The 58,883-nt window shown below is 32.9% G+C and overlaps 4 protein-coding genes and 1 long non-coding RNA gene across 8 annotated transcripts; all 5 read left to right on the top strand.

Moving 5' to 3' along the window:
• The first annotated feature begins 5,196 nt into the window (after positions 1-5,196).
• Positions 5,197-17,981, top strand: LOC114396222 (glycerophosphodiester phosphodiesterase GDPDL4-like). Of its 3 annotated transcripts, XR_003663255.1 has the most exons (12): positions 5,197-5,385; positions 6,233-6,529; positions 8,987-9,102; positions 9,176-9,680; positions 10,512-10,550; positions 10,705-10,986; positions 11,437-11,579; positions 12,029-12,512; positions 13,011-13,368; positions 13,477-13,564; positions 17,488-17,526; positions 17,682-17,981. XR_003663255.1 is itself a non-coding variant. In XM_028358127.1 (9 exons), exons 1-9 carry the CDS (start codon positions 5,265-5,267, stop codon positions 13,307-13,309), a joined length of 2,286 nt encoding a protein of 761 aa, XP_028213928.1. In that variant the 5' UTR covers positions 5,197-5,264; the 3' UTR covers positions 13,310-13,622. The 3 variants fall into 3 exon arrangements, 1 of the variants encoding a protein (XP_028213928.1); XR_003663254.1 differs by lacking the exons at positions 17,488-17,526; positions 17,682-17,981 and having other exon boundaries at positions 13,477-13,666; XM_028358127.1 differs by lacking the exons at positions 17,488-17,526; positions 17,682-17,981 and having other exon boundaries at positions 13,011-13,622.
• Positions 17,982-21,644: 3,663 nt separating this feature from the next.
• On the top strand, positions 21,645-27,652 carry LOC114394864 (pirin-like protein At1g50590). Its single transcript, XM_028356534.1, has 3 exons — positions 21,645-21,874; positions 22,324-23,409; positions 27,140-27,652. The coding sequence occupies exons 2-3, from the start codon at positions 23,222-23,224 to the stop codon at positions 27,633-27,635; spliced, it is 684 nt and encodes a 227-aa protein (XP_028212335.1). The 5' UTR covers positions 21,645-21,874; positions 22,324-23,221; the 3' UTR covers positions 27,636-27,652.
• A 3,741-nt stretch (positions 27,653-31,393) lies between these two features.
• On the top strand, positions 31,394-38,068 carry LOC114396417 (beta-1,2-xylosyltransferase-like). Its single transcript, XM_028358387.1, has 3 exons — positions 31,394-32,164; positions 35,757-35,906; positions 36,788-38,068. Exons 1-3 carry the CDS (start codon positions 31,526-31,528, stop codon positions 37,508-37,510), a joined length of 1,512 nt encoding a protein of 503 aa, XP_028214188.1. The 5' UTR covers positions 31,394-31,525; the 3' UTR covers positions 37,511-38,068.
• A 648-nt stretch (positions 38,069-38,716) lies between these two features.
• On the top strand, positions 38,717-43,498 carry LOC114396542 (beta-1,2-xylosyltransferase-like). 2 transcript variants are annotated; one of them, XM_028358572.1, is made up of 4 exons: positions 38,717-39,527; positions 40,149-40,202; positions 41,044-41,193; positions 42,113-43,498. In XM_028358572.1, the coding sequence occupies exons 1-4, from the start codon at positions 38,889-38,891 to the stop codon at positions 42,833-42,835; spliced, it is 1,566 nt and encodes a 521-aa protein (XP_028214373.1). In that variant the 5' UTR covers positions 38,717-38,888; the 3' UTR covers positions 42,836-43,498. The 2 variants fall into 2 exon arrangements, with proteins under 2 accessions (XP_028214373.1, XP_028214374.1); XM_028358573.1 differs by lacking the exon at positions 40,149-40,202 and having other exon boundaries at positions 38,719-39,527.
• A 10,045-nt stretch (positions 43,499-53,543) lies between these two features.
• On the top strand, positions 53,544-54,854 carry LOC114395863. Its single transcript, XR_003663130.1, has 2 exons — positions 53,544-53,749; positions 54,293-54,854. It is a non-coding gene; the product is annotated as an uncharacterized LOC114395863 (long non-coding RNA).
• Positions 54,855-58,883: the final 4,029 nt, after the last annotated feature.

The raw sequence follows: 58,883 nt of genomic DNA, 5'->3' as shown, positions 1-58,883 counted from the left end.
CCTTGGAATAAATAATAAAAAGGACATTTTTTTTGTATCCTTCTCGACATATTTTCCTTAGTTAGTATCCATGGATTTCTTTGTCAATAATTTTGAATGGGTCAAAGAATTTTCAAAACATAATTTAAAAAATTTACAAAAGATTTGTCCAAAATTAAAAGTTGCTATTATATTTTTTCATTGAAAACTACGTAATGTTGATCTTCTTATGCATTAGATTATTAAACAGCCTTTTTTTTCCCCTTAGGTACAGGATATAGGCTACGGTAAGGTATTTTACTAATTTTTAGTTTTTTTATTAGTTGAGAAAAAATTATTTTGATTTTTTAATATTTTTTTGAACGTGTTGAAGTAGCAATTTTTAGTAACTTTTTAAAAATATTGACATCTAACTTTTTATATTTTTTTCATTTTTCTATTCAATATATTCATTTTAAATGAATCGTATTTTTTTTTATCATTTATGCTTTTTAACTATTTGGACAGTTAATTTTATTTAACATTTATAATTTAATAAATTGATTTATTTTTGAGTTTTCAGTTACTGATTAACTTTTTAACTTTCAATTATTTTTTAGCATAACCAGTGTTTCTGAATAACTTGTGATGACTTTAATTTGCATGTTGATATATATTTGTTTTTTCCTGGTTTAAGGCGACTGCAATTCCGCAATTTTGGAAAACTTGGTCAACTAGTTTTCATAATGAAAATCATTCTTGTAGAAGCCTTTATCTTTAATTTCTTTCAACTTTTGCTGAGAAAGTGTTTTAGTTTATGTTGATTAATTATTTATGTACTCTTTAGTTAAAAGGGAAAGACGGTAGAAATTTCCGACGAAAAAAAGAAGGAAGAAATACCTTATTTGATTAAAAAATCAATTTTACTATTATATCTTAAAAAGATATAAATAAAATTATTAAGTTAAAATATTAATTCAATTAAATTAAACATTTTTACCTCCTTTAAGTCTCTCCAATTTTCAGGAAAGTTAAAGTTTATATAATTTATTTTCGTTGCTCCCCTTCCTTCGTAATCAAATATCTAAAAAAAAATAACTAATAACTTATTAAATTATAAATTTGATAAAATCAAAGGATTGAATAGTTGAAAATGTAAAATAGCATAAAAATAATACATCATAATTTTTTTAAAAAAAAATTGAATAAATGTATTGAAGATAAAGAAATAGAAGAAAATATAAAAAAATTAAAAATTAGAAGTTAGTATTTTAAAAAATACTAAAGTTTTAAAAAATGTTAAAAATTACTAACAAACTATTAAAAAAAATTATTTACTAAACAACTAAATAAATTTTTCAGACAATAAAAAAAATTAAAATATCCTACGGAACATAACCATTTTATACCGTATTATAGTTGATTATATATGGTATTATCGTGCTGATTGAAAATTATAATGTCCAATTTTAGGTGGATGGTTAAATGGGGATTTCCAATTTTAAAGCAACTCCCATTTTTCTCAAACTAAAACTATGAATAAATTGTAGAAACTTCAAGTAATGCTAATCCAATTTACTTCAACAAATATAACTTTTGGCCACTAATAAAGGTTCAGGTAAATCGTTTTAGCTCTTTAAGTTGATCACTGCCAATAAAAGTAATTTGAGACCATCTAGGAACGAATATATGTGGCAATTCAGCAAGTGGTGGTGCCTAATTGGTCAACTATTCAGAAAATGCCTATATATATAATATTCATATCGACTTTAAACATCCATGACAATTAATTGGTCTCTTATTATATTTCATTTAAAAAGTATAGAGAGAGAGGGGAAGGGTTGGGAACTTGGAATATTGGCAGTTTAACTTATTTATTTCTTCTTCTTTTTACTTTATTGCTTATAGTTATGTAAACATCGTATCTAAGGATTAATTATGACTCAAACTGAAAGTCATTAAAATAAAATTTAAAAAATATTAAAAACTGCTAAATTGATTCAAAACAAACTGTCAGATATCAGTTTAGTTTATTATATCCAAATTGAATTAAATTAAACCATATATGATTTTTATATTTAATTTAAATAATTTTTATTCAAAAATCAAGTCAAATCGCATAAAAATAAAATCATTTCCCTGTCTTTCTGGGATAAACTTAAAAAGATATATAATTGAACTTTGAAATAGTCATAGGCTAAATGCATTCTCTCTCTCTCTCTCTCTCTCTCTCTCTCTCTCTCTCTCTCTCTCTCTATATATATATATATATATATATATATATATAAAGACATGAAGTTGATTCCTTCAGAAAAATACCAAATAGTAGAAAACAAAATGTTTTTGGAAGTTGATCATTAACTCAAATCAATGTCACATCGACATGTTTCTGTTTTTAAAGTAGACTCACTAAAAGTCTACGAGACTAAAATATCAATGTAATATGCTAATCAAATACATTATCAGGGACCACTGGGGAACTGTAGTTTTTTCCTTTGCATCTAATATTGGTTCTCCTCAGTCCTTCATGAAGAATTATGGGCAATATATATTGGCATTGAGATATAGCTGATAGGTTGGTAAATTATTAACTATCTTTGTACAGTCATTTAAGAGTTTTTTTTTATTATTATTAAGTTTTGCCTTGTATTCCTTATGTCGTGATGGCTGATGTATCTTTTACCGTGTGTTTTTTGCGTTTTTTAATGCATCCAGAGTGTGTTTTGCCCTAGTGTCTTTCACAAAAAAATCAACTATATTATTTCATTCATTGAATAGCCATAAAAAGCCCGACAGATGAATATAATTATTTTACATTTTATTTTTTATGTAAAATACAAAATTTTCATTTGCACACATGTTTAAGCCGCACTATTTATTTAGAGTCAGTCTAACGATTAAATTTAGGCTAAAATACATATTTAGTTTTTTATGTTTTAATTTTTTTTCAATTTGATTCTTTATCTTTTAGAAATTTGTTTTAGTCTCTAATATTTTTTAATAGTTTCAAATTAATCATTGTTGTGAATTGCTAAACGTGACATAACAAATATATATACACATATTTTTTAAAATGGTCATTTTCGTCTTTAATGTTTTTAAGAAAGGTTTAATTTAGTCCATTGTGAACAAAATCAAAAACATGAAACATGAAATTGAATCCTTCTAAAAAAATTAAGGTAAAAAATGATCTTTTTAAAGAAATATGTGCATCTATTTCCGTTAAGTCACATTTAACAATTGATAATATTGAATAATTTGAAGTTATTCTCTATAAACTAAAATGAAAGTTCTAAAACGTAACACATTATTAAACTAAACAAAAACTAAAACATGAAAAATCAAATATGTATTTTAACCTTAAATTTATTTTGTCAACACGTCTCTGATAGAAAAAAGAGTTAATAATAAACATAATAATCATTATAATTAATATAGTGTAATAATTGTTATTATCTAAATCAAATATTAAGTCTCATGTTTAATTCTCACTACAGTGCAACCCTATGTAATATAATTAAAATATCAAGAAAGCTTTGCTTAAAAAAATCAAGAAATCTGAATTTTGATGATTGATTTCAAATAATTATTAAAAAAATATTTTATGATTATTATCATTTAGGTGTGTGCCTACATGCACAAGAATATCTCCTTGTTATATCCTTTATCAAAAGAATTTGACTTTTCCAAACTGTTGTTAAAATTATTTATTAGTTGCTATCAAAAAAGAAAAGGGCAGAATGGGAGGGGTGGAAGACAAGAACGTGATTATGAATGTGACTAGCTATAATAATAAAAGAAACAAAAAGAAAATTGTACGTTTACTCATTGACTAGTACTCCAATTTTGCATTCGAGGTCTTCTCTTGTTGTCTTTTGGGGCTACTATTCTAGTAGCAATTGATAATGTTTGGTGAATAATAAAGTGAGATAATAAAAAAATTTATTTTAATTTTGAGGGATATTTTAGAACATGTGTATACAATTTTTTTAAAAAAAGGTAAGAATAACTCTATATAATATTACATATAATGTTGAGAAAAATTGGTTATGCACTAATAATAATGTAAATTTTTTACAATATTAAATTTTTATCTAATTATTATGAATGATACATTTGTTTGGAAAAAAAAGTATGGTACATTTGTTAAATTTTTTTATGATTATTCATATTAATGATATTTTTTAAAGAAAAAAAATTATATACTAACATTATACAAAGTCATTCAATCGCAATTAAAAAGTTTATTAAATTTTAAAATAATTATTTTAATATAATTCAAACGCTGATATGAAATTAAATAATAATATCAATATATAAACATGAATTTTTATTATTATTATGTATAACTATTAAATCCTAAACGCACCGTTTCGAATCGTCATTATTGGCCCCGCAACTGATGTATTCATGCAGGTGCTGCCATTTAGTGGACCGTACTCTTCATGGCTCAAGCTAGTTATGGTTAGCCGTTATCCTTCAAAAGGGAACAAAATTTTGTAGCACATTAAAAAAAATTAACATTTTTTTATCAAGCTAAATTTATATTCATCTTATCAAGTATATAAGTCATATTTTCTATTTAATAGGTTTTATTTTTAAATTAGTGAGACTTTTATAAATTTAACTATCATAAAAGATTTTTTTGTACATATACAATTTATATGAAAAAGAGAGTTGAATAGTTTTTTTTACAATATTTTGGACAAAATTGTAATGCAGATTCTTTGTTTGGGGTAAAATGAAGCCAAATGAATTAGTAAAGTAGGAAGGCGTGATTGAAATATTAAATTTTCTTCATTTAGATGAAGGAAAAATAAGAAGAAAACTTAATTTTATTAGGACCTTTTCTTTTACTGAACTTTTATTGGACCTAAAAAAAATACTTCTCTTTCAAATTGATATGAAATAGAGAAAAATAATCTCTTTTTATTTTAATTTCTTAAAAAATTAAATATTTTTTATAACATATTTTTAAAAAATAATAAACAATTATATGTTAAAAAATAATAGAGTAAAAATATTAAAAAATTAATTAGTTTGAAAATATTTTTATCTAATTCCTTTTCATTAAGAGAGAAGTGACTATTTTTCTTATTATTATTCATCTAAACAATATAATTTTCTGATTTATTTCTCTTTATTTCATTAATTCTATTTTTTTCCAATTTCTTTTCTCTTTATTTCACCTTTTATAGTATATATATCACACAAGTACACAACCAACCTAGTCAGTTACCACTCATAGTAAGCTGACTAAAACTCTCGGCTTTTTCTCCGCCAGGCTTTGCCGGAACTTCGCCGGAATGTGGAAGCCACGTGCCGTTCCCCGTGCTCTCTCTCTGCTTCTTCTTCTTCTTCTTCACTCGGTGCTGGCTCTGGTCTCTGCAAAAGTCACTAACAGTACCACTTGGAACACTCTCACTGGTTCGTGTCTCGTTTCATTCTTCTTTCTCTTCCTTCTATTTTTCGCTTCATCATATGTTGCTGAGAAAATGCACCAAAAAAATAAACAATAAGAGGAACATTTGTTCGAAGCTTGACTTAGCTTGTTTAGTGTTCTTTGTTCTTCTTCGTCGAGTTGGTGCTTAGAAAATATATGTATTTATATTTGATGTTCTTAGAATTTGAGTGGGTACGTAGGAAAGTGAGAATTTCGGTGTTGGAGCAGGGAATCAACTCGTTGAAGTTGGTGTGGTCATTGTGGTGTAGTTGAGTTGTTCTCAGAATTTCGAAAATCTGTTTTTGTATGTTATAAATGGAAACTAAACCTAGGAGTCTAGCGCAGTTGATTGAACAACATGTATCAATTATTGTAAATCTCCTGTTATCTATCTTCAGTTCCTACGAATAAAAAAAATGAAAACTAAAAAAGCATGTAGCAAGTGGAAATACAAGATATTCAACGCTTTTAGTATAGTCAAGCTATTTCGGTACGATACCATTGGTATCTTCCACAGGAGAGTTAAGTAGGACGACTATGAATGACGAAGCTCTCCTTCAAGGATTTAATGTTACTGTATACAAAGCTCCAACTCAAGGTCACTAGTTAAGTTGGAACAACATTGAGTCAATTGATCCGTGCCTTCCATGGTTTTGTATAGCAAAGTTATGAATTATTAATTATTAAATAGAAATAAATTAAAAGGGGGAAATTTTTGTTAGTTCAGAGTATGTAACGTACATGAATGATTTATGCACTCTTTTTTTTAGGGAAACATTCTGCTGTGTACTTTGTGTCTTGAAACTCACTTGGACAAGTTCTTTGGTGCAGGAGCTCCACCGTTGGTCATAGCACGTGGAGGTTTTTCAGGGATATTTCCTGATTCCAGTGATTTGGCCTATATTTTTGCAGTAAGAACTGGTTTAAAAAATCTCATTGCATGGTGTGATGTGCAATTAACGAAAGATAGGCAGGGGATCTGCTTCCCAGACATCAAGCTTGAAAATGCTACCGACATTAATTATGCTTTTCCAAATCGAAGTCAGACTTACCCAGTTAATGGTGTACCAACCACGGCTTATTTTGCTGTGGATTATACCCTAGAGGATCTGCGGTCCTATGTCGTCTGTAAGTTCAACTTATATTACACAATTTCAGTAATTGATGGACTAACTGATTCTTTTCTACCTTTTCAATAGATCCAACACTAATACATTTGTATTATAATGATATTAGAAGTTAAAAGTAACAAACACTTCAATTTAGGTTTGTAATTTTCGCTGTAAAGATTCATGGTAGGATCTATGAACGGACAAAGAGAATTCTTGTCTGTGAACTGAATTTAAAAATTGAGTGTATCATGTATTCACTGCAAGTAGTACCAGATATTTTATAGAGTCCTGTTATAGGTGACAAAAACTCCATGACTGTCTAACTAACAAAAAACGGTGGTCAGATGTCACTAAGAGTGTGTGGTACACTCATATGCTGACTAATACATATAAAGAAACAGTTTTTAAGAGGGTTGGAGGATGGAAGTGGAGAAGAAAAAAAAAACACCACATAAGCTAAATTGGAAGGTCTAAATCGTGTCTTTCGTAATCTTGGAGGAAAGAAGGTGTTCAAAAACTCACATTGCACAATAAAAGAATTTATTTTGTATTTAAATTATATTATAAATAGGTGACATATTAAAAGGTGTATCTGTTGATAGCTCTTAAAGCATAAAAATTCTTCAATCGTGTGAAGACTCTACGTGTATCCATATCAAGACTGATTTCTATTCGTCAACAACTTTGACAGGTAAAAAAATACGAATAGAGAAGTGATTTTTGGAAATCCATTCAGCCTATTTATAGCATGCTAAGAATACCAAATTTCTAATCAAATCAAAATCATTATTTATAGTATCCCTTTTTAAGTTATATTATTGTTAACCATTTAGCAATTAAAATCGAAATAATAATTGACCAAGTCAAACTTGTATTCAGTCGTCTTTTCAACTCAAGTTCCAAATACAAAAATCATACCGAATCTTTCATATTATTTATATTTTCAGTGCTAGCAAAAATATAATAATATTCTTCCTTTTGAAATCAATTAATCATTTGATCATATTTTCTCAAATTTAATTAATCATCAAATATTAAAATAATTTCTTTAACAAATATTAGAACACTCGTTTGTGTGTGACCCCGTAGGTTCAATAATAAGTCGATAATATATTAATCAAATTAATATACTAATCAAGAATCATTAGAAGAGTAGTGAAATAATTTCTTTCATCTTTACATCTCTAGGTTAACTCTAGAGTATAGTATCACTGTCAAACCCTTTTGAGTTAACTTATAATGACTTAACAAACTCACTTTTTCTTTCATTTAATTTTTCTGGCTAGGATATAATTTTATTCATAGAGCTCAAATTTATTACCAAGAGTTGATGGATTCCTTCTTGATTAATCATTAATTTTATAGGTGTTTAATCATATCTAATATCCATTCAACAAATGCTCCAAAGCATTAGGTGTCCGAAATCAAAATACAACAAATAACCTGTTAATTACTATGACAATCTCAGGTCAAAGAAAACTATTATACATTTTCTTGAGAATTTTCTATTGAAAGTTTATGATAAATTTTAACCATTAAAAAATTTCAATTGAGTCAGTTCAATGATCACATCAACATATGATTCATCTATATGCAAATTAATAAATGAGATCTATTAATATTTATTAAATAAATACTATCACATATATATTAATCTATTCGGATTATTGTATCCTATTTACAATAATCCTATGATCAAGAATGATTTAGATTAAGATTAGAACATATTTGTTTTTCATTATCATAATCTCTATTATAATAAGAAGTCTTTAATTTTAATCAATGACATCATCAAATGGACCATTTAATCAAATGATAAAATATGACAATAAAAATAAAATAATACTTTATTATTAAAATTAGAATTGATTAAATGATGACTTATATCGTGAGTATACAAATTTATTGCCAACAAATCTTAGCTATCAAATTACTGACATACTGTACTACCAAATATAAAAGTGGAAGTAAATGGAACAAGATATGCCTCTCAAGTTTTAAAACAGATAATTCCTGCTAATTTAAGGAATATATAATACATAATCAACCTGACATTGAAATTATACCTCATTTCGTTAGTTCTGCTATGTTTTGTCAGATTGTTTGATGAATGCATCAAAGGTTAAACCCGAGCAAATAGGAAATTTATGAAGGAGAAGTTATATTCCTGCTAGATTAAGTCAGTCCTTATTTCTTTTATTTGATATCAAGCTAACCTTAATTTATTTCGGGTAATCCCTTAAATTTAGTTCTCTCATGCATATGATCATTGTCTCACGCATATGATCACCGGCTTCAATTAATATTACATTGATAGTTGCTATTGTGATAATTTAGTCTCTTTGCAACTTACACATTTAAGACTGATAAGTTTCACATAATAATAGTTTGTTTTGGGAGTGATGTATACTATTTGTCAACAGAAATTGTCATTTTTGGAGATATATTGCTGACTTTTTTAGTAATTGTGCAGTGACTCAGGGAGATTATTCTCGAACTAACTTGTTTGATTACAATTTATTTGAAATTCTTACTGTGAGTGACTTGGTTAAAAGAGCAGCCCCGCCAGGATTGTGGTTGAATATTCAGGTATAATGTATTTTCATCATCCAGTATTCTAATTTTTCCACAACTAAGACCATTTTTTTCTGATACTTTGCAGCATGATTTATTCTACACAAAACACAATTTGAGTATGAAAAACTACATACTCTCTGTTTCTAGAACAGTAAATGTTAGTTATATCTCATCACCTGAAGCTGGTTTCCTGAGAAGTATAAGGACACAGATCAACCAAAGAAAAACAAAACTGGTCTTCAGGTTTCTGAAAAAAAATGATGTAGATCCATCAACCAGTCTCATGTATGGTTCACTATTAAAAAATCTAACATCTATCAAGGCATTTGCTTCAGGAATTCTTGTTCCCAAAGAATACATATGGCCTGTACATCCAACAAATCTTTATCTACTTAGCCATACATCTTTGGTCTCCGATGCACACAAAGTGGGGCTGGAAGTCTTTGCTTCTGATTTTCAGAATGACATTCCTATCAGCTTTAATTACAGTTATGACCCTGTTGCCGAATACCTGAATTTCATAGACAATGAAAACTTCTCTGTTGATGGTGTGCTGTCTGATTTCCCCCTAACATCATCTGAAGCTATAGGTATGCATTTGAACTGATCAAATCTTGTTTACTATTATCATTTTTTTCTACTCATAATTGTATTTGTTCATTGGAATGGAATTGATGCATCTATGATCCTGTTACTAGTTTTACTTTGTTAATTTTTTAAGTGCCCGTGCATGTTTAAAGCAAGGATTTATCATCTATGGTGTGAATCAACTTGTTTGATTTTGTCTAATGATTGAATTCTGAGATCAGTGTAATCAGATATTGATTTGTCTGCGAGCTAGTTTTATCATTATTTTGAAATGTAGGTAAGGGTATATAGCATGTCCATGAGGATGGCACTCAGATAGTTATATCATATGAAATTATTCTTGATCAAAGAAATTGCACTGTTTTAATTTATATTGACCATTACATATAGGATTTCATGTCTTAATGCTTTTGCTAGTGTATGCACATAATCTTACTAAAAATCTCTTGGGCCGACCACTACCAACCCCCTTTTTATGCTTCCACCTTTTAAGCAAAGTCTAGTTTAGACTAGGCTCTTTCACTAGGCAGATTCCAGCTATATACTTTAGGGGACCATTATAATAAATGACATGATGTTCATTTTCCTTATTGGATTAACACAAATATAGATATTTGCACGCTATTATCTTTCCAAAGCGAAAATTTCAGTATCAGTTTACTATGGTTCTGCACCTTCTAAAAATGTCTATGCACTTCAGTATTTGATTTTAGTTGCATGTGGATTCTACATAACTTAGCATTCCTAACCTAACTAACTTCAGAATACGCGTATGCATGAGTAAACAATTTTCCCCCTTCAAATAAATATTGAATGTTTTTCTTATTATGCAGACTGCTTTGCTCATGTAGGCCTCAATGCAACAAAGAAAGGTACATTATAATTAATGCTTTGTTATGCTTTTATGAATATGTACTGTTATCTTGTTCTTTAGTCTATGCCTGTTTGATTCATTGAACGACACTTCTATGCTGGTGTAGGTTGCATCATTGTTAACCAGATTCATTCATTCTGTTCATGTTTCAGTTAAAACTTTGGTCATCTCAAAATATGGAGCAAGTGGAGATTATCCTCCTTGTACCAACTTGGCATATGAAAATTCTATTTCAGATGGGGCGGATATTCTTGATTGTCCTGTTCAAATGTCACAGGATGGAATACCATTTTGCTTAAGGTCTATTGATCTTATAGAGAGCACAAATGTTGCTCAAACAATTTTCAGCAACCGTAGCAAAACTATCCCGATCAAATCTGGCAGTGGAATATTTGCATTTGACTTGGCTTGGGAAGATATAAAAAACTTGACCCGTAAGTCAAATAGTCCAATACTCTTTATTCGGGTTATTTATATAGAAGACCTATAAAACAGTAAATGATATATACCTCAAATAAGTGAAAATTCACGTAGAATGAGATACATATGCACAACAGGAACAAAAAAAAAAGGATTTATCGCTTCTCTTCACAGGATAATCAATTTTGCATATCATAATTGTTTCGGTGCTTTTATTTGTGTAAAATATATGCTTTAAGGCTGGATTTGGACCTGAAGGAGGTGCACTGAACCCTGCTCTGACAAACCCTAAGTTATTTAGAGCTGCTTGAAAGACTAATCTCACGAAAATTCTTTTTTTTTTTTTCCCTCACTTGTAGTTTCTTTTAACTGCCCACTGTTAATATATTTTACCTATAAATATCTGAAAAATTATAAGCAAATATTTGAAGTCTGTATTTTTCTGTTCTTCCTTTTCCCTGCAGCCTCAATGTTCAACCCGTATTCCAACTACCATTTGTTTAGGAACCAAGAATACAACAAGCAGGGGAAATTTTTAAGATTGACAGATTTCTTGAACTTGATAAAAGGTCAGACTTCCCTATTAGGTGCTGTGATCATCATTGAGGTGCGTTTTTCTTATGCCTGTTATTTAAGTAATCCAGTCTTCAATCATTCCATTAGCTGTAGATTATGTGAACATGTAATATTCCTGCCGCCTTCACAATTATCCTGATCAAACTATAATAAAAGAAATGTGCTTCTAATTGTAGCTCTAGAAACACATTGTGGGCTTTACATTTAATATTTCTTCTCTCTGCTGCTATATTATTTTGAACAAAGATTTGTGGGATACATGGCTTTGTGACCCAGTAGCACTTGCCCTGGTCACAAGGAGTCTGTGGGGGGAATTCAATCCCTGCACTCCCCAGTTTCCTATCTAGATCCCATCGGGAATTTCAAATCACTAATAGTTCTTAACATGTTGTAGAATAAAATAATAAATATTTTTAAAGTTATCTTCTCTCATTGCTTTTTATTGAAATTATGTTGTTTTCTACTATTGTCATTTGTCAGAATGCAGACTATCTTGCAAGGGAAAAAAACTTAAGTGTGACTGATGCCGTTATTGATACTTTGAGAAAAGCAGGCTATGATAAACAAGGGGCTCCAAATGTTATGATTCAATCCACTAATAGTTCAGTACTACTGAAATTCAAGGAGAAAACCAATTATGAACTTGTCTACAGGATTGATGAGATAGTTGGTGATGCAGTTGATTCAGCTATTCGGGATATCAAAAGATTTGCTCATTCTGTGATTCTCCATAAGTCCTCTGTATATCCCCTTAACGACTTCTTCCTGACTGGCTCTACAAAGATTGTGCCAAAGTTCAAATCTTCTAATATCTCTGTTTACGTTGAAACATTCAGCAATGAGTTTGTATCTTCTGCATGGGATTTCTTGTCAGATTCAACCGTGGAGATCAACACATTTGTTCAAGATGCTGAAATTGATGGTGTCATCACAGACTTCCCAAAAACAGCTAATAGATACAGAAGTAAGTGCATACAAAACCTTTATTTCTTGTTCTTGGAATTAATGCTGGAAATTTGGCACTATTTGATTTTGATACTTTATGTTTAATCACTCTAGGGTATGACACCTTTTACTTGCAGTTCTCTTCCAAGCTTTATTTCAATGTAGTAAAGTATCACTCACAGTCCATTGCTTTCTTTCTCCTGTTGATTTCTTTCCATAATATTTTGCTACTTTGTTTCACTCCTTTCATTTTCCTTTCCTTTATGTTTGGTAGAGGAGAAAGAGAAATTTGAAATTAGAATTGAAGGGAAGTGGAAGGAAAGAAAAAAAAAAATTCTAGAAATCAACTATTCTTGTTTTTCTTCAACTTTCTCTCCAAACAAATGAAGAAAAAGACATCCTTATGCGTATTTTCTTTCCTCTCAGTTTTCATTCGTTCCACATTCATATCAAATTCAGATATACAATGAAGTCTCACATCTGATTACTGATATGATAGTTCCTCATCAAACTGCAGGGAACAAATGCTTAAATTTGGGTGAGAACACACCTCCATACATGAAACCAGTTCAAGTAGGTGGCCTTTTCAAACAAATAGCCAAATATTCCTTGCCACCGGCTGTGGCTCCTGCCCCTGCCCTGACTGAAGATGAAGTGACAGAACCCCCTTTGCCTTCTGTTTCTAAAATAGCCCCATCTAGCCCTATTGCTGGGACTGGGCCAGTAGCACAACCACCACGAAATGCACAGACTAAGGTCGCTGTCTGCTTCTTTATGTCCACTCTGTCTCTGCTTGTAGCTTCTCTTCTACTTTGAGTGGTGCAGGTCTCCCATTTCCCACTAAATAGAAAGAAGAAAAATTGATAAGAAAAAGGGTTGGTTATGCTGGCTTTAGCTCTCTAGTTCCCCATTTCTTTCTGGGTTAAGTAGAACAAAGCTTCTGGCTTCAGACTGCTTGAATAATCCTTATTTCTTACTTGCAGAAGTAAATTGTTTCCATTCACTGTTGTAGCTTGCTACGTATATTCCCCCTTCTCCAATCTCTTTCTGTTGCTGCTGTAACTATTACGGGTACATATCTTATATCTGAAATGTTTTATAGATGAGTTTTTTATATCTTCTGTTGTAATATATATAGTGAGTGGCTCTAGTGTGAATTACTTAGATAGGTGATATACAGATGAATCATCAATTATTACTATCATATATATTTATAAAATATATAAGTTCCGAAATTAAAGAAGGATAATCACTTAATTCACCGGTAACTTATTTGAAAATTCTGTTTTTTTTTCTTCAACTCATTCTCTCTCCCCTCGTCCTTCTATTGCTGATTTCATCACTATGAAACTGAAAAATTAGAGTATGCTCAAACAAAGTGTGGGTTTGAAGACCAAATTTCATTTTTGCACCACCACACCATCCAATCCATTCTCCTTGAAAACATCCCAAGTCTCTTTCTCAGCCAAAGTCTTGGACAATGAATACATACCGCAACTATTCGAAACACACAAACATAAACACTTATTGCACTCCCAGAAAACACAAAAAATATTCTTTTTTTTATTGGCAAATTGTTAGTTCGTTAGGTTTTTTGGCGGATCAAACCCACAACCTTTTTTTTTCCTTCCCCTCCTTCTTAACCATTCAACCAACCTTATATCTCTTCAAAAAAACGAAAATGAAAAAAATTGAAAACCCCCACTTTACCGCCACGAGCACATTCATGGTTACTTTTCTTAATTGTGGAGTCTAGAAGCTCCTTATGGTGACAAAACTGAAGTGGGGTTCGGCAAAAAGTGAAAAAGATTCAAGATTTAAGAGAAGTTTGTGTGTGTGAAGAAGAGCTAAGTAAGGGTCGTGGGCTTGGTCGACAATGCAGGGAGAGGCAAGGTGGAAAACACCGGCGTAACTGAGAATGACGGCGAGAACAAAGAGAGGGAAGTGGAAGAGAGTTCGTCGGAGATCGAAGAAGAGACAACAGAGATTGCAACGAAGGCTTCGTGGTCGCCATCGGTGACTTAGTTTGAAACCTGTTGTGCTAGTGTTGAATTGATTCGGGATGAAGGCAAAGTAGAATTTGCAAACATATACTTCCTTTTATGTTCTAGTATTTTTCTGAAGTAAATAATTAATTTAGTCTCTGAATACTCCTCTTACATATTAGTTTTTAACTTAATAAAAAATTTAAAATTATTTCTATTCATAAGTTTTACAAAATAATTCTTTCATTAAATTTTATATATTATTAGTAATTTTAGTGCACGTATCAACATGACACTGATGATGGGCACCAAAATATCAAACCTCTCTCTCTTGTGATTCACTCCCCTCCCCCCTCCTTTCTTTCTTGGAGCTGCTCGAGGGTTGCGATATCTTCATGAAGAGTGCAGAGTGGGTTGCATTATCCATCGTGACATGCGGCATAACAACATTCTTATCACTCATGATTTTGAACCACTGGTAGGGTTGTGTTTTGCGATTCCACTGGAGGAGGATAGAGGGGGTTTGGGTTTTTTGGGGGTTAGGGTTTTGGAGGGGAAGAGGGGAGAATGAGGGCAATGGTGGCGCCAAGAAGAAGGTGGAGAGATGACTTTGGGAAGGGAAGAGAGGGAGAGGGAGAAGAAGATGAAGGATGATGAAGAAGAAGCACAGTGGTTGAGTGAATGAAAGGGAAGAAGGACCATCTTGCAACACTGTCAACAATAGTGTCACGTTGGATAGTTTACGTGGCACTATAATTGTCAACAATATATCTCACTAACGATGTTACCTTCCAATGTCACGACAATGACTATTTTGCAAAACTTATGCAAAGATAGGGACTATTTTGGATTTTTCATTAAGTTAGGGACTAATATGCAACAGGGGTACAAAACCAGAGACTAAATTGTCTATTTACTCGTTGTTTTTGGCATATTAAGTTTTGGGTAAATACTGACTTGTGTTTTTTAATGGATAGAATATTGATAAATTCATTTACGAAAGATAAAAATTTAAATTTTAGTATCCAAAAGTGAAAAAGAGAACGATAAACTCATCCATCTACTTAACGAAACAGCCTACGAGTTACGGAGGGACGAAAATCTCACCAAAATAATTGCTAACATGGTTGCTAAATAGATTGAACCAAAATGTTAGTAAGCTATCATAAAACTAAAATGTCACTAAGTTACAATTGGACCAACTTGTTAGTAATTTTTTCATTAGACCAAAATGTCAATATTTTTTTTAGATCAAAATGTCATTTCTATCGAACTAAAATGTTAGTAAATTACCATTATACTAAAATGTCAATAATTTTTCATTAAACCAAAATGTCAATAATTTTTTTGAACTAAAATGTGAATAAGTTTTCATTGGACTAATTTGTCATACCCCAAATTTCGTTTCATTTAAGGATAAAATATAATTTATTATTCATCTTACACCCTTTTTTTATCGTTACAAGGATACCATTACACTAAATACCTAAAAAATAGAGAAACAAACATAAGTTAAAACAAACATAATAATAAACATAATATTCATTAATAAGCATAATTAATCTAACAAAAATTGTAACTCAATGCAACCACAACAAGAGTAACATTTTTTAAAATTTAATTAATTATTTTTATTGTTACTTACAAGTTATTTATGTTAGATGTTACTTATTTGTAGGATGAAATTAATTACTCTCAACCTATTCCAGAAGTTGAACAACCTCTAGCTAATTTTGAAAGAACTCTAACTCCTAATGCTGAAAGTGCTTCAGTTCCAACTCCAACTATCACTCAAAGTGCTCCAACTCTTAGTGTTGTGAGTGATTTTTACATATAATTGATTACTTATTGTTAAATTATGTTATGCATAACTAGTCACTATTTATAATTGTTGTAGAAAACAAGTTTCATACCTCTATGACTATCATTTGTGTTTAGACCACCTCCGGTTAGGCCTTCTGCACCAATTCAAATTATATTCCCAAATGTACTATCTCATACAATGAACAAACCAAATTACATAAGCTTCATACCTAATAATATAATTACAATTATGATCCTGTTGCTGAGTACCTCAATTTTATTGACATTCGAAACTTCTCTGTTGATGGTGTGTTGTCTGACTTCCCCCTAACACCATCTGAGGCTATAGGTAAGTTGTCTTTCTCCTTTTTGTTAGAATGGCCTTCCACAAATATGATGCATTTGAACTGATCAAATCTTGTTTACTATTATCATTTTTGTTTCTACCGAGAGATTGTATTTGTTCATTTAATGAAGTTCATGAAGCTATAGATCCTGCTTACTGCTGGCCTTGTTCATTTCGAGTACAAACCATTCATCGTTATCCTTGTCAAGGAGTTAACAATATTGTATAATGCTAGAAGTGTGAGATCACTGTACTCAGATATTTATTTATATGTAGGCTAGTTTATCTTTATTTTGAAATCAAGGTAAGGGTATACAGCATTTCCACGAGGGTTCCACTCAGAGAGTTATACAATCTGGAATTCTTGATCAAAGAAATGACACTGGCTGAATTTATAATTACCATATAGGATTTCATGTCTTAATGCTGGTGCTAGTGCACGCGCATAATCTTACTAAAAATCTCTTAAGACGACCACTACCAACTTTTTTATGTTTCCAACTTTTAAGCAAAGTCCAGTTTAGACTAGACTGACTTCTTTAGGAAGATTCCAACTATATACACCATTGTAAAGAACATGATGCTCATTTTCCTTACTGCATTAACACAGATATTGATATTTTTTTCTCAAAGTATTGCAAGTGATTATCTTTCCAAATAGAAATTTTCTGTATCGGTTTACTATGGTTCTGCATCTTCTAAAAATGTGTATGTACTTAAGTAGTTAGTACTTGATTTTAGTCGCATGTGGATTCTACATAACTCAACAATCCTAACCTGATTAACTTCAGAATAAGTGTATGCATGAGTAAACAATTTTCCCCTTTGAATACATATTGAATGCTCTTCTTATTATGCAGACTGCTTTGCTCACATAGGCCTCAATGCAACAAAGAAAGGTACATCAGAATCAATGCTTTTGTTAGGCTTTTATGAATATGTTCTCTCATATTGTTCTTTAGTCTATCCCTGGTTGATTCATTGTATTACACATCTATATTGGTGTAGATTGCATCATTGTTAACCAGATACATTCATTCTATTCGTGTTTCAGTTGGCACTCTGGTCATCCCAAAATAGGGAGCAAGTGGAGATTATCCTCCTTGTACTGACTTGGCATATGAAAAGGCTATTTCAGATGGTGTGGATGTTCTTCACTGTCCTGTTCAAATGTCAAAGGATCGAATACCATTTTGCTTAAGCTCTATTGATCTTATTGAGAGCACAAATGTTGCTCAATCAAGTTTCAGCAAACTTGGCAAAAAAAATCCCAGAGATCAAATTTGGCAATGGAATATTTACATTCGACTTGGTTTGGCATGATATAAAATCTTGGCCCGTAATTCAAATGGTCCAATACTCGTCATTCAGGTCATTTATATAAAAGAAAAGACCTATCAAACATTAAATGATATATACCCCAAATAAGTGGAAATTCATGTAGAATGAGAAACATACACACAACACAAACAAATCATATGCCAGGAATAATAGGGATGAAAATGGCCTTATTGCTTCTCTTTACAGGATAATCAATTTCGCTAACAGGTATATTATCATAATTATTTTGGAGTTTTTATTTGTGTAAAAGATATGCTTTAAGGCTGGATATGGACCTGAAAGAGGTGCCCAGAACCCTGTTATGATAAATCCCAAGTTATTTATAGCTGCATGGAAGATTAATCTACGAAAACTTCTATCCGTTTTGCCCTCACTTGTATTTTCTTTTTTGTGCTTCACTGCCTGCTGTGAATATATTTTAAATTTTATGAAAATATGAAAAAAAATTGTAAGCAAATATTTGATGTTCTTGAAATTAAAGGTGCAATTTTGGGAGTTATTTGGTTTTGATATTTTCTGTATAATCACTTTGGGGTTTAGGTATTTTTTACTTCTAGTTCTCTTCCATACTTTATATTAATGTAGTAAATTTTCCCTCACAATTCCTGTAGATATAACCATACAATAAACAGTAGATTACTTAATCCTTTTGATTTCTTTCCATCATATTTTTTATTGTGTCTCACTCATTTTGTTTTCATAGTAAAATTGATTTTCCCTTCATGTCAAATTCAGAACTACAATGGAGTCTCACTCTCACATTTGATTACTAATATGATTGTTCCTTGCCACCGGCTTTGGCTCCTGCCCCTCCCCTGACAGAAGCTGAAGTGACAGAACCACCATTGCCTCCTCTTTCTAAAATAGCCCCATCTAGCCCTATTGCTGGGACTGAATCAGGAGCACAACCCCTGCAAAATGCACAGGCTAAGGTCACTGTCAGCTTCCTTTTGTCCACTCTGACTGTGCTTGCAGCTTCTCTTCTACTTTGAGTGGTGCAGGCTTCCCAATTCCCATTAAAAGGGGAAAACAAAAAATAAAACTTGAAATTTAGTCCTCTAGTTCCCCTACTTCTTTCTGGGTTAAGCAGAATGAAGCTTTAGACTTCAGATTGCTTGAATAATTCTTATTGCTTACTTGCAGTAGTAAATTATTTCCATTAGCTGTTGTAGCTAGGTACATTCCCCCTTTCTCCAATCTCTTCCTGTTGTAGCAGTAGCATATGGAGTAGGAAACAGTTTTTGGGAAGTAAGAAACCCAACTATGGTGGATCTTTGGTTGGTATTGTAAACAATGGCTTCAATGTTTTCAAGTTTCTACCATAGTTATTGATTCTGAAGTGCCATATATGTTATATTAATCTTTGAAAATTGAGGTGCGTAAGAGTATATAAATTGTACTGACCTTTACTCTCCCCACCCTTCCTATCTGTATTAATTGAGAAAGAGTCTAAACCTTTGAAGCACATCCCTCTTCTCTTTGAATATTGTCTTTCTGCGTATGATTGGTTTAAATTTAGTAAAAATGATAAATTTTGTAGATTTTCCACTATATTTAATGTTTTTCTCTTCTGCTTTTAACTTTAAAATAACGTAATTCAAGTATTAGTGTATTTTCTAAGTTATAAGGAAACAGCTTTTTAAGAAAATATATTAAAGAAATGCCTTTTTTTAAGATTGGACTTAATATAATACTATCTTTAAGTCTAAACAAAATATGTAGAGAAGCTTTTTGTTCAATTAAAATAAATCATATCAATCTTTTTTTAATTTTTTATACACAAAAGATGATTTTAGGTATTTATAATATATAGGCTAAATTACATGTTTCTTCTTTTATGTTTTAGGTTTTGTTCAATTTTGTCCTTTATGTTTTTGAAGCTCTAATTTAGTCTTTTTATTTTTAAAATGAGCCAAAATAATTTTTTTGAAATAATGATCATTTTCAATTCTGAAATTTGATTTTGAAGTATTTTTTTTATCATTTTGAAACAAAAATCATTTAATTAAATTCACTTACATAAAAATTATAAAATTTAATTGATGTTTGAATAGAAAAAGGCAATAAACATAATAAAAATCAAATGAAAAATAAATCCAAGGAGCAATAAAATAAAAAGATTTTAAAAATCTAATATTAAATTCTTTTCGAGTTGTTCATGAGACTCATTTTTTATCTGATTTTCATCATGTTTGAGTTTTTTTTATTTCTTATATTAGTTGTTTCCACAAATTTTATGTAAGTAAGTTTAATCGAATAATTTTAATGTCTCAAATTATTTAAAAAATAATTCAAAATCACGTTTTATAATAAAATAATTATTATTTTAAAATATCATTTTGACTCACTTTATAAATATAATATAAAGGACCAAATGAAACAAAAACTAAGACACAAAATATCAAACATGTAATTTAGCATTTGTGCATTTATGCTAAAATTGGACGTGTTATATAGTTTTCATTTTTTTTTTTAAAAAAAACTACAGTAATTCATGAGGAATTTCTTATAGATTTCAACATGTGAAATTTTCTGCAAATTTATAATTGGCAGAAATCTTACCTGCTAAGTTGGAATTCACAATAAATTTACGTGAGTTTTTTTTTTTTTTTTGCAAGCGATATCCCATTTTTTTATAATTGAAATGACGGATATAGTTTGTTACTTACTTTCAATTAAAATGACAGATTTTTATAATGAAATACAAGATAATATTACTTCCCTAGCATCTATCATTTGTATCCCATGTTTAATTACTTACTTTTAATTAAAATGAAAGATTTTTTGTTATAATGAAATACAAGAGATAAAATAAATATTATCGCTTCACTAGATTTTTTATATGATTAGAATGAAAATAAGTCATGTCAACTTTGTGTACATAAATCTGGTTTGTTATAAAATATGAAAGTCTGGCTTGTTAACTTATCAAAGACCTTTTTTTAGGTATGATTTGACCTCTTCAAAAGTCAGATATGATCTAATAACTTATTTGAATGTCTTTTTATTTTAAATATTTATTTTATTTATAATATAAAATTATTAACTTATTAGGATATTAAATATAAAAATATAATGCACATATATTAATTTTTATTATATATAAATGAATTAACAAAATAACCTATCAGTTTAATAAATTTTTTTATAAGTTTAAATCTATATAATCCATTTAAATAAATAAACTTTTAAAAAACTTTAAATCTATCCTTTTTATTAATCAAGCCAAATCAAGCTTTAAACAAACCATAGGTCTCTATGAGGGGGCCTATTATTATTCTTATATATGTGATGTTAATTGACACAAATGAAATTGAGTTTCTTTCCCCCTTCGTTATGCGTTTATTCCAGTGATGTCATTAATTGAATTGCAATGCTAGTCCATCTTCTCTCCACGAAGATGCTTTTTTGGCTTAGCATCATGATAATTGAGTTAAATTTATTTTTTTAAGGATTAATGGTATTTGTCACCCGTTAATTATAAATCAATTTTGAAATTATTGAAATAAATGTATTTCTTTGATTAACGCAGTTTTTAGAGTTTTAAGTAAAGTTTATGTGTGTAAAAAAAAATAGTAAAGTCTATGTAACTCAAATTTTGAAGAAAAAAAAATACAACAAAAGAATGCTTGGTAAATAACAGCTCGCTAGCAGTTATTGACTTCCATGACAAACTCCTTGACCACGCAAATTTTGGATAGAAATTCTTTCAACTTTGATGGCACATTTATTGAATGCAAAATCCTTTCAACATTTGTGTAGGTACTTGCGGTTTTCACCCTTTCACAAAATGCCACAGAAAAAAGGTTGCAGTTTTCTGAATGAGCCTCGTCTTGTTGCCAGGAAATTCTTGGCACGACCTCAGATTGAGGGTGTCGGGGCTGTTGTTAGAAGAAGCATAGGACGGTAAGTAATAACAGAGAATGGAAAAAAGTAAAAAATAAAATAAAATTTCGAGACCCTTTTTTCAATTTGCATTAGAAGTTTGCACTCATTGCAAAGTTGAGATCTTTGAGTTGATTTGTTAAGTGGGATTGATCAGGTTTGAGCTCAAGTACTTTGATCCCTTCATTGTGTTGGATGAATTCTCAGGTGCCAAGCCCTGTTTTTTGCTCTGTTTTATTGCAGGGGAAAGTGAATGTGTTTGTTTGTTTGTATGTTCTCTAAGAATGTCAAATTTTGTAACATTGCACTTACTGCTCCTGCTGGTTTTCCTGATCACCCCCATAGGTTTTAAAAATTGGCCTTTTCTAGTCATTTTATTTTGTTTTTGAGAAATTTTCTCTGATGAGATATATTGACTAATCTTTCCTTCTTTGTGATGCTTTTTTGTTTGTTTGTTTTTTTTAAAACAGGCTTTGAGACGGTCACATACATGTTGCAGATAGAGGAAATTGAATGTTTCAATTCACAGGCTTCTTCTCATACTCAATTTTCCCAATGGCAAACATCTCATGAGGCCTATATAACTTTTTGCCATCATTGGGCAAATCTTTTTATTGGTTATTTGACTTCTGTTGAAATCCTTTATAAAGTTGGAAACATATTATTTTGATGGACTAATTATAAAGGTGAGGCCCAAAATAATACATAAATGGAAACTGAGGCCATGTAAAATGTTTAATGCCCTTCTCATTTTCATGTTTTCAAAATTGTTTTGTAAAACAATTGCACAGTATTTATCAAATCCATTTCTATTAAATTTTGAAAATTGTTTTTAAAATAAGTGTTTTAAAAATCAAAAGACAGAAACAGATGAGAGACACATTTTTTCATTCTCTTATATTTTCTTCAAGTGTTCTATTTAAGTGCTTCTAGAACAAACATTTAGATAAACACTTTCAAACATACTCAGACTCTCGGAGGGAGAATTTGTTTTTTAAAAAACGCAACTTTTTAGAGACAATAAAAAAAGCAAGCCTAAATATATGGTTTTCTGATTTGAATAACCAGATATATTATGCCATGCATACACATGTAAAAGTTAATTCACGGTTGCCAAATCAGCCATATTAATAAGTGACATCTAAACAACCACGAAAGAATTGCCCCTAAAGCTGGTTACATAAGCAAAAAGACAAGAATGACCCCACATGTTAATGTCTTTTATCTGCTTCTAGAATACCAACTAAGCTACTACCAACTTGTACCTAAAGTTGTGATTTGTGAAGGTGCTATGTAAGTCCCTTCCCTTGTGCCTGTGCATTTATTTATTAATAGTGTACAATCTTTTGTCTTATTAAGGGAGTTATAATGCATGAAGATTTTGAAGGACATAAGGGAACAATAGAAGCTGGTGACTTGCAATGGATGACTGCAGGGAGAGGGATAGTTCACTCAGAAATGCCTGGGGCTCAAGGAATTCACTCAAAAATGCCAGGGGCTCAAGGAACCCAAAGGGGTCTACAGTTGTGGATCAACTTGGCTTCCAAATATAAAATGTAAGTGAATTAAATTTCTTTTTATTTGCTCATTGGATTTTTATCATAGGGCATTTTTTGAAACATTAGTTTTTAATTGAGTCGAATAATGTTGTATTATTCGTACATGTAATCTCATTTAATGGGATAAAATTTTGTTGTTATTGTTGTATTTTGATCGGGGTATTTTTTATGTTTCATTATGTTGAATAATCAATACTCTCACAAATAAAATTATTCATATCCATAAGAATAGTGAGAATACAACAAAGATTTCACTATAGAAAAAATAATAACAAATACAAGAATTTAACACTTCTTGTCTACGCCTATAGAACTGTCTCAAAATAGTTTAATATCACAAAAATGGTTACAAGATTGTAACTCACCTCAAATAGTGTATCACTCTACAAACCTAAGTATCTTATTCAATGGTTAATTACTAGAAATGATAATGCTTTCATACAAACACAATTTTCTCTCAACAAAGTGATTTTATTTCACAATCTCTCTTCTCACACACTCTCTCTTCATGTGTTTTGTTTCTCTACTAATTCTCTTCTCTATTTATAGTGAAAATTGTCACCAACTATAATAAATAAGTTATCTTTGAAGTTGAAACAAAAACAACTTCCAATGCATTCATTCAACTAAGGTTCATCTAGTAAAATGCAATCTTTCACTTTGCATTTAAATCACCTAAACCTTAGTGATAAAAAAATTCAATTCCCAATGTGCATGCACTTTATCTTTTGGCATGAAACTCTACAATTCTCTCCCTTAAGCCAAAAGAGAAATATTTTTCAATCAATTTGAGAGTGAACAAACTTCTCCTCCAACGGAAGTATCTCCAAACACTTTTATAACGTTAGAAAACTTTAATTTCTTCTTCACTTTGCTTTCATGGTTTCTCTTCAAGGCTTGTCCATCCAAATAACAAAGGTTGCTGTTATTTTTCTGTCCTCACAACACCAAGTGTCTCCCCTTATACACTTTGCATCCTCACTTTGAACCAACATATTTGTACCCTTGTGATGTCTTCTCCCCTATCTCGAACCTTTGTGTGCTCCTAGCCATAGCTCTGATACTATTGTTGGGTAATTAACACTCACAAATAAAATTACCCACACTCACAAGGATTGTGAGAACACAACAAAGACTAGACCGTAGGAAAAATAATAACAAACACAAGAATTTAACGTGACTTGACATCTCTTGCCTACGTCCATAGAACCGTCTCAAAAAATATTTCACTATCACAAAAATGATTACAAGATTGTAACCCACCCTAAATAGTGTATCACTCTACAAACCTGAGTATCCTATTCAATGGTTACAAAAAAATGATAATGCTTTTATACAAAAACAATTTTCTCTCAACAAAGTGATTTTGTTTCACAATCTTTCTTCTTACACACTCTCTCTTCATGTGTTTTGTTTCTCCACTAATTTTCTTCTCTATTTATAGTGAAGATTGTCACCAACTATAATAAATAAGTTTTCTTGGAAGTTGAAATAAAAATAACTTTCAATATATCCATTCAACTAAGGTTCATCTAGTAAAATATAATATTTTATTTTGTATTTAAATCACTTAAACCTTAGTGATAAAAGAAATTCAATTTCCAATGTGAATACATCTTATTTTTTTGGCTTAAAACTCTACAAATTAAATCTTACCTAGCCCACCTTTAAGAAAATTTGAATAATAAAGATCCCCCAATAAGGATATTAGAGGTAACCATCAAGGAGAAGACTTTTAAGCTTTTCTCTTTTCTCAAAAATGTTACCTTTGCCTTGGCCTCAAGGTTAGATGACATATTTTTTTGCATCGTTGGTCATCATCATTATGTCATCTTGAGTGATTGTTTAATTCGGATTATGCTTACCATCAATAAGACAAAAAGCGATTCCTTTCTTTAGAGTAACTTTAGTGGTAGATTTTAAATTGGGATCTTAGATCATTTTTTGTTAGATCCCACATAGTCACGTAGGATTGAAGATCTTTTAAGATCTCTTTTATTTTGTTAGTGATAAATCTCATTTTGGGATCTTAGATTATTTTTTGTAAGTCTCACATGAACCTCATTTTAAAAATTTTATTTAATTATTTATTAAATTAAATAGAATTAATTAAGTAATGAGAATGACAATTGGATGTACAAATTGCTATTGTTTGAATCAATTTATATTGTACAAATTTTTTTCCAACTATTACCGTTCATTTTTTTTTCAATCGTTTGTGCTTCCTTCATCACTGTGTACACACTACGGTCACTATTGCTTCCTTTCATGGTGTCTTTCTCCCTCCCCCACGCTTCCTTTTTCTTCTGTTTCTTTCTTTTCCCCAACCTTCCCCTTCCTTCTTTTTCTTTTTCTTCTCATCCCTCCCTCCTAACCTTTCATCTTCTTTTTTCTTTCTTTTTCTTCCCTGCCACTCCCCCTCCCCTCCACCTTCTTCTTCCTTGTCCTTCCTCCCCCCTCCCTTCCACTTCACGTGGCCTAGTGACGACCTCCCCTTCCATCTCTCCTCTGCGCGGTGATGACCCCCCTCCCCCTTCCCTTTCCCCTCCGCGTCTCTCTACCACGACCGCCCGCAACCCTCCACAAAGACCATAATGACCTTCTTTCCTTTCTGTTGATTTTTTATTTTTTATTTTCAATATTTTTTTTGTTTTTTTGTTTTAGATATGTCAGAGATCTTCAGGGTTCTTCTAGAAGAATCCATTCTCCACCTTAGAGATCTCTGATCCCCTTTATTGGAAGATTCACACAATGCCAGATCTTGTAAAGTTGCTTAAACAAAGAAAAAAAAGTCAAATATAATTTTAACTTTTGGAATTAATATATACCTTGCTTAGTTTCACATGCCACTTTATCTCATGATTCCGATGCCATCATGGACCATTTCCTAGAAGTGCTTTTCAATAGCAGCATGATGCAAGTGTGCATAACGGTTTGAAATGGCAAGCAGTGACAGAACCATGACCCTAAGTTAGTGGGGACAAATTATAAAAAATAAAATGAGTGGGTTCAACTATATAAATATTGATGAAATAAAATACAAAAATATAAAATTTTATTTACAATTTTTAATTTAAAAAAAAATTATTGGTGAATTTTAAAAAATGAGGAAGTACAAGTGCATACCCTCAACCTAATGTAGGTCCGCCACTCATGGCAAGCATATGTGCCTCTCATCCATATTGCCTATGATGATGGTAACTTCAACAATAAAGGCATCATATTGCCGGTGGTAGCTAGTTTCAGTTTGTCAGGTTTTGAGTTACCCAATATAGATATAGTCTACTTTCTCACTATAGCTTTTTGGAAGTACTAGTTATGTTAAACTGATTTTTGGTCATATTTAAGAAAGGATTAAGATTCTCTCATGTTAGTTTTGGCCTTGTTATAAATGAGAAAGATATGAAATAATTGTAGTTGGACGTACCATATTACTGCAGGCTTCATTAATTTTTCATGTATATTTCTCTTTCATAACAAGACTTTGTTATGTTGTTTGCTAACATAAGAGAATCCTAGTCCTTTAAAAACAATTTCCTAACTTTTAAGTACGTGTTTGGGAGCCAGTTACATTAGACATAATTAACGTTTTTTCCAATCCAACAACAGAGTTACTTCTGCTTTTGGTGCTTCAGAATGCTCAAACGAATGCTCAGAAACTTTCTAACTTTAATCCAAACAAACTTTTAAGCTAATCTTGTATAACCGTTTTGTACTGCTATTATAGGATTGAACCAAGGTATCAAGAAGTGTTGAGTAAGGACATAGCAGAAGCTGAGGATGATGGTATCAAGGTTAGAGTTATAGCTGGTGAAGCACTAGGGATAAAGTCTCCAATCTACACAAGGACACCAACCATGTTCTTGGACTTCACTCTCAAACCTGGAGGTCACTTGCAACAACCTATACCAAAATCTTGGAATGCTTTTGTGTATGTATTGGAAGGAGAGGGTATCTTTGGAAACATGAAATCTCAGCCTTCAAATTCTCACCATATTCTTCTTCTTGGTGCTGGGGATGGCCTAGAGGCATGGAACCAATCTTCTAAGCTCCTTAGGTTCATTTTGGTTGGAGCAGAACCTTTGGGGGAACCTCTAGTGCAATTTGGACCCTTTGTCATGAACACACAAGAAGAGATTGAGCAAACCATTGATGATTTTGAGAACTTTGCCAACGGATTTGAGAAAGCAAGACATTGGAGATCTGAAAGCCAAATTAATTAATCTTCATTTTTATTTTATTTTATTTTATTAGCACTAATCATTAGTTTGTTTTGAAAATTAAGGAGTGAGGGAAAATAAATATTGCACGCAATCCTCATATGTATAGCTTAACATTATATTAATGAATTAGATGAAGAATTTTCATGTTTTTTTTTCAATTAAAAAGATAATTAGTTTAGGAAAGATGTCCGTTTTCCAAGTTCTAGTAATGAATGATGATAAGCAACAACTAAATTAATCAAGACTTATCTTTCCTTGTTCCTCCTTTAGCGTATTTGGTAAAAATTAATTGAAGAACTAACTAATAAATATAAAAGACATGAAAGTATGTGTTTATCATTCTTTCATATAAATTCTATTTTTAGTTTCATAGACAAAGATATATTTTTAGGCAATGATTATAATTTTATGTTTCTTATTAGATAATTTTGACCTTTATTTATTTTTGTTTAAAGAGTAAATATTTTATTAAAAAAATATAAATAATGTGAACATCATGAGGATTAAAATAAATATAATATAAAACATTATCCACGAATTTAATAAAGAAATTTAAGGGTTCGATAAAGATGGTTGTAGATTTGCTAATGGAGAAAGTGATGGTATCATGGCATTATGAGTGCGGCAAAAGTACTAGTTTGGGGTCTTTTTTTAAATTATTTATCAAAAGGAGGTTGTTTTCAAACTATTTATCAAGGAGGTTTGTTTTTATTTGCATTGCATCAAAGTAAGGGGTGCAATTCAACGAGGAGATGACATTTGGCATTGAGTTGTGTTGTGCCAAAAGCTTTGCACAATGGGATGCTATAGTGCAATGGCGCAACCAATCTTAATTTTATTTTTTCTAGATCTTCACACTTAGTTTTATTTAGTAGATGTTGCTATATAATATTTCTATCCTCGGAAGATAAAATGTTCTTATTAAGGCGTGAGTCCCGTTTGTTAAAAAAAATTATTTAAGTGTTATAAATATTATAATGTGTCCCTCAAATGTCAATTACTATTATACTGTAAAATTGTTCACGTGGTTTGTGGGATCAAAAAGAGAATCACTACCTAACTCAAATGTCAATTACTGTTATAATGTAAAAAAAATTAAACAAATATTGATTGAATAATTAAGAAAATAGTGACAAAAAAAATTCTGATCCAGTCACAGAATTATTATTGAAGATAATTTTTTAATTATCTAATGTAATTATATTTATATATATATATATATATATATATATATATATATAATTCGAACTTAATATCATTATTTAATTTGAAATAATCTATATGGTGAAACTATTTATTCTTTATAATATTGGTCAGGTCACTTAAATTTTAACTTTCACAAAATTTTCATATTTTTGTTTAATTATAAAACTATCATTTTAATTCTTGTAAAATGACAATTAATAATATTTTTAAAAGAAATCAAGCAATAAACTATTTTACAAAATCAATACTAATTAGCTAATACTTATCAAAATTTAATAAAGATGTATTGTTAGTGTAAAAAAACTAATTTCAATTAATAAAAAATATTATAAATATAACTTTTAAAATAAATTATTTTAAAGTAAATAAATGTATTATATATAATGGTTTGCACATAGTTAGATGATATTAGTGTACATATTATTCATTTCACTTAAAATCAAGAGAATTTTAACAGGTAATTAATGTGTTGAAGTTACAATATAATTATGTGATAGTATTTAAGTTTTATCTTTGATGTAAATAATTTTGTACCACATCTTGCTTATTTTTAGGTTGAATTCTAAATTATGAGATGTCTTAATTTCCTTTGATGAAATCGAGTCTGAAGATCCAGAAAAAAAAAAAAAAATCAAGAGTAATTGTATCACTGCAATTATAACAACACATGTTGCCGAAAGCACACGCTGACATCGCCTATTTAAAAGTGGTTGCGCCACTGCAGATGTAGCAATTCATTGTGCAAAGCTTTTGGTACAACACAACTCAATGTCACATGTCATTTTCCCGTTGAATTGTGCCTATGTCCGATGCAAATAAAAACAGACCTCCTCAATAAATAATTTAAAAATAGCTCCTTTTTAGTAAATAGTTTGGAAAAGGATCCCAAGCTACTGTTTTTGCCATGAGAGTGCACTGCTAAGGGTCGGCAGGTTGGAAAGAAATATATTGTAATTTATAAATACTATAATGGAGTAAAGGGAATACTTTTTTTTTTTGAAAGGGAGTAAGGGGGATAGTTGTTGAACAATATATATGTATAAATTATTGTAAGTTTTATACTTAGAATTTGACTTTTATAAATAATAATAAAATATTGTAATTAGTAAAGGTTGCGATGAAGTCTTTTTTGAATTAGAAAGAGGTAAAGGAGGAATTTTATTATTATTATTATTATTATATAAAATTTCAATGTTATAATATTTATGTATATAGCATTATAATACTATAATACTATAACTAATATTATAATTGTATGTATGTAATGTTATAACACTGCAATTTTAGAAATTTATTACATAAATATCATATTATTAAAATAATTATATAGATTAATGATGTGGTAAAAAATGAGATAAAAATAAGACAACAAATTATAAAAAAACAAAAGTGACTAAGAAAAAAATATATTAAATAATAAATTAAATAATTTATTTATTAAATATTTTTACTTTTATATGTATTGTTTACCGTATAACTTAAGTAAGTGGTTTAGTAGTTTAAGTGGCTATGAGAAAGAAAAGAACTTTGATTCTTGTTTCAATTTTGTTATTTTTATGATAATTTTTAAATTATAAATCACTTTATCACATTATTCATTTACATAAAAATGTCACATTATTATTTCACAACCAACAACCTAATTTTCAAGAATATGAATTAAAAAATAAAGTTTACATAATTATAGAGATTAAATAAACAAATAAATTTTCCAAATAAAAATCATGTTTCATTTTAAGGTTAAATCATTCAGTAAGTTTTCATGCTTTTACCAAATTTTCAATGAAGTTCTAGAACATTTTTTCTTTTCAAGTGGGTCATTCCATCTAATTTCGTTATGAAAATGAACCCATCTAATTCATATAAATAATAGACCGTGCTTTTGGCCAAGGTGTGTTGTAAGCACATAAAATTAAGTGAATTTGAGTGCTTTTATAAGTCTTTAAGGATCAATTCAACATAAATATTCTTTCACAAGTCTCTCATATTTATTTCACTATGTAAAAGGTTAAAATTGCTTATAACACAATTCAAAAGTATGTCTTTAATTAAGTATTAACTCTAGTAAAAATATCTCAAATTGATTCAATTATGTGTACTTATAACACGATCAAGAAGTGTGTCTTTATTTAAGTGTTAATAGTTAATTTTTTATAATGACAATTAAACAGAATGATCCAATTAAATAAAATTAAAAAAAATAAAAATTTAAGAACCTAGTTGAAAATTTAGTAAAATCACAAAGGATGAATTTAACCTTATTTTAATATAAAAATGAAACATTTTTAAGGGTTGAGATCAGTGCAGTTAAAACTTAAAAAGTTAACGGGAGAGAATCCTGATCCCTTAGGCTGCACTATGAAAAGAATAGAATTTGATCCGCACCAAACTTTTGACTTTTGCTTTTGTTGTCACAGCAATGCCTTCCGGTAAACGCAAGAAGTGAATCTTATGCAAGAAAACCTTTCAGAAAGAAGAAAGAGGGACGACCAAATCCACGTGTTATCACCCCATTGGCCTGTCTTCGTTAGAGAAAAAAAAAAACACGCACCTCTCCTTCCTTCCTTCCCTCTTCGCCCCACAACACAAACTCTGTCGTGGTTACCGTAGAGAGAGAAAAACAAGAGAGAGAAAGTGAGGGTAAGAGTAGGAGTGGGAGTGAGTGAGAAGAAGAAGAAGAAACCATGAACAAAAGAACCACGTTGCTTATTCGAACCCTCTTGTTCCTCTTCGTCCTCAACTCCCTCTATCTCTCCCTCTACTTCACCCACAAACCCTCTTATTCTTCTCCTTCAGAAGAAAAAGAAAAATCAGAACTCGAACCAGACACATACCTAACACCCTTTTCACACGAACCTCACTCTTCAAAGCCATGGCCTATTCTCCCTTCCTACCTCCCCTGGACCACTTCTGCGCGATCCCACTCCTGCGAGGCCTACTTCGGGAACGGCTTCACGCGGCGCCGCGACGCCCTCCTTCCCCGCGGCGGCGCGGGGTGGTTCCGGTGCCACCACAACGACGCGCTCCGGAGCTCGGTGTGCGAGGGCGGGAGGCTGCGCATGGCGCCGGAGAAAATCACGATGGCGAAGGGTGGCGAGGATTTGGCGGCGGTTATGGGGCGCACGGAGGACGAGGAGATGCCCGTGTTTCAAAACGGTGCGTTTCAGGTTGACGGGGGTGAGGTCGCCGTTGACCGGAAGGTTCTGGTTGACCAAGAGTTTTTGGATGAGTATGTGCCAAGGGGAGGGATTGATAGACACACCATGCGGGATTTGATCGCCAAGATTCGGATCGTGAGAGGGAAGGATTTTCAATGTGATGAGGTGAGAAAGCAGTGCAAAGTTTGAATTTTTCATGGTTTTGATTGATCATGTGGGTGTTTGTGTTTAGGGGTTCTAATTTTGGACTACGGAGAAAGTTTGAGTTTTCATTATGTGGGTGTGTGTGGTTTGGTGTTTGGGTTTTTGTGTACATGGTTTTAAATTGGAGTCGCAGTTGCGGTTTTTCTGCGTTTTTTTTTACTTATATTGTAGGAAATTGTGACTGATGTGGACTCAATTGTGGTCACGGACACTTAAAAACCTTGACATTGCGGCTGCAATATTTTAAAACCTTAGTTGTAGGGGGGTTTCTTTTTTTGATCATTAGTTGCTGGGGGTTTCTAATTTTGGAAGAAGTTTGAGTTTTTTTTCTTCTTTTTTTTCTGGGTTTTGTTTGTGGCTTTGGTGAGGTGATGTGAGTCTTTACGATGATGTTATCGGACACACCATGCTGGATTTGATTAGCAAGATTCGGATGGGGGGAGGGGGAGGATTTTGAATGTGATGATCATGTATATTATGAGAAACTGTGGATAAGTGCGGCAGATTCAGCCTCGCGAGCACCCTAAAACCTTGATGTTGCTTCAACTGGTTGCAAACCTTTTTTAAAACTTGGTATTAGGGTTTCTAATTGTTGGTTTTGAGGAGGAAATTACAAAAAATAGAGAAGAGAAGAGAGACAATCAGTATGCAGAAGAAATAGAATTATTCTATTCTAATTCAAATTGTTCTCAGCGATACAATAAATAGCAAAAGATAAACTAATTAGATAACAAGATATTAGCAAAACAGAATATTAAAACTAACTTGCTCCTTAAAGATAGGAACCACTTATCGACTAGGCTAATCCATTAAAATTGACTTACTCCTAAAATATAAGAAACCAACTTATTTACTAAATCCTATTTTAAAAATTGAAAAATAAAATATTATGCAGTTACAAAAGTATATCTTCAACACTCCTCCTTGCTTTTGGAACTGCAAACTCCAATTCTTTGAGTTCAAGTTTGTTGATAGGTAGTGACTTTGTAAACATGTCAGCCAATTGATCTTTAGACTTGCAGTAAATTAAGTTCACTTCTCCACTTTGTTGCATTTTTATCAAATAATAAACCTGGATGTTGAAATGTTTAATCTTCCCATGACACACGGGATTGTTTGCAATAGCAATGGCTACTTGATTGTCAACAAAAATTCCAGTTTTGTTCTTTTTAGAAAATAGAATGTTTGACCTTGTTGAAGTGAGATACATTAGACATCCAATCAAGCTCTCATAATATCCTTCATCAATGTTATCAACACCTTCTTCTTTTCTGAACTTCTCCTTTTGATTCATTAGTGTGCTAGCAGATTTGCATTCCTCCATTTGAAACTTCTTCAAATTTTCTTTTGCATATTTCCTTTTTTTCATGTTTAACATTCTTTCAAGATGACAATTATCAAGTCTCTTGTGCTTGAATCCGTGGGTGTGACTTGAGTGAAATAGGTTGTATGCTCCTCCTCTGCTGGATCAAATGAGAAGCTTTTACCTTTCATTTTAACTTTTAGAACTTCCCGGCCAACAATGTCATAGATAAAACAATGTTGATGTTCAAAGGACACTTTAAACCCCTTTTTAATTAATTGACCTACACTTAACAAGTTTTGGTCAATGTTAGGTACATAAAATACATCTGATATTAATTTGGTACCTGAACACGTTGAAATTACAACAATTCCTTTTCCTTTTACTGGAATATAGCCACTATTCCCAATTCTAACCTTTGAGACACTAGTTGGCTTCAAATCTTTGAATAAAGTCTTATCATATGTCATGTGGTTCGTACAACCACTATCAATCAACCAACTTTCACTTGATTCACTACTCAAGAAACATGTGGCCACAAACAGTTGGTCCTTTTCTTCTTGATTAGCAATCTGAGCTCCCTCATCATGGTGATTTTTGTTAGGGTAGATCACCGCTTCATGTCCTATCTGGTTGCACTTGTTACATTTTGCATCTGGTCTCCTCCAACATCTGAAAGGTGCATGACCTTTTTTGCCACAATGATGACAAGGTGGATAATTTTTCTTTTTATCCTTATCTTTGTTTTGGTTGTTTGCACTATTTTCGCTGCTTGCTGGTTGATTCTTCTTGAAAAAATCCTTTTTGCTTTCATCAACTTCATGATGTTTGGCGGGCAAAGCACCTTCGACAACACGATCTTGCCTCATCAACCTTCGCTGCTCTTGAGCTTGCAGGGCATGTAGCACTTCTGTCAATGTGATTTTCGACAGATCCTTTGTGTTCTCTAATGAAGTTATAGATGCTTCATACCTCTCCGGCACCGTTACCAAAGTTTTCTCTACAATTCTCGAATCAGTAAAATCACTTCCCAACAACTTTATCTTGTTGGCAATACCCAACAATTTGTTTGAGTATTCTTTGATTGTATCTGACTCTTCCATCCTTTGAAGCTCAAATTCTCTCCTTAAATTCAGCACTTGCATGCTTAGTATTCTATCATTTCCAGCGTATTCCTCTTTCAGATAATCCCAAATTGCTTTGGATGATTTAAGAGTCATGATTCTGATGAATATCATTTGTGAAACACCAATGAACAAACATGATCTCGCCTTTGCCTTCTTCATCTTTCTTTCCTTAGTCTGGATAACGTTTGACGGTTTTTTATTATTATTATTTTCTGGGTTTTGTTTGTGGCTTTGGTGATGTGAGTGTTTATGAGTGATGTTACGAGACACATCATGTGGGATTTTGATTAGCAACGTTTGGATCATGTGAGGAAAGGATTTTGAGCGTGATTAGGTGAGGGGAGTGGAAAGTTTTGAGTTTTATGGTTTTGTTTGTGTGGGTGTTTGGGGTTGGGGTAGGGTTTCTAATTTTGATCCGGAGAAAGTTTGAGGTTTTATTGGGTTTTGTTTGTGACTTTCGTGATGTGAGTGTCTACGAGTGGTGCTTGAGTTGAGTTGGAATTCTTGTGGAGTTTATGACTTTGGGTGTTGGTTTTCCTTTTTTTATTCTGAGTTGGACTTTGTTATGGTGATTCATTATTAATCTATTACCTTGTCCGAGTCTAAAAGAATCATTAAATTGAGTTCACTTTTAGGGGGGAAATAAGTGTGTTTTGTTTTTTTCTGAACAAGTGGGGGGTTTAATTCAATGATTGGGTAAGATCGGTTATTTGATAGGAAAGGGAAGTTATTTATTTTGAGAGATAAGAGGGAGAGTGCAACTAGCGAACAAATTAAGAATGCTGCATGTCCTGCCAATTTTTCTGCTTATTAGAGATAGCAATTCCCCAGAAAAAAAAACCTTGAACAGAACACCAAAAGAGTGTCCATATTCTATATCAAGCTTAGGGATTAAGAGACTCCCTTCGAGATGCAATCATTCTCTTCTTTCTATAATAAATGTGTATGAGATATTCAATTGATAAAACTTATTATTCCTTGTATAGTTTCTCACTTTGTTTTAGCTTTTAATTTTCACAATTGTCTTCTCCTCTTGACATAATTTACTGTAGTCTTATTGTTATGTTTCTTTATACTACTTTTATTTTTCTGTGCTTTTGACATGAGGTTTTCTACTTGTCAGTGGATTGAGGAACCAACACTTCTGGTGACACGCTTTGAGTATGCTAATCTTTTTCACACTGTTACAGACTGGTACAGTGCTTATGTTTCTTCTAGAGTCACCGCTCTGCCTAATCGACCTCATGTGATCTTTGTTGATGGCCACTGTAAGGTATGCTTGATCACCTTTGTTAATTTGTTTGATTTACCTTCAATGTTTTAATGATGCTGGTTTGCATCCTATAAAAACATAAAAAATGACAAGGGTGCAGTTACTTTGGTTCTGTTGGTTTGCATAAATTTGACCTCTTCAAAGACTTTTTGGCATTAGCTGTTGATTAAGCACCCTAAAATGGAGATGAAATGTATGATTTTGAGATACAAAAATTGAAAAGGACTGCTGAGATATGAAGAATTTAGGAAGAGGTTATTAACTACGTGGGTAATTTTTGTAACTAAATTTGAAATTAACAAGTACTAGTTGTTGATTGATAAAAGGAACTGATTGGACCAAACTGGGTTTCCAGATCTAAATAAAAATAATCAATAGTTGAAGTATATCTTTGCATTTCTTGAACCTTTTTGGTTGGAAACTTTAGATTAAATAATTATTATAATCTAAAATATTGCATGACAAATTGATCTAGTTTTTTTAAATTTTCTACCTTCCCCTTTTATTTTTGCATTTCCAAAGCCTGTAGAATAATTTTGGTATTTTGTTAGGAAAGAGGGTTTGAATTTTGGTACTTTGTAGTTGTACACAACCAATCCAAAGTATAATCTTCTAAACTTGCAAGTCAAATAGAAGCCCTCTTGTTAAGTATCAATACATGATTATTATTGAGTTTTTGTTTGACTCCAGTGTTTGATATTTTTTGCATTTTTAAGTTTGCAAGTTAAATTGCGTTGCTTAAATATAACTGTGTTCATCCTTCTTCATTAATTATATGAACAAACATGTAATTATGTTTTATTTATTGGTTAGTTTTGCTTACCTTGTTGACAAATATGGAAATTGGATGTTAATTTATTAGTTTCTTCCAAAACATTCAGGCTCCTCTTGAAGAGACATGGAAAGCCTTATTCTCAAGCGTCAGATATGCTAAGAGCTTCAGTGGTTCAGTTTGTTTTCATCATGCTATTCTCTCACCCTTGGGATATGAGACGGCAATGTTTAGAGGGCTTTCAGAACATATAGATTGTTATGGAGCTCCTGCACAAGAACTATTGCAAAACCCTAATGACCACAAAACCGCGCGCCTTTCTGAGTTTGGAGAAATGGTCAGAGCAGCTTTTGGGCTACCTTTAAATGTAAACCATGATGGAAAATCACTCGCTGGACATAATGTCCTCTTTGTTCGTCGCGAAGATTATTTAGCTCATCCACGTCACAGTGGAAAACTTGAATCACGACTAAGTAACGAGCAAGAAGTCTTCGACTCGTTGAAGAGCTGGGCATCCAATTATAAAGGGTGTAAAATTAACCTTGTCAACGGATTGTTTGCTCACATGTCTATGAAGGATCAGGTTCAAGCCATTCATGATGCATCGGTCATCATTGGTGCCCACGGTGCTGGTCTTACTCATATAGTATCTGCATTGCCTAAAACTGTGATTCTGGAGATCATTAGCAGCTATTACAGACGACCACATTTTGCTTATATTTCGCGGTGGAGAGGATTAGAGTATCATGCAATCAACCTTGCTGGATCACATGCTGATCCTGGAGCCGTGATCAAAGAACTGGCGAACATAATGAAAAGCCTTGGATGTTGAGTGTTTTGGGGTTGAAACTGCTGATATCTGAGCTTGAGTGGTGGAATGGAAGGTGATCTGTAATTTTCTGATTCACATCTCATACGTGGCTTGCAATGTTTTTTCCTTTCATTGCGGCCAGTTTTGTTACTACGAAGGTGCTTCAAAGTTGCTGATATCTTGTTGGAGCAGAAATAGCATAACTCTTCTAAACTGAATTTAACTTGACAATTCTACAATAGCCTTGAAGATGCAGAATCAGAACCATGAGAGAAAGGTCCATTTGTCTTGGTTTATATTGCATGCTGGATTGTTAGTACATGGCACAGTATGTGACATCTTGCAGTGGATTTTGTTTCCTTCACTTTCTCCTTGCTAGTACCTGGCACACAGTATACAGAAGAGGGGTCTCAATTTTACCCCGCTTTGTTGTACAATAGGCTTTTTCACGAGCTCATATTTTCTGTGTATTTTCGATACGGATTCTATGTTAATTGTTGAGGTAATCCGTATAGATTGAATTTGTACTTGCATTAAGCTTTTGCCTGATATAATTTTCAGTGAACTTGTTTGTCTGAAGTATTTAATGCATACAGTATTAAATCATTTAAGACAAATAATTTGACATTTTTAGGCACGAGAAAATATAATAAAATAATAATATTAATATCACATCATCACTAATGAAAGAAATTAGCATTTTATATCTATTCACAAATATAAACAAATCAAAATAATATTTTTAAAATATAAGACTAAAATTAAAAAACATAATGGTTGAAATGATATTTTAGCGGATTATTTTTTTTAAATTAAACATTTTTATGTATATCATCTATTATCCTCACTAGGAATTGAGTAGAATTTGATCTCCACAAAACTTTTGCTTTTTCTGTCATCTAATTACAATAAGTAGCATGGCTAGAAATACTTTAAAAATACAAACAATATGTTTGGGAGGAGAAAATTATATTTTGTTTCATATTATATTGTATGACGTTTAAAATTTTAGCATGGACATTAAAAAAAATTAATATTTTAAATTTCAAACAAAATATTACGTATATTTTAATATTTTTTTTAATCTTTTTAATTAATTATGAAAATGAAAAAGAATACTCCTAATATTAGTTAAGGATACTTTATACTAAGATATTTAACATGTATTAAGAAACGCGTCTACATCTAGTTAAAAAAAAAACGTTACACATAAGTGAATAGGAAGGAAGAAGAAAACCTTATGAAAGAAGAAAGAAGAAAGAGAAGAGGGACCAAATTCACGTCACGACGTGATATATGTCATCACCCTATTAGCCTGCTTCGTTTGAGAAAATCACGCACCTACTTCTCCTTCCATCTCCGCTTCAGAGAGAGAAAGTGAAAGTGAGAAGAAGAAGCCATGAACAGAAGAACCACTTTGCTTGTTCGAACGCTATTGTTCCTCTTCGTCCTCAACTCCTTCTCTCTCTTCCTCTACTTCATCACCCACAAAGCTTCTTCTTCTCCTTCTTCTTCTTTACAACTCAAAAAACCTCGCACCTATCTCACACCACTTTCCCACCAAACGCACTTCTCAAAGCCATGGCCTATTCTCCCCTCCTACCTACCGTGGTCGCAGGCTCCTACCACGGCCCCTCCCCGCTCCTGCGAGGCCTACTTCGGGAACGGCTTCATGCGCCGCCGCGACCTCCTCCTCTCCCGCGGCGGAGCCGGGTGGTTCCGGTGCCGCCACAGCGATACGCTCCGGAGCTCGGTGTGCGAGGGAGGGAGGCTCCGCATGGTACCGGAGAGGATCGCCATGGCGAAGGGCGGGGAGGATTTATCGGCGGTGATGGGGCGGAGGGAGGAGGAGGAGCTGCCCGCATTTCAAAACGGTGCGTTTGAGGTTGACGGGGGTGAAGTCGTTGACCGGGAGTTTTTGGTTGACAAAAAGTTTTTGGATGAGTATGTGCCAAGGGGAGGGATCGATAGGCACACCATGCGAGACTTGATCGCCAAGATTCGGATCGTGAGAGGGAAGGATTTTCAATGTGATGAGGTGAGAAGGGAGTGCAAAGTTTGAATATTTCATGGTTTTTCATCATAAGGGTGTTTGTGTTTAGGAGTTCTAATTTTGGACTAGGGAGAAAGTTTGAGTTTTCATCATGTGGGTGTGTGTGTTGTTTGGTGCTGGGTTTTTGTGTACAAGGTTTTAAATTGCGGTCACAGTTGCGGGTTGCAGACACCTAAAAACTTTCATATTGTGGTTGAATCGCGGTTACGGACTGATTTTTAAAGCCTTATGTTGTTGGGTTTCTAATTTTGGAATCGGGAGAAAGTTTTAGGTTTTCTTCTTATTATTTTATTTTTCTGGGTTTCGTTTGTGGCTTTGGTCATGTGATGTGAGTGTTTATGAGTGATGCTACGAGACACGCCATGCAGGGTTTGATCAGCGAGAACCGGATCTTGGGAGGGAAGGATTTTGAGTGTGACGAGGCGAGGAAGTGGAAAGTTTGAATTTTTATGCTTTTGTTCATGTGGGTTTTTGTGGTCAGGGGTTAATGTAGGGTTTCTAAATTTGGACTCGGAGAAAAGAGTTTTTTCTTTTCCTTTTTCTCTCTGTTTTGTTTGCGGCATTCGTGATCTGAGTGTTTATGAGATGTTACGAGTTACCGTGCGGGATTTGATTAGCAAGATACGGATCATGGGATGGAAGGATTTTGAGTCTGATGAGGTGAGTGGAGTGGAACTTTTGGATTTTTATGGCTTTGATCATGCTGGTGTTTGTGATTAGGGGTTCATGTAGGGTTTCTAATTTTGGACTGGGGAGAAAGTTTGAGGGTTTTATTTTTCTGGGATTTAGTGAATTTAGTGGTGAGTGTTTAATGAGTGGTGCTTGAACTGAGTGTGAATTATTGTGGAGTCTATGACATTGGCTGTTGATTTTCATTGTTTTGATGATTCTGAATTGGATTTTTCTTATGGTGATTCGTTATTAATTTATTACCTTGTCTGTTTCTAAAAGATTCATTAAATTGAGGTTCACTTTTAGGGGGAAATAAGTGTTTTATTTTTCCTGATCAAGTGGGGGGTTTAATGTAATGGTTGGGTAAGATCGGTTATTTGATAGGAAAGGAAAGTAATTTATTTTCAGAGATAAGTGGAGGATGGGAAATTCTTCAAAATAGAAAAAGTTGTATGCAAAAATGATAGAACAAATTAAGAATGCAGCAAGTCCTGCCCAATTTTTCTGCTTATTAGAGATAGCAATTCCCCTGAAAAAGCCATGAACAGAACACCAAAGAGTGGCCATAAACATACCTTTATTCTATATCAAGCTTCGGGCCTAAGAGACTTTCTTAGAGATGCAATCATTCCTCTCTTTTTATAATGAATGTGTATTCGATATTCAATTGCTAAAACCTTTCATTTCATTCCCTGTATACTTTTTCTCTTTGATTTGGCTTTTAATTTTCACAATTGCCTTCTCTTTACAGAATTTACTGTATATTGTAATCTTTATTTGTACAACTTTTGTTTTTCTGTGTGCTTGACTAGAGGGTTTCTACTTGCAGTGGATTGAGGAGCCTGCCCTTCTGGTGACACGTTTTGAGTATGCTAATCTTTTTCACACTGTTACAGACTGGTACAGTGCTTATGTTTCTTCTAGAGTGACTGGTCTGCCTAATCGACCACATTTGATCTTTGTTGACGGCCATTGTGTGGTATGCATGATCAGTTTTGTTTATTTGTTTCATTTAATTTCAACATTCTAATGCTGTTGGTTTGCATTCTAAGAAAGCATAGAAAGTGTAAAGCATGCAGTATCTATTGTGATGTTGGTTTGCATACATTTTACCTCTTTAAATGATTTTTGGCATTAGCTGTTAGGTTAAGCTCCCAAAAAATTATGGAAGTGAAATGTAGGATTTTGAAATACTAAATTTGAAAAGGATGTTTGAGATGTGAAGAATTAAGAAGAGGTTATTAACTATGTGAATAATTTTTAACAAGTAGTTATTGATAACTTGGGATGTTCTTCTACAATCTAGATGCTTTTTGCTTCCTTCTATAAAAGGGACTGATTGGACCAAGCTGGGTTTCCAGATCTAAATAAATAAAATCAATATTTGAAGTATATATTTGGATTTCTTAAATTTTTTTGGTAGGAAACTTTAGATTAAATATTGATTATAATTGAAAAATTAATGTTAAATTGACCTAGCTTAACTTTTCTAGCTTTTCCTTTTATTTTTGCATTTCCAAAGCCTGTGCAATAGTTTTGGTATTTTGTTATTCTTTAGGAAAGAGGGGTTGAATTTTGATACAGTGTACCAATCCAAAGTATAATTTTCTAAACTTCCAATTCTCAACAATTCTACAATACCCTCTTGTGAAGTCTCAACAACATGATTATTGTGAGTTTTTTGTTAGACACCAATGTTGGCTTTTCTTTTCTTTTTCTTTTTTTCATTTTTAAGTTTGCAAGTTAATTATTTTGCTTCAATATAACTGTCTTATTCTCTCTTCATAAATTAAATGAACACACATGTACTATGTTTCACATATTGGTTAGTTTTGTTTACCTTGTTAACAAATATGGAAATTGGATGTTAATTTAATAGTTTCCTCCTAAAAATTAAGGCTCCTCTTGAAGAGACATGGAGAGCTTTATTCTCAAGCCTCAGATATGCTAAAAACTTCAGTGGTTCAGTTTGTTTTCGTCATGCTATTCTCTCACCTTTGGGATATGAGACGGCATTGTTTAAGGGACTAACAGAAGATATAGATTGTTATGGAGCTCCTGCTCAAGAACTATGGCAAAACCCCGATGACCACAAAACTGCACGCCTTTCTGAGTTTGGAGAAATGGTCAGAGCAGCATTTGGGCTACCTTTAAACGTACACCGTGGTGGAAAACCACTCTTTGGACACAACATTCTCTTTGTTCGTCGCGAAGATTATTTAGCTCATCCCCGTCATGGCGGTAAAGTTGAATCACGACTAAGTAACGAGCAAGAAGTCTTTGACTCATTGAAGAGCTGGGCATCTAATTATAAAGGGTGTAAAATTAACCTTGTCAATGGATTGTTCGCACACATGTCTATGAAGGATCAGGTGCGAGCCATTCAAGATGCATCGGTCATCATTGGCGCCCATGGTGCCGGTCTTACTCATATAGTATCTGCTTTGCCTAAAACTGTGATTCTGGAGATCATTAGCAGCTATTTCAGACGACCTCATTTTGCATATATTTCGCGGTGGAAAGGGTTAGAGTATCATGCAATCAACCTTGCTGGATCACATGCTGATACTGGAACCGTGATCAAAGAGCTGGTTGACATAATGAAAAGCCTTGGATGTTGAGTGTTTTGGGCTTGGAAGTGTTGATATCTGAGCTCGAGTAGTGGAATGGAAGGTGATCTTTAATTTTCTGATTCACATTATATGTGGCTTGCAATGTTTTATCTTTAATTGCAGTCAGTTTGGTTACTAGAAAGCGATTCAAAGTTGGGGATATTTTGTTGGAGCAGAAATAGCATAACTCTTCTAAACTGAATTTAACTTGACAATTCTACAACACCCTTGAAGGTGCAGAATCAAAGCCATGAGAGAAAGGTCTATTTGTCTTGGTTTATATAGCATGCTGGATTGTTAGTACCAGACACAGTATGTGGCATCTTGCTGTGGATTTTGCTTCCTTCACTTGCTCCTTGTCCCAAGTTGTATACTGAAAAGGGGGGTCCCAAATTTTTTATTTGTATATTGAGTTTTCCTCCTTAAACGGCTTTGTTGTACAATAGGTTTTTCCACTAGCACATTATTTTCTGACTAATTTTGACAGGTACTTTATATTTAAGTAACACATACAAATTGCATTTGTAAGTGAGTTAAACTTTTGGCTGACATAATATTTCTTGAGAGACTGATTTCTTTTTTTGTGATTTCTTATTAGGGTTTTGTTGGTGCATGTCTGTACTAAATACTATTTGGAATTTTCAGATGATAAATGCACGTTCGTTTTATTTACTATAATTTGATTTTTGTTTTTTTATTCCTTAACCATTTGTATTTAATAGTATTGCTGTAACTGTAGCTGTAGGGGGCATATGACAACAAAATCCTTTAAATGAATCACTCTTAACCGCACGAAAAGAATGTATGAGAAACTTAACATCTGAAAGATAAGAAATTAATGACTTTAATGTTATGCTATATTACATGATAATATAAAATTATTTTCTATTGTTAGTATATAATTTTTTTTCTATTGCAAATAATATTATGAAGAGTGTTTTTGTCATGTCATCTAGTCTAGTTAATGCGATCTGGTCTTATGTATAAAAAATAAATATTTAATTTACCAAGATTAATAAAAATAATTAAATTGGTTAATTTTAATTAATAATGTGATAAATTTTTATTTTATTTTGAAATTGTCCATAGTATTAAATTATTTAAGCAGTAATTATTTTTTAAGAGATAGTTTTTCTAATCGATTATTATATTTTGTTTTGTTAATAACCCAATATATGCATTCATTTTCATATAAAATGAGTGTATACTATTAGTAGATCTTAAAATTAATTATGGGTAAAACATAAATTTAGTAATTAATACACTTAAAAGTAATCTTGTATTTCTTGTAACGAGGACTAAGAAAATATTTTCTGTTTCTTATATAAATGACTGTAGATAGTACGTAATAGCTTATTTAATTAATTTATGTTTGCATTTATTGTCTTCATTCCTTTTTATCTATTCCCTTCACCCTAAAATAATAATCTTTTAAGATTATGACACAGTAATTAAGAAACATTTAATTGATATAAATTTAAACTAAAATATCCTTAAATTTTCATTTACTTTGTCATAAATTATCTACTAACTACCAATAACAATACATTCTACTATTTATCAACTTATTCTTATGATAAATATCTCTTTTCAATGCAAATATTAATTAATTTATTTTTTAATTATGTTTAGGGTTATTGTTGGGAAAAATAGCTTTAAAAAATTAATGGGACTATTATTTTTAAAAAAAATTATCTTTTAAGGTTTGTAGAAACTAATAAATGCAATAAAGTTTCTTGATCCTAAAAAAATAGTAGTCGAGTTTCTATTTTATTCTTTTTTTTTTATTTCTACTCCACAAAAATGATGTGTAAATTAATTAAAGATTAAATGAAAGTAAGAGTATAATTAACAAAACAATAATTAATATAATACAGAACTTTGAAAATGACATATAAATATATTTTATTCTTCAAAATTCAACAATTAAAAAGGAACAAAAAGAATATTTAATTATATGCAACAGAAACAAATTTGATGGACTTAACTATAAAAAAATTTTAACTACTTTCACCCAATGATATCATCACACAAATACTCTTCAACTAACTAAGATTATATTTTCAATAACTTATTTTTTATAAGGTATTCCAATAAAGATCACTCTCGGAAAGAAACGTCTTTTTGGAAGGGAGACAACTTTTACGTTGTGTGTTGGTGGCAAACGAGGTGGTTGATGATGCTAAGAGAAGGAAGAAACAATGTCTTATTTTCAAAGTTGATTTCAAAAAAGCATATGATTCGATCTCTTGGGAGTTCCTTTTTGTATAAGCTTTGTAGACTTGACTTTCATGGTGCTTGGATTAAATGGATAACGGGGTGCCTTGAGTCATCTTGGGCTTCGCTATTGCTAAATGGAAGTCCAACTCATAGTTCAAGTGTACAAAGGGAGTATGCCAAGGTGATCCCTTGGATCCTTTTCTTTTCTTGATTGTCGCATAAGGGTTGAATGGTTTGATGCGGAAAGCACAAAAAAAAACTTATTTGAGGGGTATAAGGTTGGAAAGCATAATTATGAGATTAGTTTTCTACAATATGTTGATGGTACAATCTTTATGGGAGAGGTAAATGTGAAAAATGTCTTTACTATCAACATTATTCTTAGATTGTTTGAATTAGTTTTTGGACTAAGGGTGAACTTTCACCGGAGTAGCTTTGGGGTAATTCATATCTCATTGTGGACGCGATTGTGATTCATATCTCGTTGTGGACGCGATTGTGATTTGATCTTCCTCTTGGACCATCATGTTTCCTTGAATGATTCCTCCCTCGCTCAGATTCCATCAAAGTTATTGCATTGTGTTCATCATCAATATTTTCAGTTCTCATCATTCTCCCATTTTCTCTAGGAGCAGCAGTCACCTCATCCAAATTCAAAGTTGATCTTCCCACAAGCAACGTTTGAACCAAAGCTTTAAACGACCTTAGTAGTGAGGCCATAACAACAACGCCTGCTCCTCATTAGAGAGTTTATCATCTGCATTCAACAATTGACTTACTAGCTGATTGAACTTGTTGATGTGGTCATGGAGATCTCCTCTCATCTCCATTTTGAGTTGATACAAATCCATCTTTAAACATAAGCAATTGGTTAACGATTTTGACACATAGATATTCTTGAGCTTCTCTCACAAGGCCTTCGGTGTTGTCTCCTTCAACACGTTGTGTTTTATCTCGAGAGAAAGGGCTAACCAAATCATGCTCACAACCCTCCTTTGAATCTTAGTCCACTCGGTTTCATTTATAGAAGCTAACCTTTCATCTTCTAACGCCTGATCAAGACCTTGCTGCACCAAAAGGTCTTGAATAGTACTCTGCTAAATCATAAAATTTATTTTCCCATCAAACAACTGTATCTCAAACCTTTGTGTGTTCCTGGCCATAGCTCTGATACCACTGTTGTGTAAATAATGCTCCCACAAATAAAATTACCCACACCACAAAGGATCGTAAAAACACACAAAGATCACACCGTAGAAAAATAATAGCAAACACAAAAATTTAATGTGGTTCAACACCTCTTGCCTATGTCCACGGAATCCTCTCAAAAATTATTTCACTATCACAAAAATGATTACAAGATAGTAACCCACCCCAAATTGTGTATCACTCTACAAACCTGAGTACCCCGCTCAATGGTTACAAGGAATGATAACACTCTCACACAAAGACACTTTTCTCTCAACAAAGTGACTTTATTTCACAATCTTTCTTCTCACACACTCTCTCTTCATGTGTTTTCTCTCCACTAATTCTCTTCTATATTTATAGTTAAGATTTTCACCAATTATAATAAATAAGCTTTCTTGGAATTTGAAACAAAAATAACTTCTAATGCATTCATTCATCTAAGGTTCTAAAATGCAATCATCCACTTTGCATTTAAACCACCTAAACCTTAGTGATAAAAATCCAATTCCCAATATGCATATGCACCTTATCTTTTGGCTTGAAACTCTACAATATGCATACGCACCTTATCTTTCTTGGAATTTGAAACAAAAATAACTTCTAATGCATTCATTCATCTAAGGTTCTAAAATGCAATCATTCACTTTGCATTTAAACCACCTAAACCTTAGTGATAAAAATCCAATTCCCAATATGCATATGCACCTTATCTTTTGGCTTGAAACTCTACAATTAGTACATCTACATATGCTGGCAGTGCTGCTCCTTGATTCTCTCCTTCAGCCCTTCATTCCAGCACCGGTTACTTATTAAAAAATATTGTATAGTTATTTGGCCATTATGGTGCTGATCTTGTTGCCTTATTCTCAGTCATTTCATTGCCTTATTTTTAGCCTATCTTAATTACTAATTGTTGGCACAAGTTGCTATTTATCTCGCGTTGTAAACATGTAAATATACAATTTGAATACACACATTGTTATTACATTTCACAAGTGTGTGGGGGGCTTAATCAGGAAAAATGGTTGGATAATGAGATCCGGTGAAAAATAGGAATTGGGGATAAAGTGAGATTTTGGGTTGATACTTGAGTGGATGGAAATTTTGGCAAACTTGCTTCCAAGGTTATATTAAATCTTGGAACAAAAGTTGGAGGTGGAGGAGAATATGGGAGTTTGGAGGTTATGACATATGGTCTTGGGAGTTTAGGTGAAGAGAACCTTTTGAGTGGGAGAGAGGGATAAGTTTTTACAACTAACAACTCTTTTGGAAACTGTGCAGGTACATAACGGCATTGTTGATTCTTGGGTTTGGAGAGTAAGCCCCTCTACAAATTCTGCATATTCACAACGAACAGATGGTGGCTTAAAGGCTCTACACATCACCTTAGCAGAGGTATGGCGGATAAATATTGTTGGGGAGATTCGAGGGGTACACCTGTGGACCACGAGCCACCACATAAGTGAAGTCTGACACCACACTCTAACCCAAAATCTTAAGGCTCAGGTTTATGGGTCTTCTCCTCACTTATATGGTGCTCAACCTTTCCACTTCTACCCGATGTGGGACTTCACCTCATACTTGTAACCCAACACATCTCCCCCTCAAGTGTGAGTCTCTTCCACATGGTAGTCTCCCCCTCGAGCGGAAGTCTTTATCATCCACGAGTATAGCCATGGCCACTTGCGAAACTTGCCCTGCCTGCTAGCCATTCTGGCCACCCCGCTCCACCTGCGGGGCACGCTGTGCCGCTAGCCATTCTGGCCACTTGCGGTACTTGCATACTCGTCTGAGCCGGTCACCAACTTGAACCATCAGCTCTGATACCAATTGTTAGTATAGAGCAATAAAAGAAGAGAAAGAAATAAAGGGAAGAAAGAAAATGACACAAAGTTTAACGTGGTTTAGCACACAATGTATGTGCCTACGTCCACGGCTACACTAGGAGAACTTTTTATTACTTGTACATAAAAGCTTACAAGGTGTCTCTATATATAAAACTAATGAGACACAAGTTTTTACAAACCAAGCGATGTGGGACTAAGATCACACAAGTTTTATAGACCAAGCGATGTGGGACAAAGGAACTAAGACCACAAACTCTAACAATTCTCCCACTTGGGGTCTAAGTTCCAAACTCTAGCAGCTCCTTGTAAGCAATGAGTTCATCGACTCTTTACCTAGTGTAGCGCCTTCATCTTCAATTATCCTTGAAGGCCAACTGAGGCAATGCAAAACCTCAGTTTGTCAGTTGTAACAGCTTTAGTCAACATATCTGTTGGATTCTCTGATCCTAAGATCTTCAATAAAGATAAGTCTCCATCATTTATCAACTCCCTGATAAAATGACATCTTAATTGAATATGCTTGCATCTATAATGGAAGACTGGATTCTTAGCAAGACTTATAGCACTTTGACTGTCACTAAACATTGGAGCATCATCTTGTTCTTTCCCTAATTCATTGAGAAAATTCTTTAGCCAAATCATCTCCTTAGTTGCTTCTGAGATAGCTATGTACTCGGCTTCCGTGGTTGAGAGAGAAACTCTATCTTGAAGTTTAGACTTCCAACTCACAGCAGTACCTCCCAAGGTAAAAATGTAGCCTGTGGTGCTTTTCTTGGTATAAAAAATCTCCTCCCAAGTCTGCATCTGAAAATCCATGTAAAGTGAGATTGCCTTTTCTGAAGCACAAACACATCTTTAAAGTACCATTCAGATATCTGAGTATCCACTTTACGCCTTTCCAATGTTCCTTTGCTGGATTTGATAGGAACCTACTGACAACTCCCACTGCATGTGCTATGTCAGGTCTGGTACACACCATAGCATACATCAAACTCCCAACTGCTGATGCATATGGTACTCTTGACATGTAACATTTTTCTTCATCTGTCTGCAAAGATTGCTTCTTTGAAAAATTCAAATGAGATCCCAAAGGGGTATTCCTGGTCTTAGAATCTCCAAGGTAAAACCTGTCAAGCAACTTGTGTATATATTTCTCCTGAGAGAGCTTCAAAATTCCTTCTAATTTGTTTCTAAGAATTCTCATACCAAGGATTTGTTTAACTGGACCAAGATCCTTCATTTCAAAGTTTTCTGCCAACTGCTGCTTCAATTTGTTAATTTCTGCCATACTAAATCCTGCAATCAACATGTCATCAACATACACGACAAGGATAACATAACTATTAGTATATTTTTTAACATAGCAGCAATGGTTCATGTCACATCTTTTGAATCCTGAGTTGCTCATAAACTCATTAAACTTCTTGTACCACTACCTCGATGCTTGTTTCAAGCCATATAAACTTTTGTGAAGCTTCCATACAAGATTCTCCTTGCCTGGCACTTCAAAACCTTCTGGTTGGGTCATATAGATCTCTTCCTCTAAATCCCCATGCAAGAATGCAATTTTAACATCTAACTGCTCCAAGTGAAGATTCTCTGCAGCTACTATGCTCAGAATAATTCTGATGGTAGTCATCTTTACAATTAGAGAGAAGATCTCTGTGAAATCAATTCCTTGTTTCTGCTGAAACCCTTTCACCACAAGTCTCGCCTTGTATCTTCTTCTACAGTCAGATTCTTCCTTTAGCCTATAGACCCACCTATTTTGTAACGCTTTCTTTCCTTCTGACAATTTAGTTAAAGACCACGTCTTATTCTTCTGAAGGGATGTCATCTCATCTTTCATCGCTAGCTCCCACTCAATAGTGTCATTCCCCTGTGTAGCCTCACTGAAACATTCTGGCTCACCAGCATCAGTTAACAACAAATAATGCAATGAAGGGGAATACCTATCTGGTGGTATTGAAATTCTGCTAGATTTTCTTGGAGGAGTTGATGGTTCTGGTTCTGACTCAACCTCTACGCTTGTACTCTGTTTTCTGTTGGCTACATCACTTTCTGAAATTTCTTCAAGTGGTGCTTTCTCAGAAATTTCTGACAGTTTACCTGCACATGTAGATTGTGCAGAAAATTTGTCCTTATAAAATAAGTTCTCATTAAAAGTAACATTCCTGCTTCTGATAACTTTCTTGGTCTGGTCATCCCAAAACATGTAGCCATACATGTCAGATCCATAACCAATAAAATAACACTTCCTCGCCTTCAGATCCAATTTATCTCTACTATTAGAGTCTGTCAGTATATTTGAAACACAACAAAAAATTCTCAAATGTGAAAGTTTTACCTCCTTTCCAGACCATACTTCTTCGGGCAACTGATAATTCAAAGGAACTGATGGTCCTCTATTAATGAGATATGCTGCTGTGTTTATTGCTTCTGCCCAGAATGCTTTAGGCAAGCCAGACTGGATCCGCATACACCTTGCTTTCTCGTTCAAGGTTATATTCATCCTTTCTGCAACACCATTTTGCTCAGGTGTTCCTGGTATTGTCTTGATCATTCTGATCCCATGTTGTGAACAGAAGTCTTTAAACTCCTGACTGTCATACTCCCCGCCATTGTCAGATTTCAGACTTTTAACCTTTAGACCTGTCTGATTTTCAACTTCTGTTTTCCACCTTTTAAACACAGAAAACACATCAGATTTATTTTTAAGAAAATAAACCCATAATAGCGTGAGTTTCCAACAGATTTCACTGGGGCTGGCCCCCAAACATCTGTGTGCACCAATTCTAGCTTTTCAGCTTTAAGAGTCTTCCCTGCCCTTGAGAAACTGACCTTTTTCTGCTTTCCAAGGATACAATGTTCACAAGCACCAACATCAACATGCTTGAGGCTTGATAGCTTACCCTTTGCCGCCATAAGCTTCATTCCTTTTTCACTCATGTGTCCAAGTCTTTGATGCCACATGGTTGAATTATTGACAGCCTCAGTAACTGCTACCATATGGAGGTCTTGATGTTGATATCACCTCTTCCGACAATGTCAAGAGATTTTCCATCTACAAGGTAAACTTTTCCAAATCTTCCAGAAACATAGTTAGACAATAACTTTAGAGGGAGTAGTGTGGAACGACGCACCTGAGTCCATGATCCATGAATCAACAGGACTATAGATAATCCTCTATCTACATCTTCCAAAAGCTGAAATCTCTGCCATCGAACTTCTTGATCTTCACCTTCCCCTCTTCTAATGCCATTGCTCCCACTGTCTCCTCTAAACTGAGAAGACTCCCACTAATTCCTTTAAACTAAGGAAATCCCGTGGAGTAACCAAAAGCTCTTGATATCAGTTGTTGGGGAGATTCGAGGGGTACACCTGTGGACCACGAGCCACCACATAAGTGAAGCCTGACACCACACTCTAACCCAAAACCTTAAGGCTCAGGTTTGTGGGTCTTCTCCTCACTTATATGGTGCTCAACCTTTCCACTTCTACCCGATGTGGGACTTCACCTCACACTTGTAACCCAACAAATATATCAAGGAAAGTTACGTTTTTAATCTGGATAGCATTGATAGATAGGCTTCCCACTAAAGATAACTTGTGGAAGAGGGGAATTATCACAGATGAAGCTGAGTTGATGTGTCCACTCTGTAATCAACAAGTGAAAACTATGCAGCAATACTCTTAAACTGTAAAGTTGTGTTTAAAATTTGGTTGGAATGCTACAGTTGGATCTCGCCAGATTTTGCTCTAGCTTTACCGGAATCACTTCAAGAGCATTTTTGGCTACACTTGGGCATTGGAAGCTATATATTGAATGTTATATGGAGTGTATTAATTTTTTGTGTTTGGAAGAAAAGGAATAAATAACCTTGTTTTTAATATAGAGTCTGCTCAAAGTTCTGATATGGTATAGGATGCTATGTTCTGTGTTTGGTCATGGTTGAGATCATTGGCACCAGGCTTTACTTGCTCAGTGGAGTAGCAACACTCCCACTTTGCCTTCTCTGTGCCTAATCAAAATGCTTTGGTGGGTTGGGCTGAGGGTTATACACTCAGGAACAACATTGTTGTGTTGTGTTTGGGTTGCGATGGGTGAGGTGTTTCTTTGAATAGGATGGGATATAAGGCTAGAAGGTGCTGAGATTTTTGTAATAGGAGGAGGGATATGTTATTAGAGGTGGGTATAATTTCCTGATATACAAATGTGCAGATTCCTTGCGATGTCCAACCTCTTAGCTATGAGGTTAATAGGTATTCTTATGTTAGATGATATTAATTAATACAGTTTAACCTTATTGCTTCAAGTTGGATATTCTCTTTTTGTAATATGTTTTTTATTTGGGTACCTCTGCTACCATGTTAATAATATTTGTTTGTTGATTTAAAAAACTTTAGGAAAGAAGTTTATTTTTTTTTAATGTGATCAGTAGAACTAAATAATACTAGATTATGGACTATGTGATGTACGAGATAAAAATTTATGAGAGTATAATTTTGTATTTTGATGAAATAATTTTTTTTATCTTCAAATATGATTTGATATTAAATTTTTAAAATTTTTTGATTGCTTGTTGGATTTATTTTTCACTTGATTTTAATTATATTTATAATTTTTCTTAATTATAAGTTTACTTTCATGTACATGAATTGAATTTAGTAGAATAAGTTTCATGATGATTAGAATGAGTTTAAAATTGTGTCTCTAAATTGAAAACAATGATTATTTTTAAAAACATAAATAAAAAGTTAAATTAAACTTTCAAAAGATAAGAGTAATCAAACTAAATATAATTAAAAAAAAAGATTAAAAAATAATTTTTATCTATAAAATGATTAGATTGAGATTTTTGTAAAATATCTTTTATTTTTAATTATCAGATGTAAGTGATCCTAACTCATTCAAAATTTATCAGGTTAGGCTGACCTACAGGGACCTACGACCTGGCCTACATAAAGTCTGAATTGTCTTATTTAATTTTTTGGATATAATTAATTTTTTTTAAACTATCAGACTTTGATTACCTTCATAACTTTTATTTCTATAATTAAGTAAAAATGTAATTACAATTTAGGTATGAGTCATGTGTCTTTTTATATTCCTTATTATTTTTATTAACTTTCCTTTTTCTTTAACTTTCCTATTAGTTCATATTCCATCCATAAAATATTAAATATTTATTATGAAGAAGACTTTAAGCTATCAGGCCATACCAGGCTTTTAAAAAGACTAGGCCGAGTCAAAATAAAAGTCTTTGATAGACTATATGTCAGACTCAGAGCTAAAAAATTTATCGTAGACTAGACTCGTGCCTTTTAAAGCCTAGCCTGACCTATTCCCACCCCTAACTATCAATAACATACTTTTTCCCTTAATTTATGATCTGCTTTACATAAAGTTTTTTCATACTGGCTTATTAGCCTATTAACTTATTTAAATATATAGATGGTCTACTAAATTTTTTAACATGAAAAAAACTTTTAAGCAGGTTCAACGTAATGCCTTGTTCAGAACATCCTATTTCCATCCGTAACTAAAACCGAAGGGCAAATAAGAGACAGAGAAAGACAAGGAAGGAGGAGGAAGCGCTTTCAGAACCGCTGTTTAGTAATAGAAGCGCTAATTACCAAGACCCAGAAGCCAAAACGTGATTCCGTATGTTTTAACTGATAAACCAAAATATCTGATTTTCATAGTGATGCCAATTTTCAATTCGCCTATGGTTTGGTAGAATCATGCTGCTTCTGCTCTATTTGTTCGTTTGTTTTCTTTTTTTTATGATGATGCACCCCACTTGTTTGATAAAATGCCCTCTAATATGAATATCAACATGGTGAATGTTTTGTGTCTGTTTTCATTTTTTTATATAATTACAAAATTGCCACCATATTTTCTTCCTGTTATTCTTAAAAGTAAAAAATATTATAATTATTAATTAAAATATTAAAACTAGGACTAGTGAATTGACACACAGCGCCAATTACAATCCTTGGTTTCGTGTAAATGTTATGCACCAGTGAAAGGTGCATTTGTGTTATCAAAGATGTGGTGACATAAATTATTTTGTGCCTTCACATGGTATAAACTTTTGAAACGGTTAATTCGTCAGTAGCATTAAGAGTTCTAGAGTTCAATCCCTATAGAGTACTATAAGTTATTGATGTATGTTCACTTGATAGTTGATGACCTTTGTGATAGGTGGTTGGACAAATGGTGCTGTGTTTTCCCTCAACACCCAAGAAACTGGCCATGACCATAGCAGTCTCCCTCTCTGGCGCTGCCATTTTAGCTGTTGGGATGCACCTTTCTTATGTCAATGTTGAACCCCAGCGAGCTCGAACCAGAGATCGCGATGCTTTTGTCATGGAGACATTGAACAAGAAGTATGGTTATACTTCCCCATATGAGAAATTGGCTCGCAATGGTTCTTCTGTTGAGAGATCACAGGAATCCTCTATGAGAGAGAATTATGCTCGGGCTCGCAATGATCTGGTCAAAGAGACTTTTAGTAACCTTGGATTTAAAAAATAGAAGAGAGATTCTGAAAGCTTTGGTCTCAATTCTTGCTCCTTTGAGTTCTTCTTTTTGTGATTCCTAAATCAACGAAGAATAAATGCTTATTGCCAATGCTAGCAGCAGGCACATCTTCAATGTTTATAGCAGTGCATGAGTTTCTGCATTGTTTTTAGTTGCTCTCTTGTATGAAATTTCTCATTTTTGGCTCCAAGTTTATTAATTTTTCTTTGTGATCCTTGCCAAATACCGGGTAGATATTTAAAGGGGATTGAGATAATGCAGAGGATCTTTTAAAACTTGACTAATTTCTGCAACGTTTATAACCTTACCAAATACTTGGGTAGATATTTAAAGTGGAAAAAAAAAGAACCAAAATTACATATTAGAAATTAAAACGATACTAAAATAACAATTTAATCTAATATAATAAAAGTCAATCTTGAAGCTTCTTTAAGAAGAAAATTAATAGGAAAACCAAAATTAAAAATAATCTCATATTGCAATTTATATTATTTATTATAAATTTAAATATGATTTATATATTTGAAGATATTTATTTATTATAAATTTTAATTATATAAAATAAATATTTATTCTATAGTGTGCACATGTTAAAATACTTATTAAAAAAAACCAAAATTCAAATATTTTCAAGGATTGACATTTGACAAACATGTTAAAAAGACATTCTGTGAAATGATACGAACACACTTTTTAAACATACTTTACTTTATTAGTTAAAATTGATTGAAATTACAAAATTTTGATTGCTTTTACTCTTTTCTTTGTAGCATATTGTCCATACCACAGGAAGAGAAAGAAAGAGTGAGGCAGTGGTAGTGAGAATCAGCAGCAAAGTAACATGTTCATTAATGGACAAGGATCATCTCATGTCCATTTAACTTATACATTATCATTTAATTTAATATGCACAAACAGCACAGTTAATAGTACATAAACAAATGTTATGGCTAGAATATATTGTGAACTGGCAGAACCGCTACTTGAAGTGTTACATGTCCTCCTTCATTCTAAATGTAAAGAATAGAATTTCCAAGCTATTGCAATTGAAGCTGGGAAAAGGTTAGCTTACAAATTTGCTGTGTCCTGACGGAAAGTCAAAGATCTCCAACTTATATATGTGAAAGTGCAGAATGAACCTGCCTGTGCATGTTTCCATTCACCATTTGCAGTAAAAATTGCATTGGCAGAATCAAGTCTACTCAGGTCTTTTGCTAATTCTAGGGATGCTGATAGTGAGTTTTATATGTGAGAAAATAGGCTATAGTCTCTAGTACCATAGTAGATTTCAACTTAAAATCAATTGACACTAAGGGAAGTTGTTCAACAAATATATATGCTGCATTCCAAGAACTGAGGCAAACGATGTGAGACTTTCTAACATGTAGGACTGCACTGCATGTTTCAGCTGTTGGAGGGCAGTGGAAAATTGTAGAGAAGTTGGTGCAACATGTGCCTGCACAATAACTTGGAGAGCTGGACTTGATGGGTTGTACTTGCCTGCACTATGTTGCAATGGGTGAAAACACAAGTGCTGCCGAGGCATTGCTTGTTGGACATTTTAGTGTAATTGATCTCTTTATTATGTTAAAATAAGAGTGCACGCTTGTTTTAATGTAATAACGAGATGTTCGGTTTAGGCAAAGGTTGGAAGTTACATGGAAGTTACAAAAACTTCCATCAACGGTTGGAAGTTACATGGAAGTTACTAAAACTTCCATCAACGACAGTTTTTAAAATAGAAAAAACTTCCATCAACCGCCAAAAACCACCTGTTCTTTGATTATAAATAATCATTCTGGTTCAGAAAGCATAACATGTGAAAAACTCACAAGACCAAAACAAAACTCTTGAATTATAATCTTCTGATTTTATCCGATTGAACAATTTTGGTTGAACCCCGAAATTTGATTCAATCTGAAAGTGTTTATACACGACTTCAGATTTATCCAGGATTATCTCGATTTTCAAAATTAACCAACAAAAGATTGAATCAAATCTTTCGAGATGACGAACAATAGTTCGAAGATGACAAGCAAGTTTGCGAAGTTGGACAAGTTTGAAGGGTAGGATTTCAGAAGATGGCAGAAAAAGATGCACTTTCTCTTGACAACATTGAATGTGGTGTATGTGCTGAGTACACCAATGTCGGTGTATATGGAAGACGAAACTCTGGATCAAACAAGGAAGCATTCGAAATGGGAGAACGACGATTACATTTGTCGTGGACACATTCTGAACGGTATGTCTGACTCTCTCTTTGATATTTATCAAAATGTTGAGTCTGCTAAGGAATTATGGGACTCTCTTGAATCCAAGTATATGGCAGAAGATGCCTCAAGTAACAAATTCTTAGTTAGTAATTTCTTTAATTACAAAATGATTGATTCGAGGCCTGTTATGGAGCAATATAATGAACTGCTGCGGATTTTGGGTCAGTTTACTCAACATGATTTGAAAATTGATGAATCCATTGCAGTTTCATCTATAATTGATAAACTGTCTTCTTATTGGAAAGACTTCAAGCATACCTTGAAACATAAGAAGGAAGAGTTGACTCTGGTTCAACTCGGTAGTCATTTCATGATTGAGGAGTCGCTGAGGGCTCAGGAAATTGACAAAGTCAATGATAAAAACGTAGCAGGTTCCTCTTTCGTTAATATGGTAGAGGAAAGTGGAACAATTAAGCAAAATTACAATGCTAAAGGTAACAAACGAAAATTTCAAGGAAATAAGAACAAAGGTCCAAACAAATAGACAAAATTGTCATGTTGGAAGTGTGGAAAACCTGGTCATTTAAAGAGGGATTGCCGGGTGTTCAAAGGAAAGAACAAGGCTGGTCCAAGTGGGTCTAATGATCCTGAAAAGCAACAAGGATGATGACGTTGCTTGGTGGTTTGATTCGGGGGCAACAAGCCATGTGTGCAAAGATAATTGTCGTTGGTTCAAGGAATTTAGACCAATCGATGATGGCTCTATTGTGAAGATGAACAATGTTGCAACTGAACCAATCCTAGGATTAGGTTGTGTGAATTTAGTTTTTACTTCCGGAAAAAGTTTGTATTTGGATAATGTCTTATTTGTACCTGGTATTCGTAAGAACTTATTGTCTGGTATGGTTTTAAATAATTGTGGTTTCAAGCAAGTACTTGAAAGTGACAAGTACATCTTGTCAAGACATGGTTCGTTTGTTGGATTTGGTTATCGTTGTAATGGAATGTTTAAATTAAACATTGATGTTCCTTTTGTTCATGAATCTGTTTGTATGGCCTCGTGTAGTTCTACAACTAATATGACAAAATCAGAAATTTGGCATGCTAGATTAGGACATGTTCATTACAAAAGATTAAAAGATATGTCAAAAACAAGTATGATTCCTCCTTTTGATATGAACATTGAAAAATGCAAAACTTGCATGTTGACCAAGATCACTAGGAAACCTTTTAAGGATGTTAAAAGTGAGACTAAAGTCTTAGACCTTATTCATAGTGATTTGTGTGATTTTCATGCTACTCCATCATTAGGTCATAAAAAATATCTTGTTACTTTTATTGATGATGCATCAAGGTATTGTTATGTATATTTATTAAATACAAAAGATGAAGCTCTTGATAAATTTAAAATTTATAAGAAAGAGGTAGAACTTCATCAAAATGGGCTAATAAAAACTCTTCGTACGGATAGGGGAGGTGAGTATTATGATCCGGTTTATTTTCAATCTACTGGAATAATACATCAAACTACAGCTCCCTATACACCACAACAGAATAGTGTAACCGAAAGGAAGAATAGAACCTTGAAAGAAATGATGAATTCCATGTTATCCTATTTGGGTTTAAGTGAAGGATTTTGGGGTGAGGCTATGTTGACAGCCTGTTACTTGTTGAACCGAATTCCTAATAAAAGGAATAAGGTTACCCCATATGAACTTTGGCACAAAAAGACACCAAATTTGAGTTATCTCAAAATTTGGGGATGTAGGGCTGTGAGAACTCAGCATAATTTAGCCGATCATTTAACCAAAGGGTTAAGTAGAGATCTCGTGAAAAGGTCGGCTGTGGGATTAGGATTAAAGTCCATCTGAAATCTCTTATGTTAAGATACCCAATTCCCATCTAATATGACATTAGGTGCTGAATTCAATGTGGAAAGCTTAACATGTAGAGATTGGAACACATCATCGAAAGTATCCCAAAAGGAATGTGTTCGGTTCTGCAAGTTAAGGAGGTTGAAGTATAACTTCTCAATGGTT

This window comes from Glycine soja, chromosome 18 (genome assembly GCF_004193775.1).
Source record: "Glycine soja cultivar W05 chromosome 18, ASM419377v2, whole genome shotgun sequence".
NCBI lineage: Eukaryota > Viridiplantae > Streptophyta > Magnoliopsida > Fabales > Fabaceae > Glycine > Glycine soja.
The sequence above is the reverse complement of the archived record's forward strand: the minus strand, read 5'-3'. Positions and strand labels throughout refer to the sequence as shown.

Coding starts and splice junctions, on each gene's coding strand:
- LOC114396222 (XM_028358127.1), top strand. CDS start 5,265: ATGTGGAAGCCACGTGCCGTTCCCCGTGCTCTCTCTCTGCTTCTTCTT. Junction 6,530..8,986: donor TCTGCGGTCCTATGTCGTCT/GTAAGTTCAACT, acceptor GTAATTGTGCAG/TGACTCAGGGAGATTATTCT. Junction 9,681..10,511: donor AACATCATCTGAAGCTATAG/GTATGCATTTGA, acceptor CTTATTATGCAG/ACTGCTTTGCTCATGTAGGC.
- LOC114394864 (XM_028356534.1), top strand. CDS start 23,222: ATGCATGAAGATTTTGAAGGACATAAGGGAACAATAGAAGCTGGTGAC. Junction 23,410..27,139: donor TTGGCTTCCAAATATAAAAT/GTAAGTGAATTA, acceptor CTGCTATTATAG/GATTGAACCAAGGTATCAAG.
- LOC114396417 (XM_028358387.1), top strand. CDS start 31,526: ATGAACAAAAGAACCACGTTGCTTATTCGAACCCTCTTGTTCCTCTTC. Junction 32,165..35,756: donor AGGATTTTCAATGTGATGAG/GTGAGAAAGCAG, acceptor TCTACTTGTCAG/TGGATTGAGGAACCAACACT. Junction 35,907..36,787: donor TTGTTGATGGCCACTGTAAG/GTATGCTTGATC, acceptor CAAAACATTCAG/GCTCCTCTTGAAGAGACATG.
- LOC114396542 (XM_028358572.1), top strand. CDS start 38,889: ATGAACAGAAGAACCACTTTGCTTGTTCGAACGCTATTGTTCCTCTTC. Junction 40,203..41,043: donor AGGATTTTGAGTCTGATGAG/GTGAGTGGAGTG, acceptor TTCTACTTGCAG/TGGATTGAGGAGCCTGCCCT. Junction 41,194..42,112: donor TTGTTGACGGCCATTGTGTG/GTATGCATGATC, acceptor CTAAAAATTAAG/GCTCCTCTTGAAGAGACATG.